Source organism: Aedes albopictus, chromosome 2 (genome assembly GCF_035046485.1).
Source record: "Aedes albopictus strain Foshan chromosome 2, AalbF5, whole genome shotgun sequence".
In the NCBI taxonomy this organism is placed as follows: Eukaryota; Metazoa; Arthropoda; class Insecta; order Diptera; family Culicidae; genus Aedes; species Aedes albopictus.
In genome coordinates this window covers 208,731,703-208,790,531 of record NC_085137.1, presented here as the reverse complement: position 1 = coordinate 208,790,531, position 58,829 = coordinate 208,731,703, and the positions used below count along the sequence as shown (strand labels likewise).

The following is a 58,829-nucleotide window of genomic DNA, read 5'->3' as shown; positions in this document are numbered from 1 at the left end:
AATTTAAGATCAAGTCTCTGAAAGCAGTTTTGGATTTGTTCAACAATAGCAAATCTGTGAACCTTGCAAGGGTGAACAGGGTATGCTCCAGCATCAATGATACTGTTAATAAAACTAGCGGTGTAACGGGTAAAAAAATAACTTCGGGACATGTGCAAACTGTATGTCTTTTAACATTAAAATTTAAAATTGAGTTTAATTTCAGAGATCAATAAGTTAGATTCCATTGCTAGCTTTTAAGCTCTGTTGCGCAGTTCGCTCTTGGAGAAAATACGTTCGATATGGATGATTAGGAAGCTTATGAAAATACCCAAGAATGCAGAATACGATCGTTAATTTGAAGAAATCGGATTCGAACTGAAGCACCTAAGAAGAGCACGTTGAGATACTCCAAATAACATAAAATGAATGATTACTCTCAAATAAAAAAAACGATAGAAAAGGAGATGTGATAGCCATATACATCTAAGTACATCTAAGTAGTCTAGAAGTGGTTTGTTAGGCAGGATAATAAAGTGTGTATTCAAAATGTCAAGAAGTGCTGATTTTCTGGTGTCGTTTATTTCTCCAAATTATAATAGTGGAAAAGTATAATCATATGAATAACAAATCGAATTACCACAAAGTTCATACATTGATTTGATCGTAAGTAAATCAGAATCATGGATGTAACAGTTTAAGGCGAAACTAGATCCATTTCCTCGCTTTGTGGTTTTTGATTTTTATATTATGAATTCGATTGGAAATCAAAAAACTTTTTTTGAATTTTTGCTAATTTTGAGTTGTTTACAACATACATCGGAAGTGACGTATCATAGTGCATCATTGAACGCACACAGCGCACCCCACCCGGTACTGAAAAAAAAAGTGTCGCTAGTCGAAAAGTGTCGCTAGTCAAAACGTCGCTATTCGGTTTGGTGCTGGCGCCATAATAAAATATTTTCATAATCGGTTTTCGTGCACATGTAGAGTATGGATCACGGTATCTCCTGAATTTTTTCCTGGTGGAAAATGTTTTTCGTTTTTGCAGAAACCATTTTTAACAAAATAACACAAAAAAATGGTTTCTGCAAAAATGGAAAACATTTTCCACCACAAAAAAAAATCAGAAAATACCTTGATCCAAACTCTACATGTGCAAGAAAACCGATTTTGAAAATATTGCTTCGTTATTTTATAAAAAACCAAAAACCAAAAAATGAAATTCCTTAACTGTAGGAATATGTATAACTCGAAAACATCCTTTTATGATAATCATTTAAAAATTTCCCTGACCATCACCAAAATTCCCTGACTTTCCCTGATTTTCCAGGTCTAAAAATGAATTCCCTGACTTTCCAGGTTTTTCCAGGTAGTCGACATCCTGTCTTACCCATTTGTCATCAAATGGGTAAGAGCGGGATGCAGTAACTTCGAGCAAGTTCAACCTACGTCGTTGAACAGGACTATTGATAATAGCGAAAAATCGAGTTTGTTTACATTTTGTTGGGATTAGTCCTTTTGAAAAGATACGCGAGATATAACCTCACTTTACCAAACAATTGGGCAACTCGAATCACTGTTCACCCGGAACAGTGGCGGAGCGCTAGCTGTGTACAACCTACCAATTCTCCCTTTCGAATGAAATACCCTCATCTAGTAAATAGACGTGATTTTCCCTGAACCCTATTAATTTAAAGTAATACAAGGTATTTCTGCTAGCTATAATACAACCTAATATCAAGAATCAAGATGGCTGAACCACCACAGCACACTCGATTTTCTTTAATGGGCTATTCCATTTTTTATGGTTTCAAAACTTACCTCAACGTGCAAATAGGAAACACTTTATAAACAAGCAAATACGCAAAATATATGCGTAAATGTAGAAAATTCCACTGGAAGATGGCGGCAAAAACTTTTGAAATCTTCTCGACTAAACGACGAGGGAACGCGGCACTCAAGCACACTGTACTAGGAGAAGACGGCGAATGAAAGAACGATGCTCGCTGCGCGGGAAACAACGGTAAAGTGAGTGAGACGCTTCCTTTTGTTCTTTGTGGAGAGAACGGAGAAAACAAAACACAGCTGCGTGTTACCCGATGATCGATACTTTTGGAGAATAGGAGAACGCATTTACCTAGCCCATTTCATGAGTGGTGATTATTTCGCCTAATATTTGAAAATGGCATATCCTCAAAACGTTACTGATGTGCCAAAATCAGTTGAAAATCGAAAATTTTGACACGCTACTTGAGTCCCTATGATTAGAGTCTGGCGGACGGTCACTTTCGACCGGAGCCAATCGAGCATGACGTCATAGTGTTCTCACCGATAAATGCTACACCGTGACGTCATGCTCGATTGGCTCCGATCGAAAATGACAGTCCGCCAGACTCTTAACTAGACTGACTCTAGACATACTGTTGTGTAGGGGACGCTGCACTATGGGGGATTCCCATACAAGCAGGCGGACAAAAATATTTTTCTCATATTTTCGAGGATTTGTTGGAATTCTGTAGTTGGTTCGACTAAAATATATCTAGATTGAGTTTGAATAAGGGCGAAAGTAACATGAGAGAGTTCTCTTCATTGACTCTCTCTTCTTCAAATTAAAGTGACAAGACGCAAATTCAATCGAACTTTTTTAAACTTACGCTAAATTGCATCGCAACCTAGCGATTTATGACCAAAAAGTGCAACCTTACTTGCATCTTGTCACTTTAATTTGAAGAAGAGAGAGTCGATAAAGAGAACTCTCTCATGTTACTTTCGCCCTTATTTAAACTCAATCTAGATATTGTTTATGAACATTTTTAAACATCACGACCAAGTTTTGAAAAGGGCGTATTTTCAATATGATCAAATCTGATAATATATAAAGTTTGAATTTGTTTGTTTTTTTTTAATATTTTTATTTTGTTTTTTTTGTGCTTAGAATGATCAAATCTCTTGTGTAGTTACATTCCAAAATGAATTCCAAGGGAATTTGCTTAGAATGTTTGAGATTCGTCGTTTAATCTTAGGGGTGCGCCCAGGCGGTCCCGTGTGTGAAAAACGCTGAATCTCCCAAGACCGCAATTTACCGCAGCATTTCGCATACAAAATCATTAGTGTACCGTCTACACCTCATGCAAACCAACGGGGTTCGTTTTTTAATTTGAACTTTTAGTAACCCTATGGACATCGAAAAGCACACTGATGGTAACCGTTTTTGCTGTTTTGTTTTGATTCTGCGTTCCGTTTCACCGTGTTCCATGAGTAGAATGACGTTTGAAACATTTTTAGTTTGAACGATGTGTAGATTAGAGGGGGTCAAATTAAAAAGTGTTCAGATTAGATATGGTCAAACCAACGGGGGTAGACGGTAGACCTAAAGCTTGACCATAAACTGATTTTGAGCCTGGGAATGCTTGGGAAAAAAAGATGCCGATTAACAAAATTTTAATCTCATGCCTTTTTCAACTTCTTCTTCTTGTATCTTTTTTTCTTAGGGTCTGTTCCAATTGGAGAATTTAAATCAATTTTCACTTAAACTTGGCAGTTCGATAATTGTTTCCTTAGGAGAACTGTCAAGTTTAAGTGTCGAACTGTCAAATTTAAGTAAAAATCAATTTTAATTCGCCAATTGGAACAGCCCTGATACAAATATACAATAAAATCGCCATAAACTTCCATTGAATAATGATAAAGTTGATTGTTCAACAACAAATCATATTGTGTACGTATTTTCCTGCTGAAAATTATGTATTGGAACTACAATATGTGCACAAATAAAATAAATGGCATTAGAGATTTCAATAATAAAAACACCATAAATTGAATGGTAGTTGACTTGAATTTGCTTTAGAAAATTTGGATATTTTTATGGTAAAGATACATAACAACCACCGACGAACCGACATGCCAGCTAGTGCAAAGGTTCATGAAATTCTCGTCCAAAATTTTAAAATAAAAACCGTTGAAAACTAGCGCCATCTGTTGATTTTGGTTCAGAACTATTTTGGCCGAAATATTTCGAACACTCTTAAATAATGCCATCCATAGGTGTGCAGGAATGAACAGATTTTTCAAACATTGGATAATGCTGTTTATTTCATAATAATTACCAAAATTTCTCATGATAAACTGAGAAAAGATAGATTCACGAACTATGTTCAAAACAAAACTGTTTAGGAGCGTACAAGACTCAATAATCTTACAGAATTTCATACTTTGATTGGTTTAAACGTAGAGTGATTGTTTGTATTCCGCGGCGTCGCCGTCGTCGGTGGTCATGCCTGCGTCATACTGCAGCCATTCTGCTGATTTTATCAGAACACAATTTCATATCTTAATCTTCCGAAAGCACAATTTATTATTAGGCCTAATTCATATAAGTATTGACTTCTGGGAGATTTTTTTTTTTTCAAATAATAGTAGTCAGCCCAGTCAGCATCACTAAAACGGCAGCAGGAGCAGCATCATCGTCGCGACGCTTGCATAATCCGATGGGACTGTAGTGTGCAGATGTAAAGCATTCAGTTCACGCTTTGCCAATATGCGCAAATATTTGGCTATTTGACGTATCAGACGTTAGCAGACGTTTGCCGTTTGGCTATTATTTGTCAATGGTCAGTACACGTATGACAAACAATTGACAAACTCACATTTGCACATGTTTGCCACTCGAGTACTGATCGGAGTTGCAAACATGACCAAATATTTGCTATATTGCCTTACTTGAAAAGTGCTCAATTTGTAATATTAGCAAATATTCGCCGTGACAAATTTAGGCAAATATTTGCACAACAATGTTATTGCAAATTTATTTGGTCAGTACACGCATGACAAATAAATTTGTCAAATTTTGCCAAATATTTGCACACTTGGCAAAGCGTGTACTGAAGGCTTAAGAGCCACCAATGTTTGGATTTATTTTCAGGCTGGGACATTTAATATAACATCCTTAATTAGTCGGTGTAACAACCCCCATTTTCTATTGTAAAAGTGAGATTTACAATACATGCTATGGTGGAAAACCATAGGGTCTGTTGTTACTCTATCGTTTTAAACAATTGGGTTGTTTAGTGAGTAAAACATTGCTATTTTCTATAGCCTAATCGAAAGAGCTCATTTTTCTAAGTGTAACGTGATTTTATTGGATTCCAATACCTTTGTTTTGATGGTTAAATTAACAAAACAATTTTCATTTTTGTGGATAGAATGACAGTTCCAAAATCGGACCTTCCGTTCGCAAGTTATGCGCGGTCCCACGTATGCCACTGCATTTTTATATATATAGATTTAACTTTGATACTCAATATCTTTGTAACTACATCAGCTAGAAACTTGAAATTCTAGATTTCTCTTAGTTTATGTTTATTAAATATTGATAGAAAATTTCAGAACAAGCATTGGTGGAAGTCACTTTTCTGATTTTTGTCCGCCTGATATCCTACACGGAACCGCCAAACTACCCAAAATTGAGTTCTTTTGACGCAATCCCATAGTTCGGCCCAATAAGCCAAATTTGAGTAAATCGATTAAACTCACACTAGGTAAATTGCCTTCACCTCCAGCAAAAACATTTACTTAAGAGTAGGTAAATTCAACCCAAGACTCCCCCTCATTCGACCCAAATTTGAGTAAACCTGCATTTACCCAAAATTGGCTTATTGGGCTCAAGGACCCCCGTTGGGTAGATGCATCTCTGTTTGTTTTTGACAACATCGGTGAGGGAAAGAGGGAAAACAACCTAATTTTGGGTAACTAGTTTATTCGATATACTCAGCTTTGAGTAAAATAGACCCAAAAATTAGGTAGTTTGATTTCTCCGTGTAGTGCGCTGCTTCCTTCCTGATTGAAAGGCCCAGTAAAGTCAGAAACCTTACATTTAGGACAACCTCACTGTTTACCGAACGAACCATGATCTAACGTCAAAATCTGACTCCACACTTTACGGCGCTGCAGTTTCAAAACAAATCAACGTGGTTCCTTCACCTTCAGTTATTAGTAGTGAAATTATTGTCAGCAAATTAAGCAAAATATCGCTCAAACTACGCTAATTTACTAGAACATAAGTCTTATTCACGGTGCCGCAAAATGTCTAGTGACAGCAGCAGCGATTCCGACATGGAAAGACCCCAGCAGAAGCAGGAACAGCCACCGAAAAAACGCAAACGTCTGCAGGACTATTTGGACGAAAAGGCCGCTCGTGAGGCGGCCGAACGTGCCGAGGTGGAATTGAAAAGACGGCGGAAGAGCGGATTGGACGTTGACGATGAGGAAGCCGAAGAAGTAAGTTACCCCGTTATCAATCCGTTGAATTTCATCAAGAACAAAGAGATACGGTCGAAACAATTCAAACGACTTCAAGGCTCCAAGAAGAAGGAAGAAAAGGCCGCCCGGAAGGCCAGAAAGTTGGAAGGTGGTCCAAAAACTACCGGTCACACTATCGAGAGCTTGCGGGAAAAGGACCAGACATCGTTGGCACATGCCACGGAAGACGACAACGAGGAGATTGCAAATGATTTGGAGAATGACGAGTTCAACGAGTATTACAAGAAGACGTATGAACCCAAAGTGCTCATTACATACAGTGCGACCCCGCATACAAGGACTCGGAAGTTTGCTGCGGAACTGGAAAGGATATTGCCGAATTCTTTGGTCCATGCTCGTAATAAGGCAAGGTTGAAAAATGTCTGCAAGAGCGCCATACGAGAAGAGTTTACGGATTTGGTCGTCATCAACGAAAACAACAAACAACCGGAGGGACTGCTGGTCATTCATTTGCCGGAGGGCCCCACGGCGCATTTCAAAATCAGCAACTTCAAATCATTGAAAGACCTGAAGAAGAGACCATCGAACATTACCAGCCATCGCCCGGAAGTAATTCTCACCAACTTCAGTACCCGGTTGGGTTTGACCATTGGTCGGATGCTGGGTGCGCTGTTCCACTACGAGCCGGAGTTCAAGGGCCGTCGGGTGGCCACCTTCCACAATCAGCGGGACTACATCTTCTTCCGGCACCATCTGTACGAGTTCGACAAGAACGGCAAACGGGTGAAACTGCGCGAACTGGGACCGAGGTTTACGTTGAAGTTGCGCTCGCTGCAGCAGGGATTGTTCGACAGCAAGTGCGGCGACTACGAGTGGATGATTACCAACAAGCGGCACCAGATGGAGAGCAGGAGACGGTTCTTCCTGTGATGGGCGGGTCTCCCTTGGTTGCTTTTGTTTTGGCGATTAATATAATGTAAGTACAATTATCAGTTGATTACTTTATTTCATATCACATTTCCTTGAAATGATTACAAGTTTGAGAAATACATATAGCATAGGTACTTCAACGCTGGCTAGTAGCCAGCGTTCATTTAGGGAATAATGGGGCAAGATGGCCACTCCGTGTTTTAAGCATTGATTCGCAACATATTTTTTGCGTGGGTGATGACTATAAACAATGAAAAATGTTTATGATATGCGAAAAAGTAATAATTAGTTGGAAAAAGTCACTATAAAATAGTGTTTGAAATTTGAGTGCTTGAAAACAGAGTTTTCTTTTAATAATCGGTCATCTGATTTTAAGGGTAAATAATAAAATATCATCGTTTATCCCTGAGCTTGGATTGGAACCAGTCGTCGATCGGCTCCACTCCAACAAGACGATGTAACCTCTGTAGTTGGATGGAAAGTGCTCAGATCCAGAATCATTTTGAGCAAGCGATTCTGCTTGACTTGGACTTTCTTCCGGTAAGTGAGAGCGCAGTCGTACCAAGCAGAAAACCCATATGAAACCGTAGGCCGGAAAACGGTTTTGTATAGCAGGATTTTGATGTTGGAGCGTTGGAGTCCAATCGAGATCCCCTTCTGGCAAGCGGATACAACATTCTAATGAGTTTGTCGACTTTTTGAAGGCAGTTGAATTTTAGCTTCTGGTCCAGTGTTACACCCAGTAGTCGACATTTGGAGACTACGGAATGTCCACTTTCCATTGTCTTTGATACTCTTGGATAGAGTTCTGCGCTTCTTGGATGCCACCATAGTTATAACTACCATATTCTATGTTTCTAACAATCCAGTGATTGTAATTACGTTTCAAAAAATTAGTTTATAATCTTTAAAGGCTTATTTACGCTTCTTGCATTTTTGATCCGATAGTTCGATCGGATTAACCACTCGTTTCAAACATTTGCCATCAACCCCGGGCGAAACTCAATGTATCCATGCATGCATACGTCAAACGGGACATAGGGTATTGGTTCCCTTATTAAGCATGTGGCTCCCATTTTCATCCCACGAAAAACAAAGGATTGAAGCGCTGTTTGTTTTGTTTCTTATTTTTGTATTTTTTGTTAGAAGTGAGCACCCATGAAAACAAAAAGAACGGAGTCAATCAGTGCCGTAATCGCTTGTTTTCGAATAGGATGAAAATGGGAGCATGAGATTACTGATGGCACACATACCCTATGATGTGAGTTTACATGGAATTTGCTTAAACAGAGGAAACCCTGGAGTTTAACAAGAAAGAAGTCTAAGTTTGCAAGCAAAGATTGTGCCACCTTTTCATGGCGTAAGAGTTTATATTGCTTTTAGAAATGAACGTAAATTTTACTGAAATATAATGAGTGTGCATATTATGCGGATAACTTAAAAGTTTTACATAGTAGTATTCAGTAATGCTACCAACTTATTAATCAAAGTTGGTAGTATCAATGTTGGGAACATGCACAGTTCCAATACGGTCGTAATGTCGTATGAAAGTTGAAATTAAAGAATGCAATTGAATTTGGTCTATGAATAATGTTTTCATTACAATATGCTATCTTTTTAGAGTTTTTTCCATGTGCGCAGAATTAGGAACATTAAAGCGCAGAATAAGGAACATTCCAAAAAAAGGGTGCGCAGAATAAGAAACATTGACACACTTTAGAAATTTCATGATTTTACATAAAAATTGAGTGTTTTGAATAAAAAATGTATTTTTCCCTTAATTACAAGGCTTATAGCTATGCGCGGTCAAAAATTCAGCCAAATTGGTTTCATTTTGAATTTATTACAGCTGATTGAAATTTAAAAAGTCTGAAATTTGGGCTCGATTGATTAATTTTTCGCGAAGTTAGAACCGTTCGGGTAAAACACTATTATTTAGACAACTAATTTTTGAACTGTCATATTTCGGAAACCAGTGAACCGAATTGAATGAATTTTTTAACGTTCATCAACAATATATTGATACTGAATACGACGTTATAAAATGTAATATTTTCTTACGGCGAATTAAGTTATACCGGATTGAAATGTTTACCCATATAGAGGAAAATAAGTTAAATTTACAATACCACACAAAAGTTACTAAATGTGTTCTTCCTTCAATCTAAATAGGCTCTAATATATGTGATTAGAGATAACTTGAGAACAGAACCGGAAAAACTTTGGATATCAACACTAAAATTTATTGACATTAAGGACAAGGTATTTGGAGTACATAGCTCAAAATTTCTAGAGCATCGTTTTTTAGAACCGTTGAACGGATTTGGATGAAAATGCATCACTCTAATTGTTCAGTGGTTGTCAATAGCGTGATGCATTTTAATCCAAACCCGTTCAGCGGTTCTAAAAAACGGTGCTCTAGGAATTTTGAGCAATGTACTCCAAATACCTTGTCCTTAATGTAAAAAAATTACCTTTTTTCGAGAAAAATCCAAAAAGTGTCAATCCATGATAACTTTTTTCAACGTTTAAAAAGTACCTATGTTTTAATAGTTTGTAAAGCATTACATATTGTTAGTGTACGTACAAAATTTCATTCAATTCGGCTCACTGGTTTCCGAGATATGACACCTCAAAAATGAGTTGTCTGAAAAATAGTGTTTTACGCGAACGATTCTTACTTTGCGAAATATTAATCAATCGAGCCCAAATTTGTACCAATGATGCACACATAATAGGTTGATTAGCAGTCAAAATTTTAGATTTTTTGATGCACTTTATGAAAAATTATAGCTTGTTGAACTTTTTTGTGAGAGAAAAAGAAGTTGCCTATCCCAAACATTTTGGCCATCCCCTGTATTTTCCAGAACTGAAGGGACATTTTTTTCGGGGTGACTGGCAAGTCGGGGAGGGTAGGAGTGTCCGTTTGTTACAATTGACAAAATAAACAATCGGGCGCTTTTTTTTTCTATGACTTGCTTGGCATTTTGTGGATTATTGTTTTTTGGTTTCTGAAGGTATGCGATTCAATAAATATTGAGCCTTAAAATTATGTTGTATTTGAACAGCATTGATATTGTAATGTCTGTACCAACACCCTAATCCCACACAAAAAAAAACATTTTCCTATCCCATGGCGTTTGTGTGGTCAGCAAAGACTATTCATCAGCCATTACCCCTCCTTATCATCGGCTTTGGACTGACTTGCGCTCTCATTGCCCCACCAAATGCTGCAAAATGAAAACGTAAGCCATGATTATCTCTGATTATTGAAATGTTTCACGAAATGGCGTATGAAATAATCGAAGATTGCCTTGGTGATTGCGACGTTTATTCAGTTTAATCGATTCACGTTGTTTAGTGAATCCCCTTAATATCATCGTCTATATACTAAATTTTACTTTTATTAGTATTAACAATAGGCTCTTGTTAAACGACGAAAAAAAAATAAATCAAATATTTTAAATTCATATATACAAAATACATAAATAACGTAATCATTTTGAGGCAAGATGACTATCCATCGTGGAAGTTAGCTCGTCATATAAATCTAAACTTAACTAGTCTCAAAACTTCTAACGATGTAGAATATGCAACACTTTAACAAACAAGCTGTCAATCAGCTGAAGTTAGCAAAATTGATTGCTTGTGAGATGATACCTCAGAACAACATTGGAATGACCTTGAGAGGCGATTAACTTCCTTTCTTTTGGTCTACGGCAACAAAGTCATGACTAAAAGAGTCGCTGTTAGATTACATGTTGCAACAGGTTTATGAGTAACATTATGCAAAAAGATAGCACTTGTGCATTTGCAGATATGTTGTTTTGAGAGAGTAAACATTTGATCCGTCGTTGATCGGCCCTCACGAAAACCAGCTTGGCCGATGAAGGCCTCCTTCAACGGTCTCAATCTGTGCAACAGAATAGGTACGCGTTAGCCAGTCAAAATATAACAATTGTTGGTACACCTTTTTAAAAATTACAGTTAGTTGAACATTAACACAAAAAAAATAATAATTTACCTGAAAAATAAAAATGAAAAAACTTCACCTTAGTATCATTATTATTTATTACTCTCCAATTTTCCATAAAAGTATAAATATTCATATTTGCATTCAATCACACTAGGCAATTGCCGGCCCGTTCCGATAGAGGATTTAAATAGAAAAGAAAAGGCAACTGTCGGGAAGCAACAACTAAAACAGCACACACAATGCGTAGGATTACCCATTCCCATATACAATACCGTTCCAATCTAAAGACGATTGGCACGGGGAAACTCCGAAACACTCGTCCACACGAGTTACGGAGCAAATTATATCCGATATAGCTCTAAATGAAACTAAAACCGCACCTTGCTTATGAGAAATCCGATCAATTAGCTCGTGGCACATTGATTGGGATCGCTGAAAGCAGTGGGATCTATCGTAGGCAAGTTCATGTTACCGGGTCCTCCCAGATCACCCACGAGGTCGGCCGGAGGTTGTCCCAGATCCTGCATGCTCTGCATCATATCCAGCACCGTCTGGAACCGTACCCGTTTCTCCTCGGCCGAATCTTCCGGTTTCTCCTTCTCCAACTCCCGACACACGTCTTCCATAAGCTTGAGCTGTTTTTCGTATCGCTCCTTGTCTTCCTTGGGAATCTTTTCTCCATTTTCCTGCAACCAGGCGGGATACTTATCGGTAAGGTCCTTCAAGCTCGGCAACAGCACCTCGGCCGACAGCAAACTCTGCATCATGGTTTGCATAAACGGTAGGAACGCGTTATTTTCGCCGCCCTCGTTCAGATCGATGTTGCCGAACATGCCTGCTATGTCCTCCGGGCTGAAGGGCGTCTGGAGATTCTCCCGGCCTTCACTCAATCCCCGCAGGGCATCGGTGATACTTTGGCTGATCGATGGGTCCACCGTCTCCGTGGTGGGATTGGTCGATTCCCCTCGGACGGCCAACGCGGCCGCTTCGGCGATTCTCTGGAACCCTAGTGTGATCTGATCGGCGTCCACTTCGCCGCTTCCGCCTCCGAACAGCGCTGCCATTTTTTCCTCGAACATTTTCGCCTGGGACCTGTGGAGTTGGATATGTTTAGTACACATAATTTGAATATTTGTTAAAGTTGGTACCGACCCTACAACATTGACAGAATAAATAATCTTTATATGTTTGATCCTTTCTTCATCATAACTTCGATAAAGTAACACATGTACCTTAGCGTGGTTCAAAAAATCGTTTTTGCTCCACACCGCTTATTCGATTTATAACCAGATTCTATGTCTTCACCTAAAATTTGAGCTCATTTGGTTGAAAATTGAGACTGCACAAGCCCTTCAAAGTTTGTATGGGAATTACTATGGGAAAACGATGTTTTCCATTCAATCGACGATAGCATTTCCCCAAGTGCCCTAGAGGGTTAGTTACCCCTTGGTACTCCTAGGCTATTTAATCAGCTACAACTTTGCCGAAGACCACATTCAAATCGGACGCCTCATTAATCGTTATCGATTTGTATCCAACTGGACAAACTTTAACAGTGATCCTTCAGCTTCCCAGCAGGTAACATTGCTGCATGGCGCCAAAGATAGCACACTGAAATCATGGCTACTATACTGCCGTGAATCGCAAGTCAATCCCATCTGCATTTTGGGCAAAATTGAGTTAATGGCAGTTTTCGATCTTTCTTCGGATGATCTTTCAGCTGCGTGAATAAAAATATATAGTTTGTTCAGTAAAATCGAAAAACAACACCAAGTCAGATTGTCCCATAATGAAAAGTAATCGCAAGTCAGACCCATTATCAGCTTGTGTACCCTGCAGTGCGAAACAGAACACTGTTTTATTTAGATTTATATTTTTCTCAGTAACGTTTTCACATTTGAAACAATTTGTGAAGGTTTGATGATGATCACAGAAGTTTTCAAATCATGACGATTTTTTAAAGTTTCACAAGGTTCCACATAGAAGTCGAATTTGAAAACTTCTACTAAGTCAATTTTCTCAATGCCTACTTTTTACATATGGGACTGACTTGCGATTCACGGCAGTATATTTCACTGTAAAATGCAGTGATGCCCACCGAATAGTTTATCCATCATGAGTAGAGATTTAGATTCTGAATAAAAATCGGTAACTAATAAATGAGGCGCCCGATTTGAATGCGGTCTCCGGCAAAGTTGAAGCTGATAGAGTAGCCTGGGATTGCCAAGGGTCAACTAACCCACTAGTGTACTTGGGGAAATGCTACGGTAAATTGAATGAAAAGCATTGGTTTCCCATAGTAATTCCCATACAAACTTTGAAGGGCTTGTGCAGTCTCAATTTTCAACCAAATGAGCTCAATTTTTTGGAGAAGGCATGTAATCTGGGTAGGAATCGAATAAGCGGTGTGGAGCAAAAACGATTTTTTGAACCACGCTTGTACCATGACCATGGCAACTTATTGAAATATTTGGACCGAAACAATTGTACTGAGAATTAAAGAACGGAGTGCTATGACCCTACTACCAACGGAAGAGCAGCTTGGCGCAACTACCTTCAAAGATAGCCTCGATCCACCATATGTAGTACCTCGGCAACAGTAGGTACTATACTCAGCGGGTCCGAATCGCAGAAACAACTGCGATGTGTGCATGCAACATGGCCATTGGCAGAGCAATCAGTTAAAGACCGGTCCAGAAAGTATGGACGCAGTAAGAAAATACTGGAATTTCAAGACAATTGATACCGCCAGTCGGGGTGACATTGGGCCTGGGGGGTAACTTTGGGCCAAAAATCAAGAGAGATGTTTCGCCCAAAATACTAACATTTATCGAAGTGATGGTCAAAAAGTGGATAGTATGTGATAAATATAACTTGCGTTGGCCATTCGGTGTAGAAAAAAGTCACATTTAGTTAATTTTCCATTAAGAAAACGTGATGTGAATTTTATGGTTAGGCGTACTGTACAATATCGTCATTTTAAAATGCCCAGTAGAAAACAGCTGAACACCGAACTTATAATGAATTGCTGTATTCTAGGTGCATTCAGTAGTTGTTTTGTTAAATTCTATGAGTTTTCTCGATTTAGTAAGCTATTTTCCATGAAAAACTTATTTATTCAAGCTGTAGTACAAATAGTTCATCATGGGGGTGACTTTGGGCCATATAAAAGCAATGTTATCAGTACGAGAACCCTACAAATGTGAATTAAAACAAACTAGCTGTCCCCGGCAAACTTTGTCTTGCCTACTGCGTTTTTTGACGTTTCAAGTTTCTATCCAAGACCAAGTCCCCGGTCACAAAATGTATGGAAGATCGATTTTCAAAAACTCTCAGTTTTCCATGTTTTAGGCCTCATAAACCTTCCTTGGGTGAAAACTAACAGAACAAAATTAAGACGACCAAAATCGGGCCATCCGTTCGCAAGTTATGCGCGGTCCCACGTATGCCACTGCATTTTTATATATATAGATGAAAGAATTCACATTATTTTATGCATAATACGGTGTAGTTTTGGAAAAAAAATGTAAGATTCATACTAAATTAAGAATGCACGCATATCAGTTACTATGTCTATATATATAAAAATGAGTTTGAAGTCCCTTTGAGGCAACAAAACTCACGAACGGCTGAACCGATCGGGATGACCCTTGCACGGTTCGGTTCGTATTCATGGTGGCTGTGTTTATATGTATAAAGAGTTACGAATATCAACTAGAAAAGTAAAAAAAAATATAAAGTACTGATTTTTCATTTGCTGGAAGGAAATCAACACGATCGAAGATGAAACTAATCTAGAGTGCGGTGCTATTTTGAGCTCAACAGTTGTCAAACCACCACAAGACGGCAAGACAAAGTTTGCCGGGACAGCTAGTAGATGATAAAGAAATAGGGCCCCTATAGCCGAGGCGGTAAACGCACGGGTATTCAGCATGACCATGCTGAGGGTGACGGGTTCGATTCCCGGTCGGTCCAGGATCTTTTCGTAAAAGGAAATTTCCTTGACTTCCTTGGGCATAGAGTATCTTCGTGCCTGCCACACGATATATACATGCAAAATGGTCATTGGCAGAGGAAGCTCTCAGTTAATAACTGTGGAAGTGCTCATAGAACACTAAGCTGAGAAGCAGGCTTTGTCCCAGTGAGGACGTTACGCCAAGAAGAGGAGAGGAGGATGATAAAGAAATATTATGTACTTTCGTCTTTTGAGAATTTTGGTTGGAGTTGTATTTAAGGAACAGCAGATGTATTGCATTGGATCATTGAACGTAGATTATGGATGTGATCTAACTTTCACGTTTGTTCGTCTGAAATGTTATTTTAAAGTGACTACAACACTGATAGGTTGTGCGCAAGTATCTATATGTTCAATAGTTTTGATTTGCAAGCGATATTTTCTCACATTGAACTATTTTGTTGGAATTTTACTGTTTGGCCCAATGTCACCCCCTAGAAGGGGTGAAATTGGACCAATTTCAATTAGGCTATATTATTGTCAAAATTAAAGTTGAAGCATTTATACTTTGTACAATCCCAAAGAATATAAATATCAACGTGTCTACCGAAACTAACATTGATTTAGAGCTAAAATATTGTCGTAACGACCCACAAAGGGATGGACTATGTAATTTTCGCCCAATGACACCTCCACTGACGGTAACTAGTTCTTTTTGAAAAGTACATCCAGTTGGTCAACCTATTTTCTCAGCATTTGTATAGCGGTTTTTGCGATTCCAGCAGTGTATTTCAAAATGCATGAACTTTCAGAGGAACATCATTGAAAAAATGTGCACAAACGATGTACAGAGTTTGTAAGGTCACTTAGGAAATGTACAAAATATGGTGGGAGTAAGTGAAAAAAAAAGTGCAACCAGTAATCAGCAACCACGGTGGGGATAACACGTATAAGCATAGGCAAAAATTGGGTAAAAAATAAAGATCCTGCTAACCCTCGTTTAGATAAACAAATAATGAACGTGTTTGAGCACAAGAAAAAACCTTCTTACTAACATAGAGCGGGATATGACCAAAAAAGTTACCATTTCGAATTCCAATGTTCATCTTGGCAAAAAGCTTTTGAATTTTCAATCCTATAGTAAGCAGAAACAGCCAAAACGAAGCCCAAAACTTGAACTATCGATCAGGCCCAGACAACTGAAGACTAGGTGCGTCCATACTAGTCCATACTTTCTGCGGCAGTCTTTAATAACTGTGTAAATGTTAATAAAACTGAGACAGGCTTTGTTCCATTTGGGACGTCACGCGAAGAAAAAGAAAAAGCAGATTCTGTCCTAGTTGGGTCTTAACATCCAGAAAAAGAATAATCATATGCTGATTTATCGACCGTATTCTATTAATAACTTGATGATTTTGTGGCTATATCGGTCTCTTTCTACTCATAGTATAAGGGAGTAGAGATCAAAGTGGATAATGAAATGATAGATATGATAGAATTCGCTAGGTAGCGAACAAGTGTGAAATTTTTTTATAGAAGGTGAAATTAGGCAAGTAGGCCATGTATTGAACGAATACATCGAATGCGTGAAACTTCTGCCGTGCGACCTGTGCTTTTAAACAGATCGGCTTGGTTGGTAGTTTTCATACCACCTTACCAAGACTGGCAAAAGTTTCAGGCACCCGACTGCCTAATGTATTGTTCTGTTTTCATCACAAATTCTATCGATCGGTAGCTTTTTCGGAATTCGCACTCCGTTCATAGGGTTCATAGAATAAGTGTAGCATATTATATACGGCGGAGTGCAGATGGAAGACAGGACGTGGAGAAGACGAATGATACATGAGCTGTATCAGCTGCGACTAGAACCAACTATCGAGAGGCTAAGGGGACCGGGACACGTCACCAGCAGTCGAATAAAAGCCCAAAAAAATGGTTCTCAAGAGACATCCGACCGGGCGGTCGGTGAAGTGGAAGACGATTTGCGGATCCTTCGCAGAGTACGCGAATAGAAACGCACAGCCATGGACCGAGTCGAGCTGAGGACACTCAGATTCACTTTAGCATATTTAGCATATTACTACCGTGAATCTATCAGTCGCATGTTTGCTGGATTTATTCCTATGCAAATGGTATGGACATGCGATTCACGACAGTTTAGTACCAAAGAAAATTAACCAGCCTGTTGGTGGTGTCAAGTATGCATTGACCGGAACAGAAATTTGATTAGAAACAAGCTATCAAGCCAAAAAAATGTAGGTGGCAAGGCAATATAGTTACAATTTCCATATAAAAGCTGAGCTCAATACATAAATGATAAGTTTTAAAGGTTTTAAAAGCTTGGAAAAATAATGCTCTTTTGATTTTCTTCTTATTTGGTCACCTGGCCAGTACCAAACCCGCCATAAAAAAATACTTACGAAATAAACTCTTCATTCCACAGTTGCTCCGTGGGGGGATCGTCGTGTGATGCATCAGTACTTCCGGCTGCTTTTCCGCTCTCCTCTTTGTGCTTACCAAAATCTTCCAGAGCACCTACGAATTAGTTCCATAGAAAAAAAATTATATAGGTAGTACCCATACTGCAACACCGTTAGGATAAAAATAATTACACATTTTCATTATGTAATACAGCAACACTTACTGTCTAGCAGATCGTCCAGTTCTTTGTCGGCGGAACCCTTGCCAGCAACTCCTTCAGCTGCGTCTGGTTTTTTGTTGCTCTCTGACATCTTTTCCTGCTTGCGACGTTGAACTTTAACCCGATGGTGATGTGATGTCGAACGGCTCCCTAGCTGTTGGATTGGCCCTGCTCGTTACGGTCTCTAGAGTACACTGTGCTTAGCTCACTGTTTCGTTGATAGGTATTTTAGAAGATGACAAATTTAGGGAAAAATACCGAAGTGGACATCAATCGCCAGCGCCAGAGGGAGGGAGCAAAAGCTACTGACCACTAGCGTGAGGGCTCAAGAAGAACGAACTGATTGATTGCTATCAGGTGACGTTTGACGTAAACAAAATGACAGCTGAAGGAGGGTTCGGACACGCTTGACATAAAATTCGTATATCAAAGCGCAAAGTATCTAAATACCCAAGGTAAGAGATTCCCGCAAATGTCAAAAATGAGACTCACCAACACATCTGCGTTAGTTATGAAAAGTTGGTGTTTTTACACTAAATTGTCATTATTTCAGCAAAGTTTGTGAAGTCTTAGTAGTTTGGATGTTTCTAAATGCTGAAAAATATGTTTAGAACCAATTTAAAAAAAATTGTTACCGATTTTCAAATGGCGATATATCCTGATTTATTGCATGGAAGTCACTTTTAATCCAGTGAGATGCAATTAAATAATTGCTTCTATGATGGGAGTGCTTAATTTCTTAAGAAAGTTTGCTAAATAGTGATGCGCCCATACAAATCAGCACAAACTTCATAACTATTTTTTGCTTTTTTCCTTTTCTCACTAATCCGCGAATATTAGCGGGAATCTCTTACCTTGGTATTTAGATACTTTGATCAAAGCGAAGGGGTGCTTCGTTAAAATAATACAGATGGCTTCGCAACTATTTTTATCAAGCCCCTGCATGGCATCGAAGAATATTATTGTCGGGCCGCCACCAAACCGGACTTCGCACAATCAAGTCGCGACGCGACCCATCTCGCGACGTTTTTTAAGCATGTCAAAAGTAGTGCGCATCCTTCCCGTTGTTGTCAGCAACACAGCACACTAGATGCGAAACAGTTGCGACACTTGTGGACCAAGAAAATGGCAATATTTTATTAAATGTCGGTCTTGATTCCAACCGGATAGACAATATCGTATTGTCTATCCGGTTGGAATCAAGACCGACATTCAATCAAAAATTGCCATTTTCTTGGTCCACAAGTGTCGTAACTGTTTCGCATCTAGTGCGCTGTGTTGCTGACAACAACGGGAAGGATGCGCACTACTTTTGATCTGATTCAAAAACGTCGCGAGTTGGGTCCCGTCGCGACTTGATTGTGCGAAGTCCGGTTTGGTGGCGGCCCGACAATATTGTACACTCAGCTAAATAACCTTAAGATTTCGATAAGGCCCAACTTATGAAACGGCCTTTCAATAATTCATAATGATTCGGATGAATTTCATAAGGCCACGCTATGACGTAAAATCGTCTCACAGCTTGGCTTTTATTCATGTTTAGCAACATAGTATTCCCAAGCGTCGGTAGCCGTGTGGATAAAACACGGGCTCGGTGATCCCGACGTTCATGGATCGAATCCAGTCTGCATCATTTTAAGATTTTTTTGTTCTTTTCATAAGCCTATCTTATGAAATTTGTCATAGCAAGCACGATCAATTTTCATAAGGTATTCTTATGGCATCCATAAGAATTAATTATAGCAAATTTTCATAAGGTATTTCGATGAACTTCGCTAGTTTTTTTCGCTGAGTGTACTGCATTTAGTCCATGGACTGCGCACTGAGTCTTCATAGTGCGATAACGTAAATAAAACTGCGCGATTGCATCAAATCAAATTGATGTCTTCGGCGCACTAATTCTTCGATGTATGCTGAATAAGTACTCTGAAGACACCGAGTCGATTGGATGCAATCGCGCACTTTTATTTGCGTTTTCGCACTCTTGAAAACTAGTGCGATAGTCCAGTGGTGAACTAAATGCGCTATATTTACAACGATTCACCTCGCAGCACCAAATCGGAGTTTGCCAGTTGGACTAGCGAGCGAAGTTTTCAGTGATTTTTTTGTCATTCCTCATCCGTACCGACATGCATCCCCGATGTTTTCGTTTTCAGTCCGACGCGGTGTCGACAATCACGACTTTATTCTTCCTGGGGGTCTGTCAGTGCGAGCGCGTGAGTGAGCATGTGGAGTGGTGTTTGGTACTACAGCTTCCGCTCGATAACTGGGCTTTGTCGACAGTCCAGTAAGCGAGCGCCGCTCGATAACTGGACTGAGTTTGCAGAGCCGGAGGCTGTTGTTAAATTTTGTTTTGTTTACCGATTTGTAAAATGTGAGGTTATATTTCGCATATTTTTGACAGATAACTGCTTTTTAACTCGACTTCGACCCATGGCTGCAGTTATCGAGCGCCCAGTTAAAAAGCAGTCCAGTTAAAGAGCACCCAGTTATCGAGCAGATGCTGTACGCAGATCGCAAGAAATTTCTTGGCCTATCTCGATGCGTGAAAAATTCAGGCAGGGAATCGCTCAAGAAATGAGAAATCGTCGCTTTATTTCGGATCCTAAGGTACGGAGCTGAAACGAAACGTCAAATCAAATGGGGCTTGCTGTGATAAATTTCTCGACCATTCCGGTCACGGAAAAATAATGCACTGAACGAAAATTACTTGAGCGATTCCGTTTGAAGTGCATACCTTGCATAAGGTGAAACCGTACGCTAGCCGCTAGAACAACTTATTTCGGATTTTTTTTTGCGGAAACGCAAACTAGAAAGTGTTTATTTACTAAAAATAGTAGGCGCACGGGTACAATAAGTTAGCAAGCCCGGAATTTTGTGTGAAAATTGGTTTTCGTTTTCACAAAGGAAAAAAGTTTCTTAGTACCATGGTGAGTCCGTCTCATCTCACCTTAAGTTCACTAGTAGTGAAGTTTGAGCGATGCTCATTCTTCGGTTTTCTTCCAAATATTGTGGATTAACCGGCTACTTGTATTCCCTGGTCACTGAAATAGCCGTTTTATAAAAAGAGGAACTTAAAAATGAACTTTAACATTTTCAGTAAATGCGCGATTCATCGTTGCCTCCAGCTATTCAATGACATGCATTTTTTGACGATTAACCATATTGTGGATTTACCGGCTACTTGTATTCTACCGGTCGCTTCAGTATGGCCTCCAAAGTAGCCGTTTTATAAAAAGAGTAACTTAAAAATGTTTTTAAACATTTTTATTGTATGCGCTATTTCTCATAGCCACTAGCTATTCAGCGATATTCATTTTTTGACAATCAAGTTGATTTTTATATGAAAACGGCTACTTTGTAACGGCTACTGAAGTAACCGGTAGAATACAAGTAGCCGGTAAATCCACAATAGGGCACTGCATGAAATTCTCTCCTTCTCTTTCACTCTAACACAAATTTTGTAAACAACAAGGCCATGAAACGTCAAAATCCCATACAAAATCAAAACAGTGCGGTGCCCTATACTTAAATATATTATGAAAACGGCTACTTTGGAACCTTTGGAACGGCTACTCTGAGATTACTTTTACCCAAATAAAATCCCACTGTGCCGTCGTTAAAGATTTCGTCAAGTTACGTGGCAGCGAAAGCAGAAAAGTGACGTTTGTGACAATCAAAATACACCCCCTCTCAGCACCCCGCGCCCACAAGCTCGGGCCAGTGGTCGCGCTTGCGAAAGATCCACCGAACAAATTTGACACTGCTCTTCTGTTTTCTTGTGCATGTCTGACGTGGAAATTGCAGCAAAATCGTCGCAAATTAACTGCTTTTCTACGGTAACAGCTTCGGAATTATGCTGTAAAAAGTTCTATTTCTGCAAAAGAGGATCACGAGATTGTGTTAATTGTAGAGGAAGGTAAGTTGCGGCTTCATAGGGCCAATAAAACTCGATTGAAATAATTTCGTATTTTGCCTTGTTGGATCGTCGTCGTATGGGAGGGAGAGACCCGAACAGCATGAAAGAGGACGTTCCAAGTCATCGATGCGAAAGGATAGACAAAAAATAACGCGAATAATGATTATCAGCTAAACAGTTTTATGTTTTGGTTTACTTGTTGGTTTCTTCCAGTCGAAATAGTTTCTGATAATGAATCCGCAAATGACACCATACGGCCAGCCGCCGCAAGGCTGGCCTCAACCGGGAGTAGGACAAATGCCTCCACCGCCAGTCAATGGAGCTCCACAAAGTGTAGGTATTTTTGTGCCATCATCTATTCGCAATAATTTAGTTGAATATTATATTTTTAGTTGCCCAACCAATTCCAAAATATGTCGATCGGGGGTCCACCAAAACCCAACGTAAATGGACCACCTTTCCCCAATCAACAAATGATTGGCCGCCCACCATCCGGTGCTGCACCAGTTCCGGCAGCATTCCCACCAGGTCCCCAATCTCAGCCTCCACTGCAAAATGGTCCTCCGCCATCGGCAGGGGGTGTAATCCGGCCACCGATGCAAAATTTCGGTTTACCTAATGGCCATCAACAACCTTCGCCCAGTCAACCTGGTATGCCTCCGATGGTGCCAGGAGGCGCCGTACCGCCTCAACATCCACCGGCTGCTGCTGGTCCGCCGAGACCCGGCCAACCGGGCATGATGCCCTCTATGGGTCAGCCAATGCCACCAATGTCAGGCATGCCGCCCACTGCTTATCCGCCGCAACAGACTCAACAATACCAACAACAACCCCCTCAGCCGACGGCAGCCGTTCCTCAATATCCACCTCAACCCGGTCAACAGCAGCCGCTGCAGCAATATCCCGGTCAACCGGGGTATCCGCCGACCGGTGCAATGCCCCCTGGAATGGCTCCGAATGTTGCCGCTCCCAATCAATATGCACCGGTTGGAGGACCACAGGGGATGCCACCTGGTATGCCCGCGGGGATGCCTCCAATGCCAAACGCTGCCGCTCCTTCCAATGTTCCACCGGGGTACCCTCCCCAACAGGGGCAGATGCCGCAAATGCCCGGTGGACCTCATATGCCACCACCGCATGCCCGTGGATATAACGTGAGTAAAACATTTTTTTTTTTATTATTCATTTAGTATTTAGTACATAAAATTCAAGATAAAACTGATTCAACAAAATTTCTCCATAATACACGGTTCGTGGCTGCCGTTCCTCGGTCACGCCCGATGCTCACCAAGACACGCTCAACTTGATCCGCCAATCATGCTCTCTGCACACTACGCCCTCTTGTGCCAACCGGAGCTGTCGCGAACACCAACTTTACAGGGTTGTCCACCGTGGATCACCGGTCTTATCAATCTTCCTTAAAGTGGAAAATTTCTTCCAAATTAGCAATATGTACATGGTGCACTTGGTGCGTGGGTGAATCTCTTTACACCGCAGCTTCTTCTGGAGCCCATAGTAGGCACGACTTCCACTGATGATGCGCCTTCGTACTTCACGGCTAGCGTTGTTGTCAGTCGTCCGTAAGGATCCGAGGTACACGAATTCCTCCATCACCTCGAAGGTATCCCCACAGAGAAACAGACGTAACACTTGGAACAAATTTCATTGAAAAACATCGTCACGAAAACGTAGTCGCCCAATGCTACACGTACCTACTGTGTTTGGTCGGGCCACCACTAGATGGCGGTAGTGAGCAAACGTCAAACAGGAGCAGAAACGATACCAGCGCCGCGAGTGGTCGATTGACCTACTACTGAATATTTGAATCAACCGTTAAAAAGGTGATCGATGGGAAGCAATGAGAGTGTGGCGTCTGTTTTTCTGTGGTATCTCCGTATATCGTCACATTACTACCTAGACGGACCCAGGCGTGTTCGGTTCCGACCTTTGCTGCTTCGCGTTTTAGGCGGGTGTACATTTCTGCCACCGTTTCAAATGTTCTGGCGATAATGTCCATGTCATCCGCAGAGCACACAAATTGACCGTATTTTGTGAAAATCTTACCCGGCTGTTGAGCTCGGCTCGTTGCATTACACCTTCCAGAGCGATATTGAAGAGTAGACTAGTAAACATGAGTCCGTCACCTTGGCGCAGTCCCCAGTGTGATGCGAATAAACTGGACCCGAAACTCTTAGGGTTCATTCAAATATTACGTAACGCAAAATTTCACAATTTTAGACCCCCTCCCACCCCCACGTAACAACTTTTGTATGAGAAATTTCAAAATTTTGTATGAAGCGTAACACAGTGCTAGACCCCCTCCCTCCCCCCATAACGTTACGTAATATTTGAACGAGCCCTTACGCAGTTTTGCACGCTGTCCATCGTTGCTCTAAGCAGTCTAGTCAATCAGCTTCCCAGGAAAACCGTTTTCGTCCATGATTTTCCGTAGTTCTGTGCGGTCGATACTGTCGTAAGTCGATGAACAGATGATGCGTTGTAACCTGGTATTTACGGCATTTCTGGAAGATTTGCCGTACGGTGAAGATCTGGTCTGTTGTCGACCAGCCGTCCATGAAGCCGGCTTGATAACTTCCCACGAGCTCATTTGTTTTAGGTGACAGGCAACGGAAGATGATCTGGGATAGCACTTTGTAGGCAGCATTCAAAATAGTGATCGCCCTGAAGTTCTCACATTCGAAATGGTCGCCTTTCTTGTGAATGGGACAGATTACCCCTTTTTTCTACTCCTCCGGTAGCTGTTCCGTTTTTCAGATCCTCTCTGTCAACCGATGCAGACTGATGGTTAACTTTTCTGGGTCCATCTTGATGAGTTCAGCTGCGATACCATCCTTGCCAGCTGCATTGTTGGGTTTGAGCTGTTTAATGACATCCTTAACTTCCCTCAGCGTGGGAGTTGGCTCATTTTTGTTCTCTGCTGCATTGGCGTAGTCGTTCCCCCCGTTGTCGTGGTCTTCCGTACCTACGTCCTCCACGCCATTCAGGTGCTCGTTGAAGTGCTGCTTCTACCTTTCGATCACCTCGAGTCTGTCCGTCAAGAGGCCTCCGTCCTTTCCCCTGCATGTATCGGCTCGCACGAAACCGTTGCGAGATGCGTTGAGTTTCTTGTAGAACTACCACCGACGAACTGACGTGACTCTGGATCTCAGCACATGACCGAAGAAATAAAACGATCAATTCAAAAGCCAGTGATCGCAAATGTCAAACTGAAAGTGACATTTTACAAAATGACGACGCCTATGCAATGCAGGCGTCGTCTTGTCCGAATGAATTGTAAACAAGAACACGTGATAGCTGGTAATATGAGTATGCGGCTTGGTCGCCACTCGCAGAATGTAACATTTTATGTTTTACTAATGCATTTGAGTATAAAAACAGAGAAAATTATGTGCAGTCGTAGTTAAATGATACCATTATTGATAGCTGTTACTATCTGCATGTTGTGGCTATACTCTTCTCACCCACCAGATTCAACGGACGTCGCGACGACAACGTACGTTGCGAACGTTGCTGCTGCTCTTGTTGCCGCTTCGATATCGGCCGTCCACTATTTCATGTTTTGTACAGATAAATCCCACAAAATTGAGCCCTTATTCGTTCAAGGAATAGAAAATATTGCTTCAGGAACAATTACTTTGGATATTATCGGGGATATTATGATGAAATGATAATGTTGGTATTGATATAAAATTAGCCGAATAGCAACAAAACGGCGAAGGCAGCGCTCACGAGGGCGACGCCGACGACGCCACGGAATGGTAACATGCACTCTTAAACAAATCCAAAAAAAAATGAAATTCTCTGTGATTATTTAGTATTCAGCTGTGTTCAACACTTACAGAAAAGCTACATTTAGAATAGAATTAATTGATTTTGCTTTTTTCCAACAAACATGAGGAGTATTTGTAATTATAGTCATTTTAAAGAGTATCGTTCGGCGTAGGAAAATCTTCCCAATTCAACACACGTATGTGCGGTGTTGTGTTGTGTGCTCGATGTTGTTCAGTCAAAATACTTCTGAACGAAAATCAATAGATGGCGAAAATGTTTCAACGGTTTTTAATTTAAATTTTTGGACGCGCATTCCACGACACATTGCACTAGCCACCACGTCAGTTTGTCGGTGGTATTAGTCTTTGATACACGAATGAAAATTTAAAGTTTTTGCAAACTTTTGAAAAGTTTACTGACTAGACAATCTGTGTTGATTCCTTTTCAATGCTTTGCTCTAATATATTCAAACTGGTTGGGTTTATTAGTAGGGTGGGGCGGGGCAAGATGGGTCACCTAAGGATGGATCACCATAACTTTGTAAATACAAATCGGATTGGTTTGTATTTATCCGTTACTCTTTAATACACTAGTTAGCTATGCTAAAAGTCGATAAAAAGTTCATTAAATACAAAATATGATGTTAAACAAGCAGTTTTAAAAAGTGATCGATTTTGCGCCGCAAAAAAGTTTTGCGTGGCCTTAAGGATTGGGAAAGGTGGGAAATCGATGTGGTGTATTGAGCTGTAAGAGTATGTGTTGTTAGTTAAATGGTCAACGTAATTTACCTTTGGGTCGCTTGTTTGGGGTTAGCGTTTTGAACATACATACTGGTTTTGCTGGGTTGCTCTTTCCTATTTTCGTTCGATCGTGTTGTTTTTGTGGTAGGTAGTTGTGATTAAATTTTGGTTATGTTCTTGGAATGCTGCTTCTTCCTCATCGCCATCTCCATTGAAATACGATAACCCTATGTCATTTGCTGTCTGCGGTTTCTAGCAAATCGTCTTCGTAGTCCAACTTCACCATCTCCTGCTACAATCGCTTCGTCGCTTTCTTAAATTCGGCTCTGTCATTACCAATGTCCTTCCAATTCCAACGGACACCCGTCCATATCCACCTCTTGTCTACCGCTGGATTTCCACGTGAAATAAGGTCCTTCAACTTTTTTCCCGGGATTTTGTAGATTAGTGCCTTATGCATGCTTCCTTTCCTGACACTTCGGAGCTCGTCTTAGACATGGCTGAGTACAAACAATGCTCATCTCCAGCGATATTTTTTACCAGCATCGCACCACCGTCGTACTGCATTACTTCCATTTTTCACTGCTATCCCTGCTTACTGCTATTACTCATGATACTCAGATACATGAAAATATAAAAGAAATATTAGTAGCGCTTTTGGTGATACTTTCACGACGGCCATTCAGAATGGTTCAACGGATGCAGATGCGAAGATCATCCCTGCTGACTAGCAGCGTTCATCAAACTCAGTTGAAGATGAAACTTAAAATATACGAACACGAAGAGCAACAAATAGACGAACGCGAATATTCTAAAAAAAAAGAATGATCTTCCATCCGATCTTCAAGTGATCCTCACAAGCAACATCTTTCGTTCAGGCACTTTTGAATGTCCGTATGCAACTTGTTCTCACAAGAAATCTGCCTCGACCTAGTTGGCAGAACGCGCCCATACCCCTTTCTGAACCGAAGGGCAGGGCACTAGTAAACATTTTATAAATTTATTTGAAATATAAAAAACTTTACGATTTCAGTGGTTTTAAGACGACTTGAAAAACGATGTTTTCACAAATAAATTATCATAATTTTATGTTATAATTTTGAGCGTTCATTCCGCTTGATTAAAGTCATTTATGGGATAGTCTTGTAATAAAAAATAAATAACTTTTGAATGCTCCAAAAATACGTTCAAAATTGAAGGTGACCCATCTTGCCCCGCGGCCGTTTATATGGAGATTATATGGAATGTATCGCTTAAGAAAAATGGCTAAAACCCATTTTATTTTTTATTTCCAATGAGGGGGGAATTATTTTTCAATCAATGCCCCAAACTTTTGTATATTCATGCTGGTCATCTAACACAATTATTAACATAATCAAAACATGAGTAATGCGCCCGAAAATGGCACTGACCCATCTTGCCCCGCCCCACCCTACCTAGTTTTCTCCTTCATGCTCTATATTGCATTCGTGACGCTATAAGGCCTTGATGGATTGATGAAACACCCAATTTTGTCTATTTCAGATCTTCACGCAACAATTTCAAAATTTGTTTGGAGAGTAGAATTTGATCAGACCCTCCGTCCTAAGCGATTTTTTTTCTATCGAAAGAGGTTGAGTCTATTGTTTCCGCTTCTGCTTGTATCCTCCCCCATTCTGCCAGGTTTCATGTTGCACCATTATCGCCCGCGCTGCCGTTCTTCTCTTCCTCCAAAATAGCTGTACACACGCTAAAACTGCTCAGCACTAAAATGTGTAAGACCTACTCATAAGTGCATAATTTCCAGACCACACAAAAATGTGTGACAGTTACACATTCTCAAAAAACAGCTCGTACACTCGTCTAGATGTGAAATGTTGATTTTTTTTTTTGTTTTCCAAGGTCACTAGTAATCCTAGCTATATTGCTGTACAAATTTTTTTGCGAATTTAACGATTTTGCGGACACTGGAGCTGATTTTGTAAATGTGCAAGGGTTACACATTTTTGGTGTAGTCTGGAAATTATGCAATTTAGTGCTGAGCGGCGTTAGCGTGCACTCCTTGTCAAACCATTTTTTTCTCGTCGACGTTTTTCATGTAGGTACCCGATGCTGCTTTGAGCTGCACGCTAAGGTCAGTTTACCCAAATATGGGTAACCTTTACCCATAATCGATGAAAAGTGCACAACCTCATTTTATGGGTAAAGGCCCTCTACTCATACTTGAGTAAGTTGAATATATGATGAATATAGGTAATATTTACCCATATTGAAGTTTTTCCATTTTAGGTGAATTTGACGCATATTTGGGTAAATGTTTTTACTTTTATTTTATACAATTTAAAAAAAGCATTAATATTTTGTTTGCATTTCCAACGGCAGATAATCAGTTCCGAAACATCCGGTCCGAGAAACTTCATTCGTTCGTACAGAATTTCACCAGGCAGTGTCGATCTCCATCTGACCGGTAGGAAAAACAAGATGCTGCTAGAAGGTCCGTGAAGATGGATTTGCATGACCTGAAACAATCGAAATGTATTTATGAGATAAAGCAGAAAACCACTAAAACAAGGACGGTTTGTTTCAATAGGCCAACCTGTACATCACATCCGTGTGGATCTAGCTGTGGATTGTCCTTTCATGTAGTTCGTCCAACATAATAATTTCAAATCTAAATCTACTAGACATTCACAGCAACATACCGTCTGTCGTGTATTTGATGACCGTTTCAAGGCTGGTGCAGGCCTCGAAACGGATCGTATAACCGACTTCCTGCCCAACTCCTCGCCAACTCGGTCCTCGGCCACTCGCTTTGCTGTACGGCGACCATACGACGCGGCTGCGTGTATCCAATCTTCCCCCGGACAATGAAGTCACATTCGGCCAAGTACTGTGTACTTTGTGTAGTTAAACCGGAACCGGCCTTCATTAATTCCGGTTTCACTCCAACGCCACGGACATTTGCTGCCAGGGCACAGGTATCTTCCTCCGGCAAAGGATCAATCCAGTTCAATTGCATGTTGTCCGGGATCGAGTCCATCTCTTGCTCTCGCTGCGAGTTACCTTCTTACGCGAAACAAGGTCGCAGACGGATTTCTGGTATTGCAGCACTGTGCGGTCCACGCATCCTTCCTTCCGGATGGTCAACTCCCGAGGGCTCATCACTTGCTTCACTGATCGGCGGCTTTCCTTATATTTCTGGTATTGGTAAGAACGCCTTGGACTGTGGGAGAAACAAAAGATTGAAGATAATTTTCATTGAAAATTATCATGTTACTTACTCAGATATTTGCAACGGCCGCATCTTCTCTTATCACAACATTGCTTTGGCATTGGAAAAATGTGATTCCGGGGAAAAGCAGCTCCGAACTCGAACAGAGATTGATAGTTGTTGACATCGCGATGGACGAGAATTATTTTTCATCCAAATATGGGTAAATGACCTATATATACCTATACTATGACCTATAAATATGGGTAAATATATTTGAGTTTATGTGCATTACCCATAATATGAGTAAATGTTACAGCTCTTTCTCAGTATATTTTACCCATAATCTAGGTAATGCATATAATACTCAAATATGGGTAAATGAAGTACCTATTTATGGGTAAACTGGTCTTAGCGTGTGCGTCGCTGATGACTGCTTGCTCATACATACTGTAATCCATCAGTCCTCTAGTGTGGGCACATCAAGCCTCTGGCTACGCTGGCGTTTCCTCGAGAATCTGCGCATATGCTGAGGCAGCATCCGTTTGCTTCAGTCGCTCTAGGTTGTACCGTCGCGGTCTCCGTTACCGTACATTGTTGATTACTGAAGGTTTTGGGCGCCATTTGGGCACTTTTTATTGATACCGAAATAATGGTTTGAAGTCGTGAAAAATAAGATATATGAACCGTTTTTGCATAATCATATGATAGATAATATTTTGTGTGGTTATTAGAATAGATCGCTTTACATCGTCTCTCGTTATCCACAGCAACCACCAGCACCACAAGGATTCAGTCAAATGCCTGGCCAACAGTATCAACCCCCTGCACCTGGCGGTGCACCCCATTATCCGACGGGAGGAATGGCTCCACCCCCTCAGCAGAAACGTCTCGATCCGGACAGTATGCCAAACCCTATCCAGGTCATGAGTGAAAATCAACGCTCCAATGGTGGCGTGTTTGCAACTAACCAAGCTGGATTGGTACCACCATTGGTGACAACGAAGTTCGTTACGCAGGATCAGGGCAATTCCGGACCGCGTTTTATTCGTTCGTCGATGTACAACGTTCCGGCCAACACAGATATGATGAAGCAGAGTGCCGTTCCGTTTTCACTCATTGTGTCTCCATTCGCACGAGTAGCCGAGAAGGAGTTAGCTCCACCGATCGTAAACTTTGGAGAACTGGGCCCTATTCGATGCATCCGTTGTAAAGCATACATGTGCCCGTTTATGCAGTTCATCGACGGTGGCCGTCGATTCCAGTGCTTGTTCTGTAAGGCAACCACGGATGTTCCATCGGAATACTTCCAACATCTGGACCACACCGGTCAACGTATGGACAAATACGAACGTCCCGAATTGGTTCTCGGCACCTACGAATTCGTTGCCACCAAGGATTATTGTAGGAACAATATTCCTCCGAGACCACCGGCAATGGTGTTTGTAATTGACGTTTCCTACAACAACGTCAAGTCCGGATTGGTGCAGTTGCTCTGCTCCGAGATGAAGAACATCATTCGCAACTTGCCCGTTGACGAGGGTCAAGAGAAAACCGCCATGAAAGTGGGTTTTATCACCTACAACAACTCGGTTCATTTCTATAACATCAAGAGCACCTTGGCTCAACCGCAAATGATGGTAGTTGGAGATGTTCAGGTATGTAGTATAGCTTCAACGACTAAAACATAATGATGATCACCTGTCTTCCCCTAGGAAATGTTCATGCCTCTCCTTGACGGTTTCCTGGTCGATCCGGAGGAGTCCAGTGCCGTCATCGACTCACTGATGGATCAAATTCCCAAGATGTTCGGAGAGACCCGTGAAACGGAAACCATCCTGTTGCCGGCGCTGCAGGCCGGTCTGGAAGCCTTGAAGGCTTCCGAGTGTGCCGGAAAGTTGTACGTGTTTCACTCATCTCTTCCGACCTCGGAGGCGCCCGGGAAACTAAAATCCCGCGACGATCGCAAACTGCTCGGAACTGACAAGGAGAAGACGGTTTTAAGTAAGTGTGTGATTTGGAATCCGTTTATCATTAAATTACTAAATATGTTTGTTACTTGCAGCTCCTCAGTCAACCGTTTACAATATGCTCGGTCAAGAATGTGTGGGATCTGGCGTTTCAGTAGACCTGTTTATTTTCAACAATTCGTATATTGATCTGGCCACGATTGGTCAGGTGGCTCGTTTGACCGGTGGAGAGGTTTATAAATACACGTACTTCCAGGTATTCACAACGTCGCGTTTCGCACAATCCCGCTAACGATATTGATGAAACCGTTTCCATTGCAGGCTGATATTGACGGTCATCGGCTGGTGAACGATTTGATTAAAAACATTTCGAGACCAATCGCATTCGATGCCGTGATGCGTGTGCGTACCTCCACCGGAATCAGGCCAACGGATTTCTTTGGACACTTCTTCATGTCGAACACCACGGACATGGAAATCGCCAGTATTGGTAAGCAATTTTTATCCAAGATCAGTGAATCAATTTTCAATTATTGGGTAATAATAATGACAATGTGCATTAGATATTTAGCGCTTCGTTGAATTCACGCCAACTAAGCATCCTTCTCCACTGGACTTGGTCCGGTCTTGGGCAATCGCTTCCTCTGGGGGTTCTATCTGAATTCCATTTTTGAAATGAGGGTAAAAACACAAAATTTAAATGCTCATCATCTTTACAGATTGCGACAAAGCCGTTGCCATCGAGATCAAGCACGACGACAAATTGTCCGACGAAAATGTATTCATCCAAGTGGCACTGTTGTACACGTCTTGCTCCGGACAGCGTCGTTTACGTATTTTGAATCTTAGTCTCAAGACGTGCACTCAGCTGGCCGATTTGTTCCGCAGCTGCGACCTGGATACAACGATTCTGTTCTTCGCCAAGCAAGGACTGTTCAAACTGTTGGAGAACAACCCGAAAGCTATCAAGGACTCGTTGATCAACCGGGCGGCGCAGATATTGGCTTGCTACCGCAAAAACTGCGCATCGCCCACATCGGCCGGCCAGCTGATACTGCCGGAATGCATGAAGCTGCTGCCCCTGTACATTTCATGCCTGCTTAAGAACGACGCCTTCTCGGGAGGTTCAGATCTGACGCTGGACGACCGATCATATTCGATCTACTTCGTGATGAGCATGGATCTGCCCACGTCGGTGCAGTTCTTCTATCCACGCTTGATACCGATACACGACGTCCAGGTGGAGGACAACGACGTGCCGGCGGCCATTCGATGCACAGCGGACAAAATGATGGAGGACGGTGCTTACATTTTGGGTATGTATTTCAATGTTTATACTTCTACGATCCTTTACAATTTCCTATATTCATTTTTCAGAGAACGGTGTCCACATGTTCATGTGGCTCGGTTTGGGTCTGAGCCCGGAGTTCACACAGTCGGTCTTCGGGGCACAGTGTACACAGCAGATCGATACAGACCGTACGGGTTTACCAGTATTCGACAATCCACTTTCCAAACGGGTGCGCGGAATTGTCGACAGCATACAGCACGAAAAACATCGATGCATGCGGGTAAGAATAGCTTACGGTTGAATTCCTCTTGGAAGGCAATTTTCCTACCCTGATATGTTTTCTAGCTCACTTTGGTACGGCAGCGTGACAAGTTGGAAAATGTTCTGCGGCACTTCCTGGTGGAGGATCGCGGCATTACGGACGGTTCCGCCAGTTACGTGGACTTCCTGTGTCACATGCACAAAGAGATTCGAACACTACTGAGCTAGCTGGATTGCAATGGGAACAGTTTAAGTAGTCGATTTAGATTCACCAACCACAGTAATCACACTACACTGTCAACGATGAACAACCAGAATATCAACAATAGTTCGCAATTCCAACACCAGGTGGTGCAGCAACAGCATGGTAGTGAGATTAATGGAAACATCCAGCCGATTCCGCCGCCGTATGGGCAGTGTCCGCACCGGCCGCCAAGTGACGATGGCGATGATGACGAGAACGATACCATCGAAGAAGAGGATGAAGAAGAAGAAGAGGAAGGAGTGGAAGAAAGCGGTCCGGTTCCTACGAGGCATCAACATCCACCATATTATCATCAGCACCAGTACACGACGGCCTCGCCCGGCAGAAGCATCTCACAGAATCGTACCAGAGCATTGCGATACCGTAAAGCATTCATGGGAAAGTGGTAATAGTTTTAGATGTTTTTCTTATACAATTATTATTTTTTAACATATTACGATTATTTTTCCAATTTAGTAGATACTATCTATATATTGAATGATGAAAAACATGAGAAAACTTTGAAACTAGCCGGGTGTTTTGCTTAGATGTTTTACAGTGAACGTAAAGTGAATCAATTAAAAACTTAAACATATAAACAATAACTACCTTAATTGTTGACTACAGGTGGAACACGTCTACGAACAAGAAGTACTATACAAACGAAAAAAAAAAGTTGCAACTATTGAATGCGAACAGAGAAATTGTGAATTTCACTTGTGTTAGTGTAATGGGGTTTAGGAATGAATTAAATGACATAAGCGAAGAATGCAGAAAAAGAGAACACGAAGAGAGTCCTTTATTAATATATTTGAGCAAAAGTGAATAAACAATATACCCTCAATCGGATTACACACAAAATAGCAAAAAATATACGGAAAATATTATTATCATTGCAATTTGTAGTTGGATCCAAAAAAATTGTGAAAGAATATCGCCTTTTTGGATACATGTACCCCCCTCGATGACATTAACCTCTTCTCAGCAACTCCGATCCTACCTTCTCGTGACCCTCCCGGGCTGCGAGCAACCTTAGCGAACATCGGGTAACTACAATTGCAACAAAAAGTCAGCACGAGAGAAATACGCACAGCTCTAACGACCGCTGCTCAAGCCACGACGTAGAGACCTGAACGGTTAGACAGGCCAGGAGAAGGAATTCAGACCGACGATTATGGATCAATGAAATCAATGGATTACCGCCCAGTATGTAGCCACGTGAAAAAGTTGGACGAAGCCGACGCTAAACGGAAATCGGCAACTATCCAACACTCTAAAGAATTTTCACGTCCGATTTACGTGAAATATCACGTAGCTCATCCTTATTCTCAAAACTTCATGAGTTACGTGACATTAGTCACCTTTACGCGATATCCACGTCGTGTGCACCATCCTGTTTGGTGGAATCCACCTGGTTTTCACGTAAATCGTTTCAATGCGTTGGTATTAGTGTACTTCCGACTTGGAAGTTTCCGCGAAACGAAAGTTACGTGAAATTCAGGTGTGCAAAAAAAAAAAACAACATGGCGTCGAGAAGTTTGTTGTGCAAGAACGGGTTGCTAATTTAAAGTTCACGAGCAAGTTGCTGCAAGTATTTAACGGTAATGCTTATGACAATAGATCTCGCAATAGATAATAATTAATTGAAATTGTTACTTTTTCTATTTTCATTAGCGCCAATCACACGGTGCATATATTGATCAATAGTTGGCCGTTTTATGGAAAAATTGAATGTATAATATTGTTCAAAAATAGATTGACATCAATCATTCAACTTTTCCCCTATCTTCCGTTTGATCAACCACACAGCAATATTTCCCCTCCATAGCGCATTTTTCTTCAATTTTCTCTACAATATTTCCCCACCTTCAAAATTGTTACATCAATCCTCTCGAAGATTGTTCAAACCATGGGTCAAATTATTCCATGGATCAATTGATTGGTTCAATATTTTCCCTCCAGATCAACCTATCATTCCTTCAATGCAGCAGCGCGTGAACGAGAGCGTCATCATTGCAGTGCATTCTGCCGTGTTGCCGTATTTTTTTAAATATAAAATTTAAATTTAAATTTAAATAAATTTCAATAGCTAAATATATTATACAAAAAAACTGAATTCAGATGTAATAAATCATCGAACAAAAAAAAAACAATTCATGCAGAAGTAATGTAGTAAATTTATGCAAAGTTTATATAAGTTTATGCAGAGCTAAATGTAATGAACCCAACGATTACAATGCATTAGTGATAATATTGCAGACTACATCTCAAATTGGACTATCACACTTTTTTTGGTACGCCTAAAAAGTGTGATAAAAGTGCACATTTGCCTCGGATCGTCTCGACGTCTTCGGTGCACTTATTCCTCCATTTACAAGGAATAAGTGCACCGAAGACCTCAATTCGATCCGACGTATCCCTGCGCTGCAATCACACTTTGAAGGTGTGTGCACACTATTGTGTCAGTCCAACTTGGCGTGCAGTCAGCAATAAACAGTTCACAACATTTTTTGTGTAATCTTATACAGTGACGATTCGTTCGTTGAGAGCTCGTTAGATGGGCTGTCTCGATGGTTGAATGTTCACTGGTTGGGGCAAAACCCAACTAAAAAGCACTGTCAATGTCAAAATAGATGTCAAAACGAGTTTGACGTCTGACCGCCGTCGCATCACAGCTCCTGTATACAGAACGTTTACGCAAGTATGTGAGTGTTCCGTGACGTATTTCTCGTCACTTGCGTGTGTCTAGAGCATTTTGATCAGTTGTCAGTTGCCCCAACGAACGAACACGATTCGCTAATCGGGGCGCAGTCGTGACCCAACCAGCGAATCCGGACTGTAACTCGGTTGGTGTCCCACCGAACTTTGCTAAAAATTACTGGTGCACTGGCGGTTTCTAACACCAGTTAATTAATAATTTGCACATTAGGGCGGTAACATGCTTAGCTGCGTTGCCTATAAATTAGAAATACCCCCTTCTGACAAAGAACACCCTTCTGTAGTAATTTTGTGTAATGTCGAAATATAAAGGTCGGCAAGACGGCACTGATGGTGTTTCGAGTCCCATCCCATGGGCTGTCCAAAAACTTTTCGTAATAAAAAAATATGTAAAATGTTTGATTACATATGTAAAAATGGTAAAGCTTAGAAGAATTAATGTGAATAGAAAATTCATTAAAAACATAAATAAAAATGTGGCAGAAATGCATTGTATACATTGGGCATTGGGATCGGTAGGACTGAAAATCAACCGCACACCCACCGACGACGCATTGATTCCATAAAAGGCTTTGCTTTGCTAGCTGTGCACGTATGATAAGCATGCACGGACACTTGTTTTTTTTCTCTTTATGCATTAACTTCTCTCATACTGCCGGGAGATTTTCTCTCTGCTCGAGCCTCGGCTTGATCTATCTCTCGTGAAAGATATTGGATTGATACTTGGTTTGATCCTCGTGATTTCATCAATAATTCTTGAGAAAGAAATACTTGATGGAATGGTGGAATAAAGGAAACAAGAAAGCGCTGCCAAATAAACATTTTCAAGCACATGTTGCGCATCGTAAATTTTCATTAGATTATTTAGGAATAATGTTTAATATTTAACATTGGTTCATCATGTTTTATATCACATCTTTAATTTCCACTAACGCATATGCGATTTTCTAGTGCCTTTAGTATAAAATGCTACAAAACTCAGTATATTTTCGACAGCTTTGTTCTCTTCGTCATGGGGTGTTATCTAAAGTCTGATAAACTGAAAGTTGGCGTCACATTTTTGCCAATCAAACTGTTTACAACTAAGTTTCAAGCTATTTGGACGACAAAAAACTCTTATGGCAAAGAGAGAAACACTGCCAATAATACTCAAAGTCACTCTCAAGGCATATAATTTAATCATCGTTCAGTAATCAATGTAGCTATAGATAAACCTGTTAATAACGGATAAAGCAAACATTTTCAATTATAGCCGAAACAACCAAATCAATATGGCAATAACCTCATATCAGCCTTTGTTTTCCAAACCTCTACTGCTTTACATATTTACTATGACTATGACATTAGCAAAAACCAAAACTTGTTCGAACCCAACTATTATTTAATTATTTATTTATTTTTAACACTTATGTGGCCGGCAGGGTACCCGGGTACCTTTTTCAATTTCAAATCTCGACATTTCAATGGTTGTTGAAACTAGGATGTTGGAACTCTGTTTGATCTTAGAACTCGTGAATATACATCTATTAATGGCGTTGACCGAATTTTAAAGTAAGCAGGGGCAGGGGGAGGGGCTCCTGCATTTTTTTATTACGTGGAAGGCCGGCAGGGTACCCGGGTACCCACGAAATTGAAATGATCATATCTCCGTCAATTTTGCATAGATTTTGGAAATTTTTAGCTCATTCAACTCAGAAACTCATCATCTATCGGGAAAATATTTGGTTAGACCGATCTAATCACCGTGGTTTTCGGAAAATCCATATTTTTGGGAGCATGTCCATATACCATATTGAAACCCACATTGTTAAGACTAGGATGTTTATGGTCAACCATGGCCCCACGAGAAGCGTGTTCCGAAATCACAGTTTCAAAGTCAACACGTTTTATGATTCCAGGCCAGTCAGATACAATATGCCAAAGCAATTTTATGATGCTTGGTACCGAAATTGCTACTAACCTACCGAAAATCCCGTATATTGTATTGTATAAAAACATGGATCCGTAAATCCGGATTTTCCGGTACCCATGGTGATCGGACCGGTCCAACCAAATACGATCTCGATAGATAATGAGTTTCTGAGTTGAATGAGGCAAAAACTTTTAAAATCGGTGGAAAAATCGCTGAGATATAATCATTTCCATTTCGTGGGTACCCGGGTACCCTGCCGGCCTTCTACGGGTGTTTTTTGCTGGCCACACTACGGTTAACTTTAAATTTTGTAAGAGGGAAAAGCCCCTTAGAGTGATTTCCAAATTTACACGTTGAAGTTCGAACCTAACTGTTCATACTTATTGTTTAAGCTCCATTTTGTATGAAATATTTTGGTTCACCGGTAGAAGTTCATAACTTGTGTTAGAAATTAAAAAAAACATTAACCTTCTCAAGACATTAGGAAAAATAGCATGATGAATTAATAAATAGATCCACTATTTACCAATTCATCATACTCATCCGAGAGATTGGGTTCAATAAATAAGAGTTTATGAATGCTTACAAAAAATCGAATATGGCGTGGTAAATAACCAGAATTATCAAAACATTATTTTTTTTCATAATCATTAATGGAATTGAATAAGCAAGTGAAATATAGAAATTTGCACTTTTCTAATGATCAAGTCTTTATTTTATTTACAATGCAAAAACGTGACACTTTATTTCTAAAAATTTGCTTTCAAAGCATTCCATAAAATTCAATTGAGCTGGCCACCATGAACGCCGTGAACCACGCGCTGAATGTTGGTGAATTGCTATCTCTTCCTCACTGATGGAATGGTCTTCGCTCAATCTGCTGACTCTTTTACCCTGCTGGATTGATCGAATAAAACAACTCAAGGGGAAAGTTTGACGGATTTGGATGATCTTGATGGTTTGGTCAAACTGGATGATAGCGGTGGTTGGATCAATCTTTCGGAGGGGAAATTATTGAAGATATAAACACCAACCTCAATCTCGCTTTTGCAGGTTGGTCAGTATTTATATCAAGATTCAACATTATCATCCATCTTCTTCGCAATAAAAATGCAAGCAATACATTTAGCAATATTTCTATCAATTTGTGTTTCTTGATGAAGTTGAAGGAAGGATTGAACCTCTTGGTTGAATCAATTTATTGATAAGTGTAAATGGCACTATTGATTTCAGAAGCTGGATATCAATAGTCCACTGACGGCGACGGACCAATTCAGTGAGTGTTGGGAACAGCTGGACTACGAGGATGTTGCTTAAAATCCTTGGATTTGTTTAGATTTTTATCCAATCTTACGAAGGATAAGGTTAAAAATACGTCGTATGTACCGCCTTGTTTGGTTAAACCCACCTTACTTTCACGTAAATTGTTTCATTGCGTTTGTGTTGGTGTTCTTCCGACTTGGAAGTTTCCGCGAAACGAAAGTTACGTGATTTTCAGGTGTGAAAAAACAGTTCAATATGGCGTCGAGAAGTAGGTTGGCGAAAGAGCTGCATGCTGATAGGGAGTTTCTGTGCAAGTTGCTGCAAGTATTGAGGTAATTTAATTGTTTAGGGCAATTGATTGTTATTAATTATAAGGAGCTGTGTGTTTTTCTATTTTCATTAATTTCAGGAGCTGGAATAGGTGTATGACGGTGACGGAGGTTCAGTTCAACGAGAGTTCGAAACGGCTGGACCTTGAGCTGGACTTCAGATGTTGCGTCAAAAACCCGAGATTTTACTCCAAATAAAAAAAAAAAACTAGAGATTTCTCTTTGTTACATATTGGCACCATCTTGTAGCGTATTTGAGGAATCAAGAGTTTTGAAATTCCTACAAAATGGAACGGTATATTTATTTAGCGATAGTATAAAAGCATACAAATTTTTCATTGCATTTTGGTAGGATTTAAAATCTCTTGCCTCTTCAAATACGTTGCAAGCTGGTGCGGCTGCTTAATTTTTATTAAAAAATCATGGATGAATTACGTGGAATTCATTCTATTCTGCTATTATCAACGCATCCCCTGGCTTTCGCCCATCTGCGTTGTCTTTTCACTAGGCAATACGTCTACCAATTGATGTTTATGGGCTTGCCGGACCAAGTCATGTAGCTAAGTCAAACACCCCACCTACAACTGTTGGGTAGGCACTATTGTTCCGCCCACTGGTCTTTTACAGCTAGTTGTAGGTGCATGTGTGCGTGTAAGTGTTGGTGTAAGTGTGTTAGTGTTGGTGTATTGTAGGCGCCAACTCGTTCTAATCCACTCTGCTTTCTAACACCCTATTGAACCATTACCCTTAAATCTGGCAATCTATGAAATAGAATGAGTTAAGCGCCTGTACATAAGTCAGTTAATCAAACAAGGAATATTAGTATTAAAGCGAAGATACAATGAAGCAACGCCCCGAACCTCGAGAGCACAAACCCCAAGAACCAAATGACAGGCTGCGCGAACAGTCGATCGACTGGCCACCACCAGTGAATAACCAATCGTGCAAACCCTCCAGCACAAACCGCCACCAGCTCTCCCGACCTGCGCCCAACGAATCCGAGGCACAGCCCAGCCATAGCTTCACCTTAAAACCCAAAATCTAGATTGCAGAGTACAATACTTCCCAAGTAACCACGCAGCTCGGGCCGCAAATCACGCACAACACGTCACAAATAAAACAAACACTACCCCGCCCGTACAACCGAAACCGATCTAGGGTAGAGAAGGGTCTCTTTCCACTCCAACCCGTATTCAACTGCACCCACAGGGTAGCGCACCCCACACACACTGCACTCATGCATCCATCACGACCCGAGCCGCACGGTCACCTGGGTTGCTTCTATCTGCATGACCTCACCCAACCCGTAACGCAGAGTTTAAATCCCTCTCTTGCATTACAAAGCAGTCCCTCTTCCCAAAGTTTGTGCGTGGTATAAATGAGATTATAAAGCTGAAGAAATCGTCACCAACACAACCGCCAACAATAAGCACTCAATGGTGTCGGCAGAATCAATGACGACCCCCTCAGTCCCAAACCCAATTATCCTACACTACCCAAGTAACCACAATGCTGAAGCCGTACGCACTGCGCGTACGAAGTACATGCAGACCTACCCGCACCGCCTAAACAAACCACCTAGGCCGAACACAAGCGAAAAGCGGCGCCACCACTGTTGAACCACGACTATACTGCCCCCATTGGCACAACAGTCCCATGTGAATAGGAAACCCAGCAAACATGGGACTGTTATGCGAATAGGGGCAGTATACCAGTAGGTATAATCGCAATTAAGCAATCGTAGATGCATTCCCCGCTCCTACTCAGCCCTAGCGATCCATAGCAATGTTTGTCAATATATGCACTCCACACACGCAACCTTCACAACCCAATAGTATGGTCACTTGAGTATCCCTGGGATTTTGATTACATGATGGTCAGGGATCACAGCCATCAAAACGTTCCACACTTTACCAGGGCTTGCGACCTGTAACAATGATGATTTCCACTATGGGAAACCATGATGGCTAGCGGTGTTAATTACGTGGAATTCATGTAGAAATTATCATGTTTTCACGTAAAAGTTACGTGAAAAATGTGGTGGACGAAAATTACCTATCTTTTCACGTAAATCGGACGTGAAAATTTTTCAGAGTGTATATTTGAGGAGGCAAAAGTTTTTATGCCCTTATAAAATCAATGATTTTTTTATGGTAGAATAAAATCTATGCTTTCTTCATTGCATTTTATAAGGAGTTAAAATCTCTTACCACTTCAAATACGCTACAAGCTGGTGCGTCTAATTTATTTCAATTCAAAAACCATGACAAGATTACTTGAAATTCATGTAGAACTAATGATGTTTTCACGTAAAAGTTACCGGAGATTCCAGTAGCACTCACGCACATTTCACGCAAACAATACGTAAAATGCATGTCAAATTCACCTGATTCATCACGTCGATAGCGAAAATGAAATTTATCCAGCTACCTAAAATTCAGGCCAAGGCTACGTGAAAAAAATGGTGGACGAAAATCACCTATCTTTTCACGTAAATCGGACGTGAAAATTCTTCACAGTGAACCATCGCATCGGGACTGTAATGGCAAAGTAAACGTTCTGCACCCCTCCCCCCCTTCTTCACCACTGATAAAAAGTTTGAGTTAAACATGACCGATATTGCCAGGAAAATAAATTATGATTTGAATTGTATCCTGCACTACCCATAACTGCATAATTGTAACATTTGCAAATTTTACTGGCATTGAGTTAATATCGGAGATCACCATCAAATCACAAGTTTTTTCGACTAGGGAATCGCGCCACTTGGGCGGTGGCTTCTATATTCGTCTGTTTTCTACTATAACTCAATAAATATTGAACCAATTGACTTGAAATGTTGTACACGCAATCGCATAACAGTCACACTGGAAAAATAGATTGGCTTTAAAGCGTGTCATTAATCATAATCAGGTCCGATTTATTTTCTGACAATTCGTCTGGCATACGAGGTATGCTGTAGAAAATTTTATTGTTAAATGATTGATTACGAAATTTATAAAATTGAGGTATATTTTCATACTATTAAAAGTTGAATCTTTGGGCTCCATTTTCTCCAATGCCTACTTTTGTCAAATGTTACTCTTATGCGATTATGGGCAGTGCAGTGGTCGAAACGTAATTTGCTGGTCCCATCTAAAACCCATGCTGATATAAAATCACGCAGAGAAATTTCATCTTATTGAATCAAAACAAATATATTTTTGAAGCTCATTTTTGTAAACAGACTTATTTTTGAATTCTACAATTTTATTTTGTTCATTCAACTATAAAATTTGTTGTTTTCAATACGACAGCTAAACGAGAGAAAAATTTTCAATTTGATTTTTTTTTTGTTTGAAATACTTTTCTATTTTTGATTCTAAAAAAATATTGTAAATCCAAAAAATTTTCACGTCTAAATGGTAGGCAGCTGACACACTAGTGTATGCGAAAAAGATTGCAACTTTGTAAGTGCCATCTGCCAAATTTTGAGCGTTGTTGGCACCTCCAACCATAGAGGAAAATCACGTTGAATCTTTTTTAAACTCAAAAAAATCCAGTGTAAAAACAACAAAAATAATTATCGTTCCCCTGGCCGAATTCCGGCGCACAGTTTCTTCGAAGAGAAGAAATTTTCTTCCATTGCCCACCAGCAAGAAAATTTTCTTCTCTTCGAAGAAAAAGTGCGCCGGAATTCGCCTATCCGACTAATAATTTAATTTTTTGATTTCAAAAATAAATATTTTTTGGTTTAAAAATCAAAATTGTTGTTTTTAAAAAAGTCTGTCAACATCTACAAAGAAAAATTTTGTTGAATTTACAATTTTTTTAATGTTTTGGCAAAACAACAATGATTCCAAGCATGAATCGAGAACACACTTTTGGAATGCTGATGAATTATTGCGCGTTGTTCATTATAGCCACAACTGCTATTGAAAATTTATCAATAAATGTGAATCACTTTCTACGTTATGGACGCTTGACGCTTTCCGATATTGCCAAAACATGATCATAAATTATCGGTCATCGTGATTTTCCTCTATGGTTGGAGGTGTTGAACAACGCTCAAAATTTGGCAGATGGCACTTACAAAGTTGCAATCTTTTTCGCATACAATAGTGTGTCAGCTGCCTGCTATTTAGACGTGAACATTTTTTGGATTCATAATATTTTTTTAGAATCAAAAATAAAAAAAAGTATTTCAAACAAAAAATTTTTTTTTTAAATTTACAATTTTTGTCTCGTTCAGCTGTTGTATTGAAAACAACAAATTTTATAGTTGAATGAACAAAATAAAATTATAAAATTCAAAAATAAGTCTGAGCTTCAAAAATATATTTTTTGATTCAATAAGATGAATTTTCTCTGCGTGCAGCGTTTGAATCTCTCAGTAATAAATTAGATTGCTCATGCTCCCACTTGTTTCTGGAGCATGTTAGCCAATGAAGGTATACAGCTACAGTCATGACCCGCTGGTTGGGGGCTTAATAGGTGGGTGGCTTTTTAGTTGGGGCTCCGTTAGTTGAGCTGTCAGCCAACTAAAAAGCACCTGGATGTCATAATTCAATGAGTTTTTGGTTTCTTAAACTTTATTGATAATCGAGAAGAATTTCTATTTCATATTTCTTTAAAAAAAAAAACAAGATGTACAATGACTTTGAAACAAATGCAAAACATCGGCAATCTTTATTTTGTCGATCATTGAAAGCGTTTTGTGCTTGCATTTTGGTCCGGGTGGTTTCATAAATATCTATATTTTCACTTCACCGGCTAAAAATGGGTGAAAATAATTATTTCTCGCATTGGCCATCTTGCAAAACGTATCAGTTTTGCTCTAAATGTAAAACAAATTGAAAAATTTTACTTTTAACTTCCAACCTAAACATGATTTAAAAAAACAATGCGCTCGCTCCTTGTGTTGCTGTCACTTCACCCAACTAGCGAATCGAATTCGTTGGTTGGGTGGAGGTTGTGGCTCAACGAGCGGGTTCCGACTGTACTGCTCTGGGTTGAAAAGCGTCGGTCAAAGAGGAAATTTTGCTTCGTTCAGGGGAAACGCTTCATTTTGCAAGCACTGCTCGATAACCATCCACTAGCGTGGGACACAAAAAGACATTTTACTACTGTACACTTTTTGAGTTCCATTTTGGCCCCATATCAACTGTGAAAAATTTCAGCTCGATCGGTGAAATTATATTTTAACGCCAGCCATTTTAAATTTTCATACGATTTACTATCACTGGGGAAAAAAATCTTCATTTCTTCTATGTGTCCGGGACATGGATTTTTGCAATGGGGTTAAAAAATGTTTTTCATTAGTGCGACTCATACTTTTGATGAGGCACCATACAGCAGCGACTCATACAATTTAGAGCACATACTATTCATGCGCTAATTTGCCTGCGTAATCGGGTATTGGTTGCATATACTTTGGATGTGGTTTGGCACATGGATATTTGCCATTAAGTATGAGGCAATTTTCCTGAGTGATGGGGAAAATCACGTTTTCAAACAAAAATTGCCACAGGTTGCCCCTTAACCCCTAAAAATAAATCAATGACTGATTTCTTTTGGAAATCCTACGAGGAACCAACCCTCCGAAGACCGCAAAGTGATATAAGGGCCTGTCCATAAACTACGTAGACTCTTAGGGGGGGGGAGGGATAGTCTGCCCAAAGTCTACGCTCCATACAAATTTCGAAAATTTTGTATGGACAAAAGTCTACGAGGGGGGAGGATTTTTGTTTTTATAACATACGGTTTTCAGCCAATAAATTTTCCACATGCCTTAGGCGCTGTCTATAAACTACGTAGATTTTTTTTGGGCCATCTCAGACCCCCCCGTCTGAGATGGCCCAAAAAAAATCTACGTAGTTTATAGACAGCGCCTAAGGCATGTGGAAAATTTATTGGCTGAAAACCGTATGTTATAAAAACAAAAATCACGCACGTTTCTCAGCCGTCTGTCATACGATTTGGATTCTGATACAGCCTGGATTCGCTGGTTGGGTCACGATTGCGCCCCGATTAGCGAACCGTGTTCGTTCGTTGGGTCAACTGACAACTGATCAGAATGCTCAAGACACACGCAAGTGACAAGAAATATGTCACGAAACACTCACATACTTGCACAAACATTCTGTATATAGGAGCTGCGATGCGACGGCGGTCAGACGTCAAACTCGTTTTGACATCGATTTTGACATTGACAGTGCTTTTTAGTTGGGTTTTGCCCCAACCAGTGAACATTCAACCACTGAGACAGCCCATCTAACGAGCCCCCAACGAACGAATCGGCACTGTAGCTCCAAATGAAAGCTAAAACATTCTAGTAGAGCCCTATTGAATTCTATTACGATCGGACATTCCGTTACCGAGATATCTTTCGAAGAGTACTTGGAAGTAACACAGGTTAGCTTTTTGACAGATTTTTGACCAAGTGTATCATAATAAATATCTTAGCTGTTATGGCAACACTGACTATGGAGCTCAAATCATGGATGAGGCTGCGGCCAGAGTGGACGCGTCGCGCGACGCGACGCGGTGCGGCGCGTTTTTGACGCGGCTTCCAACGCGGCTTGATAGCCACAGTGAACGCGGTGCAACGCGTCTATTCGTAAAGCAATCTTAAAGGTTTTCATAATTTCCGCCACCTTTGCACATGAATACTGACCATAACTATTTTATTTATTAATTATTTTATTAAACTCACCATAATTATTTTATCTTTCAAATTACAACACACGGTGAGAAGTTTTGATAAAAAATTTTGTATATTGGATCACTTCACACCATCAATGTATAATTTCCAACTCGGGTTGCAGAGATAGTTTGTGACAGGTTTGCCTTGACAACCAGTAGCACACAATCAAAGCGAGCTGTCTCCTCTCTATCGGTTTAAAAGCCATAACATTTCAACAGTTGTCTAGAGTTATCTGATGAAAAATTTTCAGGAGATATGTGATTATTGTGCTCAACCTAATATTAAAAATGAACCATTTATCTACATTTACCTTCAACTGCTATTTATTTCAGATGATTCAGAAGAGGTATACATTTGGGACAATGGTGATTCCCTAGCCTCAAATCTACCCGTCTTGCAGGTACAAATTTTGAAATTTTGTGAACAAGTGAGCTTGTAGTCAGAGCTACCACAGGGTTGTATACGTAAAAAAATGGCACCCCTTCGTTTATTTTTAAACAGCAATGCAATGGAACAAGTTTGTTAACTCAAAAATAGTATATTTTTATTTTGAAACTTTTTTTAAGCTTACAGCCCTAGTAGAATACTTTGAGAAAGTAAAATAAACGAGAGGGTGCCAAACGTTTTTGTGCATGAAACATGGATAAGGGTAATGTGAAAGCTCTGCTTGTAATGGATGTAGAATGACAGAGATTTTGATTTTTTCCGTTAATTCTTTAGTCATAAATTTGAAGGAAATACTGATTTTGATTCGCAGAATAGGTGAAAAGTGAGGTTACGAGACGCCACCGGATAATAAACATGTGGTATTATTCATGTTAATTTTTTTACATTCACATTTGAATGCATTTGAAAAACAATTTCGTGAAATTAGCGCCATGATTTGATAAAAACGGACGAAATTCACACAAAAATACAAAATTCTCCGCGCGAACCGCGTGACTTCCGCATCAAAGGTGCCGGCCAGAGTGGACGCGTCACGCGGCGCGACGCGGTGCAATGCGGCATTTGACAGGTCGCGCGTCGACGCGCGGCAGAACTCCGTTCATTGGAATACAAGGAAAACAATCATAACATGCCAGAGTGCGCGCGGAACGATGCGAAGCGGAAAGCGTTTAGCCGCGCGACGCACGACAAAACAGTGCATGCACTGTTTTTGATGCGGAAGTCACGCGGTTCGCGCGGAGAATTTTGTATTTTTGTGTGGATTTCGTCCGTTTTTACCAAACCATGACGTTAATTTTACGAAATTGTTTTTCAAATGTATTCAAATGTGAATATAAAAAATATTAACATGAATAATACCACATGTTTATTATACGGTGGCGTCTCGTAACCTCACTTTTCACCTATTATGCGAAACAAAATCAGTAATTTCTTCAAATTTATGACTAAAGACTTAACGGAAATAATCGAAATCTCTGTCATTCTACACCCATTACAAGCAGAGCTTTCACATTAGCACTACCCATGTTTCATGCACAAAAAGGGTTGATACCCTCTCGTTTATTTTACTATCTCAAAGTATTCTACTAGGGTGTAAGCTTAAAAAATAGTTTCAAAATAAAAATACACTATTTTTGAGTTAACAAACATGTTCCATTGCCTTGCTGTTTAAAAATAAATCAAGGGGCGCCATTTTTTACGTATACAACCCTGTGGTAACTCTGACTACAAGCTCACTTGTTCATAAAATTTCAAAATTTGTACCTGTAGGACGGGTAGATTTGAGGTTAGGGAATCACCATTGTCCCAAATGTATATCTCTTCTGAATCATCTGAAGTAAATAGCATTTGAGGGTAAATTTAGATAAATGATTTATTTTTAATTTTAGGTTGAGCACAATAATCACATATCTCTTGGAAATTTTTCATCAGATAACATGTACTCATGTGCAAAGGTGACGGAAATTGTGAAAACTTTTCAGTTTACTTTACGAACAGACGCGTTGCACCGCGTTCACTCTGGCTATCAAGCCGCGTTGGAAACCGCGTCAAAAACGCGCCGCACCGCGTCGCGCCGCGTGACGCGTCCACTCTGGCCGCAGCCAAAAACAGTGCATGCACTGTTTTGTCGTGCGTCGCGCGGCTGAACGCTTTCCGCTTCGCATCGTTCCGCGCGCACTCTGGCATGTTATGATTGTTTTCCCTGTATTCTAATGAACGGAGTTCTGCCGCGCGTCGACGCGCGACCTGTCAAATGCCGCATCGCACCGCGCCGCGCCGCGTGACGTTATGGTAGTTCGAGAGTTTAGTGCGTGAAATAACCGATAGACGTTTGGGTATGATGCTAGGGTTTTTGATTTTCAGCGATTAAAATGAATTTGATTTCTTAGGCTATAAAAGGTTAGGAGATACTTCCTCAATTTGCTACCCAGAACCGGTCGAACGGATAACCGTTGTCCGATTCCGTTGTCAAGAGGTAAAAATCACGGTTAAATTATAAGAACTTATAAATGAAATATTACAATCAACAATTATAATTATAGCATTCGGGGCTTAATTGGGGCTCGCCATTGAAGGCAAATGAGAAGACTGCATGGAACGGTAGAAGACCATGTAAGAAAATTAAATTTGTTATTTCCTATAGAATTTATTACTAAAACCTAAATATATTTTAGCTTTGAGCTGCTGTTGAGTAACTCCACTGCTACATAGATTCTCACCAATCCGAACCTTAGCCGTCTGTCAACCGGTTTGAGTTCTCTTGGCAGCAAATGAAAGCTACAATATCCTAGTAGAACGCTCTAAAATTTTATTTCGATTGGACATTTGGTTACTGAGATATCTTTCGAAGACTACTTAGGAGTTATACAACTAAACTTTTTGAGATTTTTAACAGTGTATCATATTAAATATCTCAGCCGTCTGTCAACCGATTTTGGTTCTCCTGGCACCAGATGAAAGCTACAACATTCTAGTAGAACCCTACACAGCTAGCCGCGTTCGGTAATTTTTACCGGAACCTCAACTGCTGAGCGTTCAGTAATGGTTTTTTTACCGACATTCTGTAAAAAATACCAAATTTCTGTAAAATCTTATCAATTATATGTCAAATTTTACCGAAGTTCCGTAAACGTCGCCGATTTTTTTTCGGTAAAAGACTTAACGGTTGAGATTTCGGTAAAATATTACCGAAGTCGGTGATATTGTGCATACAATTTTATTAGGATTGGATGTTTGGTTACCGAGATATCTTTCAAATAATACTTGGGTGTACAGTCAAGAGTACAGTAGACGTTCGATAACTGCAACATGTTTACATTTCACTTAGCGAACAAAATTCGATAACTGCAACGTCAGATAGACCTCATCGACCTATCAATTGACGTTAAATGAACGCAAAATTCATTCGACTGTTCATTTGGGCTAACTTTTTGACGGATAGCGGTGCGATAGCTGCAAATTTGTTGCACTTACCGAACTTGCAATTAAATAGCATTGCAGTTAAACCGTTTGCACCGACCGAACGTCTACTGTAATACCATAGACTAATACAGGTTAACTTTTAGAGAGATTTTTGACCAAGTGTATTTATCATAATAAATATCTCTGCCGGCTGTCAACCGATTTGGGTTGTCTTAGGACCAGTCTTGTGCATTATCACCATCATAACACAAAAAAGCGGCAACATCCACATTGCCCTTCTTCCTCCATCAACGCTACAGCCGACCGTCTCTATGTTGCTAACGAACACATTCGAGACGAACGCATTGATACGGTGGCTGCCGCCGCTACGCTCTTTCTCTACAAATCTCCTGAGCAGCCGAACTCTTGTTACCCGACGTCTCCACTAGACAGAAATGTCTTGCCATTTTGCTGGACAGATGTGTCATGACAGAAATGTTCTCTCGCTGTTTGCATGGAAAGCAGCGGTGTTGATCATTTCTGTTACGTTTTCTCTTTCTGGCAGCAAAATGGCAAGACATTTCAGACTAGTGGAGACGTGGGGTTAACCGTCGTTCCGACGCAGAGCTATGTCACTCACTGCTGGATGACTCTCACCTGAAAGGGCCAGGATGAAGGTCAATTTGTTTAGTAGTATTGCACGGCGTAGCAAACACAAACATAGCACGCCCTATGAATAGAATACAAGGCGTAGAACAAAAACTCGCTTCGGTGTTTCATCGTGTGGTTCGAAAACAAGAGACGATCGCTGCTGCTGGATGTGGTTGACTCTGCATTGAACGAGGGTTGGCTTGAGAGGCTTTTACGTGAATCGATTATGCTTTGATGGACTGCGTTTGTCGTATGAAGTGATGGTTAAAGCGAGTGTCGTTCGACATTAACCATCCTGAAACTGCACAACCCTGCTTAGGACCAAGGATAAAAAGGACTTGAAATTTTATTTCGACTGGACATTTGGTTACTGAGATATCTTTCGAAGAGTATTTCAAAAAATTCATTTTTTTGTTATTATATTCGCTTATTATCTTGTATGAGCTTTTGATCAGTCTAAGGGAAATTATTTTTAAATAAATAATGCTGACCTCATCTGAAGTGTATTGTTGTTTCAATAAAATTTTCAATAACAAATTACAAATAGACAGAAGTTCTATGAAAACTAACAATATGGGTAATTCTCGCTGAGACCGGCCCACTATTTACACCTTGTCTTCAAAAATGTTTAAATTGCCAATTTTCTGAAAGCCCTCACCTAAAAAGTAAGAAAAACGCATTTGATTACTCAAATTGATGGACCCCCCGTTAGTTAGACCCACAACAATTTTTGCAGACCCCTCGATTTTGGTCAAATGGTGGCTCACTTAAACCGTTATAACTCGAAAGTTTCTCCAACAACCACCTCAAAACGAATTGTTGTTGAAAAGAGGAAAGATAGAGCTACTATTTACAATAATAAAAAGTTGGGTCGGCCATATTGATTTTAATCGCCATCTTGGATTTATATACCTAAACATTCTTTTCACTATGAGGGCAACCATCGATTTTCAAAATTTTTGCATCAATTGAAAGCTGGGACATTTATACATAACATATCAAAAAATTAGAGATGTCTTCTTCTTCTTTCAAAAGTTATCTGCCTTTTTGTAAATCATGCCACTTTTGGGCACTGGGCCCGGTGCCAGCCGTTTACATAAATGCAGCGTTATTTCGCATTGTTTACGAACACGAATTTGAACTCTGAACCCACTAATGGAAAGCTGAAGGTTTAAGCTTTTCAAAACACTAAAAAAGTTATAAAAACAATGCCCGCATCATTGAGAAACAGTAAAAAACGGAAACGAACCTTCGATTTGGCCAAATTTTGCGGCACACGCCTTTGTGTATAAATGCAGGCGTAAACTAGGATGCTGTTGCATGTCGTTGCCGGTGCGCATGAAAATGTATGGAGAAAGCGTGGCTTAATTTACAAAACTGCAGATAACTTTTGAAAGAACAAAAAGACATCTCTAATTTTTTGATATGTTATGTATAAATGTCCCAGCTTTCAATTGATGCAAAAATTTTGAAAATCGGTGGTTGCCCTCATGGTGAAAAAAATGTTTTGGTATAAAAATCCAAGATGGCGGCCAAAATCAATATGGCCGACCCAGCTTTTTATTATTGTAAATAGTAGCTCTATCTTTCCTCTTTTCAACAACAATTCGTTTTGAGGTGGTTGCTGTAGAAACTTTCGAGTTATAACGGTTTAAGTGAACCAAAATCGAGGGGTTTGCAAAAACTGTTGTGGCTCTAACTAACAGGGGGTCCATCAATTTGAGTAACCAAATGCATTTTTCTTGCTGCCCTCGCTTTCAAAAAATCGGCACCTTAAACATTTTTGAAGACAAGGTGTAAATAGTGGGCCGGTCTCAGCGAGAATGACCCATATGTTAGATCAGTGGTGCTCAGGCTGGAGGATACCGCGGGCCAAATTTGTATTTCGGGATCGACCTGCGGGCCGCAGAAAACATCGATGCACAAAAACAACAAAAAGAACAATTCTAAAGCATATTTAATAAAAATCTGCACTGTTCAGAACTTGTGTAAGGGTCAAACTTTATAATCTATTGCCCTTCGTGGAGTTCAATTTAGATTCATAAGTTTGGTTGAGAAAAACGTTTGAGCTTCAAATTGAAATTCAAACAAACAATTTAGAAGTTTCCCCATGAGTTTCCCCTAGACTTGCCTTTAAGCCACTTCAAGAACTTGTCAAGCAGCTGTTACAAGAATTTCTTTTGAATCGCTCCAAAAAGGTTTGCTGGATTTTCTTCTGAAACGTCTTGTGGAGATGCTCCAGAGGGTTTTCGAGACATTTCTTGAAGTTTCTTTTCGTTGTTTCTAGAATTCTCTTGGAACACCTCCAATAACTCCTCTTAGATTTGCCTTTGGAACTGCCCTAAAGTTACTTCAGGAATTCCTCATTAATCGTTTCCAAGAATTTCTCCTAGAATAGCTTCCGGATTTTTCCAAAAATTTTCCAAGAGTTTCTTGAAAATTTTAGTAAATTCTTTCCGTAAGTATCTTCTAAAGTTGATGAAATACTTTCGTTCAGTTCGTTCAGGAGTTTCGCTTGGACAATTCAAATTGGATTCGTAAGTTTTGTTTCGAAAAATATGTGAGTCTTATAATAGAAGTTTAAACAAACAGTGGAAATTAAACAATATTGGCAACCAAGTTGAGATTTGATGAAAATTTTGTAAAAAACTTCGTGCTTTGTGTTTTTATGTTCTTCGGAAAAGCGAAATGTGAAATATTTGCTCAGCGTTGCATTGACTGCGCTTAATAACTGCAACTAATTTTTAAATGATTCAAGATTACATTTTTAACAAACTTTCATTTGATTCGTACCACTTATAAATAACTTTAAGCCGACTTCGTGACTTAGTTAAAATGCCGAAATATTTCGGAGTTGCGATTTTGAATCTTACCAGAACGGATTGTTCTTTTTGTTTATTTATCATTTGATTTGTGTTAAACACTGTGAAAATTGATCAGCATTTTTTTGTTGTTGTTGGATTTCTTAATAAATTTAACAAGTTATTTAAAATAATCGTTCAAAAATATCGATTCGTCTTAAAGTATTCCGCGGGCCGCATCTTAAGGCTTGGAGGGCCGCATGCGGCCCGCGGGCCGCAGGATGAGCACCACTGTGTTAGATGAAAGCTTTGAATCTACATATTGTGGGAAAATGGACAATAAACCTTACAGGTTTTTGGTTGTAATAGTCAAAATAAGTAGTAATAGTAGATAGATCATTTTTGTCCTTTTTACACCATAACCATGAATACCAAGTACTTCGGAGTTAATTTATTCGACTGATTAAGAGATATTAGACAAAGTATATCTCGCTGATTTTCTTATCCATTTTTCAATCGATTCAAGATCTTCAGGCAGTTAACAAAAGATTCAATATTCCAGAATATGTGAGCTATTTTTTAAACATTGCATACAATATTCTAGGAGGAGGTGGCTGGCATTTCTGGTAGTTCGGTGCATGATGCTATTTTGGAAACCAATCCACTAGATGCCATATTCACAATATTTTATACAACTTTTGATTAATCACACAAAATAAATACGAATAAACAATAATAAAATAATAATTTTAATAAGTGTAAGAAGGGTCCTGTTCACCATAGGTGGATTAAATCGGTTTTTTAAGGATTTTTTTCTTGTTTCTAATCAAAATGTATGGTTTTTACAGCTTTAATCATCATATTACATTAGAATCTACTAATAAACAATAAATTTATGCCGATTTAGATCGTAACAGGCTGAATACCACACTATGGTCAAAACTCCGGGCTGGCCAGAACTGAAGCTTCAATCCTACATATTAATGCTAACTGTGATTTTGAACAGGGCTGTGAAGACAATCACGGACTGGTTTAGCAACACAACCAACATTCTCACCATCTCATCGAGCCGCCTCGTATCGCATATGCCCTTGATGTGACATTCAATTCACTTTTTTCCCGCAAGCAGGAATCATTTTCAAAGAAGCACTCGTTGGAGAAGAATCTGTTAATCTGTGAGCTCTCCGAAATTGCTTATTAAACTCAGGTCATTTGTGCAACTCTCCTGCAAATTCAGAATGGCTCTCAACAAACTTAGCATCGAAAATGTTGACTTGAAAGGCAAACGCGTTTTTATGCGGTAAGTTTAATCTAGAAGTGCGTTTCTGATTGTGGTGATAGCAAAATCAATAATATTGTGTTATCACTTTCTAGTGTGGATTTCAACGTTCCCATCAAGGAGGGCAAAATTACCAGCAATCAGCGTATCGTTGCCGCTCTGGACAGTATTAAATATGCCCTGGAAAAGGGCGCCAAATCCGTTGTCCTAGCTTCGCACTTGGGCCGGCCGGATGGCAACAAAAATGCCAAATACACCCTAGCCCCGGTGGCCGAGGAAATGAAGAAGCTGTTGGGTCGTGATGTGACCTTCCTGAACGACTGTGTCGGGGCTGAGGTGGAAGCCGCATGCAAGGATCCCGCGCCCGGTTCGGTGATTCTGCTGGAAAATGTCCGATTCTACGTTGAGGAGGAAGGCAAGGGCGTTGACGCATCCGGTAACAAGGTATGGATGATTTGTGGTATGGGTAATATGGTGGTTCATCGGTCGGCATTCTATAAATAGGTAAAGCTTGATTGTTTGGGTTTCATTGTTATAGTGCCAAGCTATCAATTGCATAATATTACGTCACTGTCGGGCTTCATGTTGTGAGGATGCAGTGATGTCACTTCAATGCACAAGGCACTATGGACGATTTTGAAAAATTAGCAGAAAGGACTTTGTTCTCGTTAATTTAAAATGTTTGGCATATTAAAATAAGTCAATTGCGGACCCTCACTGCAGGTCAAATTGAAGCATAACTTTTGTTATATTTCACGTAAGGGATCGAATCTGAATCTTTACCAGTTTTTTTTCATATTAGCTAAAATAAATAATACATTATGTCGACAAAGCAGACAAAAAATTTTTTATAAGAATGAAGCCAAATAATCATTATACAAAACGATTATTATTCTAAAAGACAATTATGCCAAAATAATTACATGCTTAACGGTGTAGACCTCATCGAGACACTAACGTTCATCTGTAATTTTATTCAATTCTCTAAATACGCCATTTTGACCATTGTGCTATGTGTTCAGAGAATTTCTCTACAATACAGACAAACAACTAATTTGTGTCTTCTTCACTTTCAGGTCAAGGCCGACAAGGACAAGGTCAAGACCTTCCGCGAAAGCTTGGCCAAGCTGGGAGACGTGTACGTTAACGATGCATTCGGAACGGCTCATCGTGCGCACAGTTCAATGATGGGCGAGGGATATGCTCAGCGCGCAGCTGGTCTGCTGTTGAACAAGGAACTGCGTTACTTCTCGCAAGCCCTGGACAACCCACCACGACCATTCTTGGCCATCCTGGGAGGTGCCAAGGTAGCCGATAAAATCCAACTCATCGAGAACCTGCTGGACAAGGTCAACGAAATGATCATTGGAGGTGGCATGGCATTTACGTTCCTGAAGGTATTGAACAACATGGAAATCGGAGGATCGCTGTTCGACGAAGAAGGATCGAAGATCGTGCAAAAGTTGGTGGACAAAGCCAAGGCGAACAATGTGCAGCTGCATTTGCCCGTTGACTTTGTAACAGGCGATAAGTTCGCCGAAGATGCTGCTGTTGGTGCCGCCACTGTAGAAAGTGGAATCCCCGCCGGACACATGGGTCTCGATGTTGGACCAAAGTCCCGTGAGGCTTTTGCAGCTCCGATTGCCCGCGCCAAGATCATTGTCTGGAACGGTCCACCAGGCGTTTTCGAATTCCCCAATTTCGCTAATGGTACCAAAGCTGTAATGGATGGCGTCGTTGCTGCCACCAAGGCTGGAACCGTATCCATCATTGGCGGTGGAGATACCGCTTCGTGCTGCGCCAAGTGGGGTACAGAATCTCAGGTATCGCATGTTTCCACCGGCGGTGGTGCGTCCTTGGAATTGTTGGAAGGCAAAGTTTTGCCTGGTGTTGACGCATTGAGCAGCGCTTAAATCTACGAAATACGTTCCAGCGTGGGGCTCATAGCCCATGACCGTTAAAGTCTCCAGCTGGCTTATCTAATCATTAAAGTTAAGGCTTTACTAGAATCGAAGAGAAAGTCGAAACTCGTCATTAAAATAATCAATGTGCACCTAGCGCTAAGATTGTAAGTGTAGACTACACGATGTGCTGTTATCAGGAGAGAAAATAAAAGTCATGTGTTACGTATTAGAGATGAACTATGGCATTTGTTTTGATTTTGTATTTTTTGTCTGGAGTAAAATCCTTTGTTTACGGTGCTTCACATTCAGCGGGCTGCGTACCTAATGGTGAGTCGAAAAGAAGAGCATCCAACCAATGATAACATACGCTTATGCTATAGCATTCTAGATGTGTGTAAACACTTTCAACCGTCATTTCAATATGGAAACCCAACAGACAACCATTTGGAGATGGCGCAACGATCGCGTTCATAACGCTTGAGTGCAAATGAAAAACGCAAGGTAATCTTTGTTAGATAACAATTACTACAGCAATTCGTTATATAGACGGCAGTAGTGAGCAACGTATTTGGTTTTTACACAAATTTTGAGTGAAATTTTGTTCTAGGACATCTGTTATCTGTGGTCCGACATAGCTCTGGTCAAGTTCCTACCTCATGCTTCCACGGGTCAAGGGGTGACAAAGACCGCCAGCTAAGAGTTGTGTGCTCAGCTAGTAGTGCAGCCTGGGCACTGTTGTCCTTCTGACTTCAGCTAGTTTGAGGAGGTACGTCTCGAGCGTCTGTTCACCAAGGAGGTGCCGCTCAAACAGCGTCTGTTCTGGCATTCAGCGGCTGAGTATGAAATGCTTTTCCACCGGAAGCTATACCAAGGGTGGCATCCCCACCACGTTGGATAGGGGACCTTAGGCCAACATCCTACTTTTCCCGAAACCAAAAAATAAATAAAAACGTGGGCGAAGTCCGTTGACCGAACTTTGCAGAACACAGATTGGTGTCGGGTCAAGTTCTGCTATACTCTGGCCTACTAGGTGAATGCCTTGGTGGAGTTGGTTTTCTGCTCAGCGATCTCGCCCACGTTGCGCTGAAGAAGAGGGAACCTATTAATGAGAGGATAATTGTAGCCAGATTTAGAACACAGTTTCGAAACCTTACCGTGACCCAATGTTACGCGCCAAACGATGCTGCCGAATTGTAAGACAAAGAGAACTTTTACAGTCAACTGAATGCTGTCGTGGACAAGATTCCGAAAGGTGATATCAAGATCCTCATGGGCAACCTCAACGCGAAGGTTGGTTCCGACAACTCGGCCTATGAGCACGTCATGGGACGCCAAGGTCTCGGATAAATAAGCGAAAATGGAAAGCTGTTTGCAGAGTTTTGTGGCAACAATGACATGATGATTGGGGGATCGCTCTTTCTTCATCGACCAGTGCACAAAGAGACATGGGTTTACCGTGATGGCGTCACGGAAAATGAAATCGATCACATCTGCATCAGCCGAAAATGGAGACGGAGCCTTCTTGATGTGCGGAACAAACGTAGCAAAGACATTACGTCCGCCTATCATCTCATCTCCCAATCGGCGAGATCCGGCTGCGCATTACGAGGATCCATCGACAGGAGGAGAAAATGGGACGCCGGTTCAACACACGTCGACTGGAAGACGCTGCGGTGAAAAAGTCCTTCGTCGCAGCGAGGTTCTTCGTCCCGTGCTGCGGATATTCCAACAGGTGGAAGCGTAGAAGATCAATGGAGCGCCATCAAGAATGCCTTCTTCGCCACCGCACACTGGGGCAGAACTGAAAATACATGGAAAAAACCTCTAGCTCGTCGAGATGTCGAGATACTCATTTGGTGTCTTCAGAGAAAATATTTCTATGGACATGGTCGATATTCTGAGCGGTAGTCAATTTTTCTTACGTTATTCGCATAAAAGTCCTATAAGTCATTTTGGCCAAATTGCATTTTAGCGATATGGTTTCTTCGGCAAAGTTGTTCGGCTATTTATGCTGAAAAAGTTTGCTGAAGACGTCAAATTTCCAAAGCCTACTATTCTTGAGATATTGACCGATTTATAAATTACCTACCTAAAATCGATTTTTTTTCATTAAAATACGTTTTTATACAAATTTAATGTCCGTTTTCGAGTTATAATAATGAAAAATACTAAAATAAAACATATATCGAGGAAATTAGTTGAAAAAAATAAAATATGCATTGATTTCATATAGAATGTTCCCGAAAAACACGCAAAATGTATATAGGACGTTCTTGCAGTCGGGCAAGTTCGGGCAAGTTTTTTCATCGGAAATCACCTAAAAAATACATTAGCTTTTATGTAAAAAATTTTCACAGACATGATATTTAATGATTTTTTCTAAATTGAGTTCAAAGTTTACTGTTTTGGGTAAATTGGTACAAAATTTTTGTTCATAAAATACTACGTTTTAAGGTGCCAAGTGAACCATAAAAAGGATAGATACAATCTAGTAACAGATTTAGTTGTTTCTAATCTCCAAACTAATTGTAAAACACAAAAATGTCCCAAATGCCGCCAATAAAAGCATGCCTTGATTTTATCATTCGTTAATGATTTATACACACGTAATGTATTTGCGTGATGATTCAATGAGTGTTTTACAACACATCCAGATTTTGTAGAGATCTAGACATATGTTTGCTTCCTGTGATGGCCACTAATTTGAAAGACAGCTAAATAATAGAGGAATCAAATAACAAAGAATAGTTATTTACTGGTTTATTTCTGATGAATTGTTATTAATTTTGC

General features: G+C 40.3%; 4 protein-coding genes across 4 annotated transcripts; 3 read left to right on the top strand and 1 right to left on the bottom strand.

Annotated features, from left to right (window-relative positions):
• Positions 1-5,911: 5,911 nt before the first annotated feature.
• Positions 5,912-7,229, top strand: LOC109415045 (probable ribosome production factor 1). Its single transcript, XM_019688894.3, has one exon. It carries the CDS (start codon positions 6,064-6,066, stop codon positions 7,168-7,170), a length of 1,107 nt encoding a protein of 368 aa, XP_019544439.2. The 5' UTR covers positions 5,912-6,063; the 3' UTR covers positions 7,171-7,229.
• Positions 7,230-11,223: 3,994 nt separating this feature from the next.
• LOC109621952 (peroxisomal biogenesis factor 19) lies at positions 11,224-18,089 on the bottom strand. The gene is made up of 3 exons (XM_029869097.2): positions 17,746-18,089; positions 17,522-17,636; positions 11,224-12,238 (listed from the first exon to the last, which is right to left on the bottom strand). The coding sequence occupies exons 1-3, from the start codon at positions 17,831-17,833 to the stop codon at positions 11,551-11,553; spliced, it is 891 nt and encodes a 296-aa protein (XP_029724957.1). The 5' UTR covers positions 17,834-18,089; the 3' UTR covers positions 11,224-11,550.
• Positions 18,090-22,465: 4,376 nt separating this feature from the next.
• Positions 22,466-34,048, top strand: LOC109622588 (protein transport protein Sec24C). Its single transcript, XM_020076978.3, is given in 9 exon segments — positions 22,466-22,802; positions 22,805-22,815; positions 30,154-31,041; positions 31,099-31,387; positions 31,449-31,609; positions 31,675-31,843; positions 32,073-32,669; positions 32,731-32,924; positions 32,990-34,048. Coding segments are annotated over 9 exon segments (2,637 nt in total). The 5' UTR covers positions 22,466-22,618; the 3' UTR covers positions 33,134-34,048.
• A 19,931-nt stretch (positions 34,049-53,979) lies between these two features.
• On the top strand, positions 53,980-56,276 carry LOC109415040 (phosphoglycerate kinase). Its single transcript, XM_019688891.4, has 3 exons — positions 53,980-54,156; positions 54,231-54,579; positions 55,212-56,276. The coding sequence occupies exons 1-3, from the start codon at positions 54,095-54,097 to the stop codon at positions 56,046-56,048; spliced, it is 1,248 nt and encodes a 415-aa protein (XP_019544436.3). The 5' UTR covers positions 53,980-54,094; the 3' UTR covers positions 56,049-56,276.
• Positions 56,277-58,829: the final 2,553 nt, after the last annotated feature.

What these genes read in the sequence shown, in the direction of transcription:
- LOC109415045 (XM_019688894.3), top strand. Translation starts at nt 6,064, where the DNA reads ATGTCTAGTGACAGCAGCAGCGATTCCGACATGGAAAGACCCCAGCAG.
- LOC109621952 (XM_029869097.2), bottom strand. Translation starts at nt 17,833, where the DNA reads ATGTCAGAGAGCAACAAAAAACCAGACGCAGCTGAAGGAGTTGCTGGC. An exon ending in ACTGGACGATCTGCTAGACA is followed by an intron (nt 17,637 to 17,745) that starts GTAAGTGTTGCT and finishes ACTAATTCGTAG; the next exon opens with GTGCTCTGGAAGATTTTGGT. An exon ending in TGGAATGAAGAGTTTATTTC is followed by an intron (nt 12,239 to 17,521) that starts GTAAGTATTTTT and finishes CCAACTCCACAG; the next exon opens with GTCCCAGGCGAAAATGTTCG.
- LOC109415040 (XM_019688891.4), top strand. Translation starts at nt 54,095, where the DNA reads ATGGCTCTCAACAAACTTAGCATCGAAAATGTTGACTTGAAAGGCAAA. An exon ending in GGCAAACGCGTTTTTATGCG is followed by an intron (nt 54,157 to 54,230) that starts GTAAGTTTAATC and finishes ATCACTTTCTAG; the next exon opens with TGTGGATTTCAACGTTCCCA. An exon ending in TTGACGCATCCGGTAACAAG is followed by an intron (nt 54,580 to 55,211) that starts GTATGGATGATT and finishes CTTCACTTTCAG; the next exon opens with GTCAAGGCCGACAAGGACAA.